We start from the raw sequence: 72,089 nt of genomic DNA, 5'->3' as shown, positions 1-72,089 counted from the left end.
GGTAGAGACTAGTCATTATGACAAAAAATAACTCTGCTTTACTGAATTGTACTTATACAAATGAGGCCTATGGCCAATTTACAAGAATATGTAAACTATGGGTAGAATCGACACAAGTGCTCAATGTTCCCCGAGTTGTTGACATCTTCGCTTGAGAGAGTTTGTAGCCTGTACAACCCAAGTCCAGTGACCTTGGAGACGATGAAAGAACCCTCCCATGGCGAGTTTAGCTTGTGAAGCTCCTCGGTGTCTTGAATACACTTGAGGATCATATCTCTTGTATTGAATGAACATTCTTTGATGTTACGATCATGATAGAGGTGAATTACTTCAAGGTATCTTGCTGCTGGATGAGTGCTGCATAGTGAGCTTCCTCGTGGTTGTCTAAGTCCAGACGCCTTCTTTCTTCTGCCGCACCCTCCTCGTACTGCTCGACTACTGGAGATTTCCACATGACGTTGGCGGGGAGGACAACTTCTGATCCATAGACCAGGAAGTAGGGTGAGTACCCTATAGGCTTGCACGGCTGGGTGCAAAGCCCCTAGAGGACATTGGGTAGTTCCTTAAGCCACTTTCCCCCTTTGGTGTTTTCAATGTTGTGTAGTCTTTTCTTCAGAGCCTCTAGTAACATCCCATTGGCGCACTCAACCTAGCCGTTGGCCCGTAGATGAGCGACAGAGATGTACCGGACGTTGATTCGCTGTTCTCACAGTAGTCCTAGAACTCGTGATTGTTGAAATTTGAGCCCAGGTCTTTGAGCCCGTAGATGAGCGATAGACAATCTTGTTGAGAAAATTGAGTACTTTGTCTTCCTTGGGACAGGTTACCAGCTTCACCTCGATCCACTTGGTGAACTTGTCGATCACCACGAGTACTCGATTGAACCCTCCAGGCATCGTAGGTAGCATGCCAATCATGTCTAGCTCCCAGCGTAGAAAAGGCCAAGAGGGTGGTATGGTGATTAACTTGTAGGCAGGGACATGTTGTTGCTTGGTGAAGAATTGACACCCTTGGCATCGACAAACTAGTTTTTCTACATCAGCAAGAGCCGTAGGCCAATAGAAACCTACTCTGAAAGATTTGCCCATGACTGTTCTTGAGGATGCGTGGTTTCCACAAATGCCCTTATGGATCTCCTCCAGTGTGTTCTTGCCATCTCCTCTGAAAGATTTGCCCATGACTGTTAATATCTCGGCTAATTCATAGGTTATTCATTCCAAAAGCTAATTCATAGGTTAACATGATCAAGTATGCCAATATCTCAGGTCAATACCAATAAGAACAGAAAACTAATATGAACTTTAGAGATGTATAACTGGAGTTTTAATCATCCAACAAGTATGATCCTTCACTTAATAGAAAGCTTATTAAGTCAGCTACAACTTTATTATTATCATCTTTAGGTGATTCAATAGTTATTTAGCCTTAAACACACAAGGCAATAATTCTACCCAAAATATATACTGAATCTAACATGCATCTTCAGACAGAAATAAGTTCAATTCTAGCTTTCACAACAAGGTGGTTCTAGACTTTTTAGAAATCTTAGCAAACCATTCACAACTTTGTTATAAACACCACAAGCTAAAACTAAAGTTAACCAGATCAAATATCACAAAGAAGACACCTCTGTCCAGATTAGGACGGATTCTGTCATTCCACTTCACAAGCTCATAACTGGAAATTTAGACCACCAAAAAGGGGTGATCTTTAACAATTTGGAAATATCATGCCAAACCCTACACTTCTTATATCATCTCCAAGACATGATTCAAATCTTAGCTAAGTCAAACAACACAATCATTCAGACCTATACATAGAGCATGTAACACCTGATAATGAACTTGTAAATCTATAGGTCCTAAACCATCAAGATTATGGTAATGAAAATTTGACACAAGATATATTATGAAGTTATCTATAACTTTTGTATTCACCACATTTACAGAAAATATCATTTGCATCACGAAAATATGGCACCACAAAAGTACACATGCAGCCAAATTTCAGAAGGTAGCATAATGTTGGTTTTCACGTGTTCCTCACAATAGAGATTTCATGCATATCATTCAAGGGCTCAACCATCATCCATATAGATCAAATACATTTTATAAGGTTGGTGTAATTAAGGTAGCATCTCATGGCTTAGGAATATGCCTATTTGTTATTAACTTCCATAGAATGACATGTATATATATTATTTTTAGTGCCATATGAGAACAACTAGTTTGGGGCTGAGATTTTTATGAGTGGTAGATACTATCAAAACATGGCTACTGTACAAATTTCACATGCTCATGGGTATAATTTAATTGCTACGAAAAAGATAAATTGCTAATGCAAGAAAACATGTAAAAGCAAGATAATTATAAAGATCATCATTTTCTACAAACACATAGCCATATAATATGTTATTATGGTAGAACAACCTCATAAAAAAGGGTAGTGGAACCATAATTTCTATTTTTAGACACTCCTAATATTTATAAATCACATAACAAGTATTAAATGAGTTAAATCAATAACTCAGTCATACATGTACCAATAAATATGAAATTTTTACCACCGCACAAGAGCATCATTTATAGCCTACCATAAAGATTTCACAGAAATTGGAGCACCACAACTTTAGCTATCAAAAAGACAAGCAAACACGCTAAAATTGCCATTTTATCAAGATTAAATCAAAACATGATAAAAACAATAGACAACTAGCATGTTCAATATTTTTCATAGCTAGAGAGTGTCATCACAAGACTAACATAACTGGAATCACAATCTTTGGACTTCTATAACTCAAAATATGCATCCAACCAACTTAAAAGGATTTCTAAAAGCACTCTGCAAGTATAAATAAAAATATCAGAAACTCTCTACTAACACATATCATATTATGAATCTACTGCATAGTTCTACTCACAAGGATTCCAAAACATCTTCATTTGCTATTTTAAGATTTTTTCTACAATTTACTATGAATTTCCAAAGTTTCAGCCTTTTAAGATCTAGAAAATAAAGAAAAACCGAGGCAAACTTGTGATCTAGCCCCTGGATCTACAGGTTAATCGCGCAAAAGTCCCTGGATTTCACCCATAACCCTCTACACTTCTCTCATCTTCTCCACACAAGTCCCTCATGCACAAACAGATAGCACGCACGGTTCATAGAGGCACAGCATGGCCATGGACTTAGGGCCGTCGGTGGGGGAAAGAAGGGGCGTGCTTGGGGAGGGAGAGGGGCGACGCATGGGGCCAAGGAGGTGCTCACCAGCAGCGTGGCGACGATGAAGAAGGGGTGGTGCAGGGAGTAACGGCGCAGGAAGGGGGCGGATGGGGGCTCGCCGTGGACGGGGTTGCCCGGCGAGGGAGGGAGCCTGGGAAGGGGCAAAACGGATGCGCGTCGTCAAGGAGGCGCCATGGCTGCGAGAAATCGACCGAAGACTCGCTCACGGCGGTGGATTTCGCCAGTGAAGTTTGGGGAAACTTGGAGCTTTGTACTGGCAATGGAGGTTGGGAGAGAGGGGCAAGTGGTTCTGGAGGGGGCGGTGCTACTTATATAACTGGGGAGAGGCGAGCATAAGAACGGGCGGAGTGACTCACCCCCAGGCGCAGCCATTGGAGGGGAGGGGAGCTCCGGTGGGCACCGGCCAGGTGGTGCCAGAGCTCTGCGCGCCAACGGGCGTTCGTCCTGGTGACAAGGAAAGAAAAGGTGACTTGAAAAGTGTGGGCCCGTCCAAGACATAAAACGTGCCAACTTTGCTCCCTTATTTGACATAGCTACAGGTGTTCAAAAATTCCCTAAAAATACTCATTGGAAAGATAAAATCATCAAGAATCCAATACAATAGGAATAAACTCCAAATCTATTATGGTTTGCACTACATTGACAAAACAAAATAGCTAAAATTGAACTTTAAATTAATTTTTGACCCAAGAAAACATCTCTGAAAGATTTGGTAAAAATATTTTAAATCACTAAATGGTGTATAATATTTAAATAAAATATTTAGAGGCATAGTTGTATGGAAGAAATTAGGGTTCATTCACAAATTTGATTTTTCACAATTAAAAGATGAATTTCTGGGCACTTAACAATGCATGGCTAAAACATTCATTTATGCACAAATGATGCTTATAATGGCCAACTATGCACAAAAGATGTTCATGGGGCTTAAATATGCATGATGATGCTCGTGATGCGTGTCGTGGCGAAGGTGTCGTGTATAACATGTGTTTTCTCAGAAATTTGAATTAGGCAGTTGAATCTCCAAAAGTGAAGGCCACATATGAGAAACTCGATGGGCTTGGACGTTGGATGGTGGGATCTTTGGTAGAGCATCGGCCAAAGCTATTTTGGAGTTGGATTTGAAATTTGACTGATCGTCTACTCGATTTTGGAACATCCTCTGCTCAAAATCAGAAGAAGTGCTGTGAGTGGAAGGTGTTCAACTTGAAAAGGGCTACCACTAGTATATTGGTCAAGATTTAAGTTCTTATATAAAATTTGTTTTTATTTGCTTCACAAGTGATTCTCAACAAGAGGGAGGTTTTAACACTTGCCTCAAAATCTGAGGTATTTTTGGATCTTACTCTTAGCAATTTGGAGTTAGCTCTAATTTATTCCTTAATCCCTTTGTTGAATCTTTTGACTTAGTTTCTTAATCACTTCGATGATTCTCCAATTTAGTTGCTTAATTACTAGGGCTATCACAGCGAGGTCCTCAACGACTCCAAGATCCGATACACGCAGGTTCAGAAATTGCTCTACACAGTTATGATCTCATCAAGAATGTTGTGCCATTACTTCCAGGTGCACAAGATTCGGGTGGTATCTTCATACCCAATCGGCGAAATCCTCAACAACACGGACGTCAACGGCCAATTTGTTAAGTGGTCCGTGGAGCTCGGCAAGTTTGATCTCGATTTCTACCCACGTCATGCAATCAAGTCACAAATCCTAGCTGACTTCGTGGCTGAGTGGACGGAGATCCAGAAGTCGCCCTCCCTGGAGAGGCCTGAACACTAGACTATGTAATTCGACATGCCCTCAACCTTGAAGGAGCCAGCATAGGGGTCCTCTGCATATCCCCTAAAGGCGAGCAGCTCAAGTACATGCTCCAAATCCACTACAAGGCTACCAAAATTAGCGCCGAGTACGAAGCTCTCATCCACGACCTCCGCATCGGCGTCTCCCTTGGAATCAAGTGCATCCTTGCACATGGCAGCTCCAAGGTTGTCATCGAGGAAGTCAATAAGAATTGGGACTGCACCAAGGAGTCCATGGATGCTTACTACATGGAAATCCACAAACTTGAGGCCCAATTTGATGGACTTGAGTTCCACCATGTCCTCAAGGACCAAAACGTCATCGTCGATGTCCTGTCCAAGCTTGGCTGCAAGCGTGTGCAAATTCCGGCCAGCGTCTTTGTACAAGATCTTCGGAAACCATCTATCAAGGTTCTGGATCCAGACCCGGTTAACGATGCTGGTGCTAACGCTCCAGCCGACCCAGCCACTGCTAACGTCATGATGATCAAGGCTGAAGAAGACTGGTGTGCCCCATTCATAGCCTTGATCACCGACCAGATGGCGCTAGAGGACAAGATAGAGCATGAAAATTAGCTCAGCGCAGCACAAACTACGTCATCATTGGCAAAAATCTCTAAAGGAAAGCTACATCCATAGGCATCCTAATGAAGTGCATTCTGCGTAGCGACGACCTTGACCTCTTGCACGAGATTCACTCGGGAACATGCGGCAACCACGCCGCCTCGGACTTTGGTCGGCAAGGCCTTTTGCTCTGGTTTCTACTGGCCTACAGTGGTAGCCGATGCAAAGGAGCTCGTCCGAAGGTGCAAGGGGTCTCAGCTCTTCTTTACGAAGCAACATCTATCGGCTCAGGCCCTACGCACCATCCCACCATCCTAGCCCTTCGCATGCTGGGGGCTGGACATGGTCAGACCCTTCCAGACCACTCTAGGTGGCTACACGCACATCTTCGTAGCAATTGACAAATTCACCAAGTGGATCGAGGTCAAGGCTGTCACTAGCATCGAGTCGGCTAAAGCCGCTCAATTCGTGGAGGAAATTACACACCGCTTTGGAGTGCCGAACAGGATCATCACCAACCTTGGCAAGCAATTCACAGGCTCCAAGTTCTGGGATTTCTGCCAAGACAACCTCATTGATGTGTACTACTCCTGAACAGCGCACCCACGCTGCAACGAACGTGCGAACGGGATGGTCCTCCAATCCCCTAAGTCACACATCTTCGACGACGCATCCAAGTACGCCACCAAGTGGCTACGCAAGCTACCACATGTCATCTGGGGCCTACGAACATAGAAGAGCTGTAACACCCAAAAATTTGAATAATTTAAATTCATTAAAATTTGCTCAAATTAAGGTGTCATTTAAATTCTAGGCATTTAATTTCATTTTCTTTAAGTAAATTAATTCATCATAGGAATTATTTGTGCATTCATGCTTGTGCATTTATTTTGATTGCTTGAGTCTGATTTAAATCTTGAATTTCCAAATTTGAATTCAATTTCCAAATCAATTTCTATTTCTCTTTCTCTCTTTTTCCTTCTTCTTCACCTGGGCTGAAACCTTCCTTCCTTCCCCTTTCTTTTTCTTCCGCGCGGCCCAGCCGCAGCAGCCCGCCGGCCTCCTCCTTTTTCCTGCCGGCCCAGCTCCCCGCCGCTTCACCCCTCCTCCTCTTTCCTTCTGCCGGCCCACGCAGCCGCCCCGGCCTGCTCCGCCCGCCCGCTCGCCCTTCTCCTCGCGGCCCAGCGCCCCGCTCGCCCGGCGCCTAGCGGCCCACGAGCGCACGCGCCGGCCCAGCTATCGCGCCAGCCCGCCTTCGCCCGCGGCCGCCCACAGGTGGGGCCCACCGCCGTCTCCCACCTCCGGCCGAACTCCTCCCGCAACCGCCGCGCGCCGTCTCCGCCGCGGACTCCCTCCGCTCCGCCTCCTTCGGAGGGGTTTAAACCCCCGGGGCTCTATCTCTAGGCCCCTATAAAAGCCGCCGCCTCCTCCCGGTCTCCTCCGCCCAAACGCAAGCGCCGCAGCACCCGAAACCCTAGCCGCCCGAGCTCCTAGCGCCGCCGCCTCTTCCTCGCCGTCGCCCGCCGCCTCCGGTGAGCTCCCGACGACGAGGACCCCCAAAACGGGTTCGCCGTGCCCTTCGCTCTCTTTTGGTGCAACCCGCGCTTCAATTGGTGCCCCGGAGCGCCGTTTCGGCCAACTCCGGCGACCCGCCGCCGCTCGCCGTCGCGCACCGCCGCTCGCCGCCGCCGCCGCTCTGTTTCCCCGCCGCCGTCGCGAGTCGTGGATGACCGTGGCCGTCCGATCTCGATCTGACGGTCGGACGCGAGTCAATCAAGATCGCGTACCGGTCAACCGAGCCGTGCCGCGCCGCTTTTGCACTTGAGCCCCTGTCTTTTCTGCAAATCAACCCGCGGTCCAGATCGCGTTGAAAATAATTCCAGATCTGCCCTCGCATCTTTCGGTTTAGCCCTTGAGCTTTCCAGAAATCAACCCGCCGTCCGGGTTTGGTGTTTTTACGCGTCACACCCTCGGTTTATACGCATAATTACGTATAAGCCCTCAGTTTTCGCGGATAGGCCCTGAAACTTTTGTTTTTCTCACAGAAAAGCCCCTGGATCTTGTTTTAATCATATCTTTTGCATCTTAACTCCGTTTTTCGTGTTCTTTATATCCACGTGTTCGTTTTAAAGCATAGATCATCTTTTCAAGCTTATTTTCTCTGTTTAAATATGTTTGGTGTACTGTTTTCTTACTTTTGCCCATGTTTGCTTGTATGTGCTCGTGTGACGCGTGTAGACGCCGCGCAGTTCGAGGGAGTTGCCGATCAAGCTTTCGAGGAGTACGAACAGCAGGAGCAAGGCCAAGAAGGCAAGTCGTGTCCTTGATCACTACCTTGTTGTCCTACACACCTTTACTTTCTCGTACTTAACATTTATGCTATGCACATGTTAGGATTAAATTGATGGGTCCCAATTAAGGTTCGCCTAGATTGATTCACCTTTGCCTTGACCAACCGGTTTACTTTATGTTGGGTAGCTCATGCTTAGTGCTTACTTGGTACATGGTGGTTTAACTTTACACAATGCTTAATCTTGCTTTACTTATGTTATACCTTTCATTAAGACAAGATCATTATTTGTTAATCGGAACATGGAGAACCACCCAGGAAAACAGTGCTACCACAAGACTAAATGGCTCTGGTCTTGGCTGATTAATTAGAAACCTTAGTCTGGGGTAACCTTACTCGGGATGAGGCAAGAGGGGGGACTGAGTCGTTGCATTTACCTGGGATGGGTGGTGCACGCCAGACACCGAAACCTTAGCGGGTTACCACTGACTAAGGAATCTTTGTAAAGGCCTCGTAGCGTCCCTATGCAATCACACCTCGGAAGTGTGGTATGGTGCCTTGCAAACACCGCGTGGTTGGGTCCAAAGTTCTTATGAACTTTTACGCGACTTGTGGGTAAAGATGTGCCACCTCTGCAGAGTGTTAAACTGATCGATCAGCCGTGCTCACGGTTAAGAGCGGCCTGGACCCTCACATGATAATATTATCGAAAGATGGATTAAACTTGTTATCATTTCATGCATTTGTTGCTTTATTTATGTTCATGTTTAATTTCGGGTGGTATGAACTTATACGTAGTTAATTGCTAATAAAATTTGACCAACTTAATTAAAAGCGAATGCTAGTTATGCCTTAGCCAATCCTTGAGTTAGCCTTACACTACACTGTTCCCCACGACTTGTTGAGTACCAACCATAAGTGTACTCACCCTTGCAAAACCGCTGTTCAGACCAAGCTAGTTGGGAAGAGGAGTACTACCCCGACTTCGAGGAGTTCTAGGCGTACGTTTCTTCAGTCAGCTGCCTGTGCAGTCGTCGTCATCTTTGGAGTTCCGCTGCGTAATAATTAGACTTTGTGGTTTATGTGAGACTTTCGGTCATGTAATAATGGTTAATACTCTCTTTATTCGATTGAACACTGTCTTTGATATTCACTATTGTCGTACATGTGTGTAACTTGATCCTGGCACACATGTATTTAATGCACTCGATTTTGTCCTTAAAATCGGGTGTGACAAGAGCCAGGCTACCGGCTACACCTCTTTCTTTATGGTGTACGGCTCAGAGGCCGTCCTGCCATCCGACATGGCCTTTGGCGCCCCATGCATCTAGTACTACGAGGAAGGTGAAGTAGAAAAAAGTTAGCGAGTCGACATTGACAGCCTTGAAGAGCATCGTGTGGCGGCCCTCATCCAGCATTCACGCCTTGAGCAGTAGATACGGCGCTACCATGATTGAAATGTCAGGAAACACTCCTTCAATGTTGGTGATCTGGTGCTTCACTAGATCCAGTCCACCAAGGACATGCATAAGTTGGCCGCCCCCTGGGAGGGCCCATTCATCATCAAATAAATCATCCAGCTAGGCACCTATCATCTCCAATGGGCGGACAGCTCAGGCGTCCCCAATCCGTGGAACATTGAGCATCTATGATGCTTCTACCCTAGATTTAAAAGTTGTGTACTCTGTTTTCCCTCTTTATTGAATAATTAAAACCCCTGTGGTTCTTTGCGTACCTACTGCCTTACTATTCCTTTTGCCTGAGCTGTTCCTAACGCTCGGGGGCTGTCTGACCTATTCGACAGACCACTTGCTCTCAAGCTTGGGGACTACCCCTAGGCACAGACCTCTAGGTCCCGCATCCTTCTCCTCCTCCTCTCAAAACAATATGACTAACTCATGTGGTTGGCGTTCTAACTCGTGAAACCTAGACAACCTTGCATTCACTCCTCCAACAAGCTCGAGATCCTATCTCAGCAGGATGCTAGTTAGGCATAGCTAGGTGCTTAGCGGCTACAGGCCTCAGCTACACATTGTCCTGTCGTATACACCAAGGGAGGGATGGAGCCTCTTTTTTTGTGCATATGATTCAGTTCATTACATCACCTGTCTCATAAAGTTGGCGTCCGGTGAAAATTCCAGGCTGTGGTGTCCCATGGACCCATGGACCCCACATGTCGGTGTTCTTAGAATTCCTTATGAATGTTGCAACCATTTCTTATGAACAAGATTATTTCTCTTTTTAATCTCCAATTGAAAATTTGAATTAGTCTCTCTCCCTCGTCAAACCTCCAAATGACTTGATTCTTTTTGTAAAGTGCATCTAAAATTAAGGTCAATCCAATCGTTGCTCTCTGTCTAATCTCTTTTCTATGAAAATGCACTCTGTTTTTGAAATTGGCATGGTTCTTTCACTCTAGCTTTGGTCAAACAAACTACTTTAAGACACTACCTACAATACTAGTTTGTTTCAAATTAGTTTCATGTGTTCCACATGATAGTTTATTTAGTGTAGTTCTATATCGAAGGTATGTATTTAGTTAGTTATATATATAGTCACATATGGCTAGCAAAATATGATTATGGGATATCGAAAGGATGAATACTACTTGCATTGCATGCTCTATTATATTATTTGCGTGGATATGAACATGTGTGTTTATAGACTCAAGTTTTTTGACAATGTGTTGTTCTTCTTGAATGTAAGTACCGATACTTGCTAAATATGTGTGTACACGCATCGAGATTACTAAGTAAAAAGTACACATGACATATACATATGCCATCATATATATACATAGCAAATACTCATTTTGTATTTATGTTGCATTCATGTCCACATTATTCCAAGGTAACATTATATATGTGGTGAGCCACATATATGCTAGGAAGTACTACCTAATAAACTAAACTACCATATATAACAATGAATCAACAGTTATGCATTTATTTAATCATGATGAATCCATATTTGATCATTTAGATTCAAAGTGTGAGAAGGAAAATAATAAATTAGCTTCAAAAATCTAATGAAACTTCTGAATTATTCAATTATTTGATAGGAAAAAAGGAAACCATGTTTGGGCGCCCAAGTCCTTATGCAATTAATTAATTCCTGTTAATGCGCAATGCTAGGAATGTGAAAACATACACATAGTCCTTTGCATTGTTCATCACACACAGATACATATCTAAGCACTTGTGCTCATCACATATCAAAAGAAAAATCTGACGACAGTTCATCACACCTACATTCTACTTCAACGCATACCCAACTCCCATAGCAAAAAAGGCTACAACCCAGAGACCCAAGAACATCATAACTTGGGTCAATATCTACACCTTTGCTTCCAATTCATTGCTCTTCAGCTTGCCACCACCTACTTCAGGGCTCCCAACAGCATGAATTTGCTCCATGGACTGGACTTGTTGAATTTCTTCTTCATCAACAAACACCTGGACCACCTTGGCTTCCACCAAATCATGCAAGTAACCCCTCTGCCACCTGTAGTAGCCACACCACTGAATGAACAACAAACCCTTGCTTAAACCCTATGAGAGATCTGAAAGCACAAAAATCAAATCAAAGTTCAATCCACTCACTGGGCATTTGACATCCACCCGACCGACATCCTCATTCTCCTTCTTGGACCGGGCCTCACAAACCCTTGCCCTCTTGCAGATCGGGCAAATCACCATGGGCAAGCCAGTCTCCCCACCAACAAGCTTTGACGACATTCGCCTTCTTCAGGCTGAGGACTCTGCCACATGCGACATCCTTTCGCACTGGCGACAATGACGGGCAGCGAACAAAGAACAGGTAGTGAGGCTCTGGCTCCAAGGGTGGCCTCAAGGATAAGGCAGGGATAGAAGGGTCCTTATGTGTGGGATGTGGCGAGACACGTCAATAACCTAGGCTTAAACGCATCATGAGGAAAAATCTTAATGGATGTCAATTACTTAAATACCCCTGAGCATCTCCCCCTACAACTCCTCCCCCTTCCCTTCCTCTGTCGACTCCAGCAAACGAGGCCAGCGGAATGGTCCGCATCGAGGTAAACACCGACTCTGACTCCAACTCCAACATGGGTAACCCTGGGACGGGCAAGGAGCCGCCAGCGGCGGCACGAAGGGATCCAACCTTGCCGCTACTGCCACCGGCCAAGCAGCCTTGCGGTCACCCACCCAAGCCAAAGGCACCCTCCACGGCCTCGCCGCCAGCCAAGCACCCCCGTGGTCAACTGCTGAAGGCAAAGTCACCCTCCTTGGCCTCGCTGCCAGCCAAGCGCCCTCGCTACTGCCCGCCCAAGCCAAAGGCATCGTCCATGGCCTCGCTGCTGGGGAAGCGACCCCGTGGATGACCACCCAAGCCCATGGCTCCCTAGAGGACCTTGCCACCGCATAATGTAACACCTGCCATTTTAGTCATCAAAGTGACTTTGAAGAATTGAAAGCAAATCGAGAAGAAAAGAAAAAGAAATTGGCAAAAAATCAAATTCGGGGCAAATTTGACCAAAATTTGAATTTTGAAATTGAAATTCAGAAAAATTCGGCAAAAATATGGAATAAAAGTGTAAGAGTGATTAGAACTTGAGGATCAAGAAATTGGAACTTGAGGATCAAGAAAGTGTAAGACTGATCCTAAATATCTCAAAAGAATCAAAGAAAGAAATTGAAAACCGAAATGCACTATTCACCGTCCGACAACAGCAGCTTCACAAAACAGCCTCAGAGTCCATTTTGGAAATTAAATTCTGATGAATTTTTCAAGTAAGTGGATCAGGACAACTATACCATGTTGAAGTATGAACCTTGGACTCCTAGAATTGGGTGTTGTTAATCAGGAATAGCAGAGGGAACCATTTCAAATGGAAGCCTAAAGTTGGCACTTTGTCACGGTAGGCAGTTTTGCTGAAATTGACTAAGTCTGAAAATGACAGTAGATGGCCGACTTTGGAATGAATTTCAGAGGAATGTAGATTAAAAGGTGTACATGTTTATGGGCAAAATGTAATCATTGGATGTCCTAGAACACGAATGGGAAGAAGTTGGACTGGAAAAGGAGGATTTGGATCACCAAATTTGTTCCCAACGTAAGGCAAATGACACAGTGATGTAACTGACGAACTGAATGCCGATTTCAGTAAAGTTCAGACAAACACAAGAAAGAATTCAAAATTCGACTGGGGAGTGACGTTTATCTCGGGTCAGAGCCAAAATAAAATTTGAAGAGTTCAAGTTTATCTACAACTTCGGTTAAGACACTTGGGGATCGTCGGATTGGAAATCGACCGCAATTTGAGTCTGAAGTTTCGGATGCCAGAGATAAGGAAGGGGAACGATGATAGAGCAAGCTCGACGTGTCGCCGCTGCCGTCGTCGGTCGCTCGCCAACGCAACGGCTAAGCCACCTCCTCACCACGCAAGCCTACGAGTAGGCCACGGTGTCGCCCATGCGTGCGGTAAGCCGTTCATATATTTACGGCTCCCGCGCCGCCGTTTTACCGCCGCTCTTTTTCTTGCCGCCATCTTCTTCTACCAAGCCACCGCCGCCGGGTAAAATTCCACCACCCCACCGCAGCTCCCGTCGATTCCCTCCGTCCACACCTCTACCCACATCCCACCAGCAACCCTAGCAGCTTGTTGCCCAGCTTCTTCGCCGACACGCCATAAACCGCTGCCGTTTCTGTCCGCCGTCGCCGCGTCTCCCGCTCACGGTGAGCACCCCCTTGCGCTGGTTCCATTCCTTCTTGGGTAGTCTTAGGCAGGTCCTTAGGATACTAGGATGGTGTAGCCGTAGTCGTTGGGGTAGTTTTCGCCGTTGTTGTGCGTAGCTGCGACCGGCCGTAGGTGCCGCCGCCCGCCGCCGTGGAGGGGATGGATCCGGCCATCTCCCGAGGAGCTGTTGCCACGCGCGGGTGCGTGAAGGTATAGAGGTGCTTTCCTGACCTAGTCCTGCCGCCGGTAGGGCACCGGCCGGCGAATCGCGCCACCCCCTGTCGCGCGCACGCGTTTTGGCGGGAGGAGGAAGAAGCGTCTGGAGCCTTGGGCCCGCGCGTCAGTGGGAAAGGGGAGAAGGAGAAGAAGACCGGCCGGGGGCGCGGGCGTCTGTTGGGCCGGCACTTCGGAGGCCCAAGAAGCCGGGGGCGGACGGCCGTGTGAGAAAAGGGGCCGGAGGCCCGAAAGGAAAGGCAAGCCGCACTGCGGGAAAAGAGAAAAAGAAAAGAGGGCCGTTGGGCCGTCGCGGGTGATAAGAGGAGAAAGGAAGAAAGGAATCAGCCCAGTAAGGCCCGTCCGGGAGAGAGAAGGCCGGCGGGTAAAAAGGAACAGGAGAAGAGGTGGGTCCGTGCCGTGGGCCCAGTGCAAGTGAGAGGGGGTAGAGTCGAGCCGCGTAAGAAAAGTTACCCGGGGTGTTTTTCGGGAAAATTAGATTTCCTTAATAGAATAATTAGTTTATATCCGAATTTCACCATTTAAATCACAGAAATTTCTAGGAGTGTCCAAAATTAGTGAAACCAATTTTGTTAGGCTTGTTTTATTTTCCTTTATGCACTAAAATTTTTACACCCTAGAAAAATAATAAAAATTTGGGTATTTACTTAATGCCTTTCTTTTAAGGTAATTAAATAAATACTTAATCCTTATAAAATGTATAAAATATGGAATAACATTTTCTTAATCACAAATTATTCTTAACTCATAGGAAATTAGGTTTCCAAGTTAGAAAATAATTATAACCTTTTCTAAAAACAAAAGAAAGGCCTTAAGTAGGGTTAAGTAAGAAAATAAAATTGTGGGCTAATCTTTGGGGTTTTTGTGTGTTGCCTTGCAACTTTATCATGAAGGAAAGTTGTATAGTCTTTTATTCAAAAATTTGCATTTCCTAACCCCTGCATGTGTTGTGCTATAGACCCCGAAGCACCAGAAGGAGATTACTTGGAATTTTCAGAAGGATCTTCGGAGTTCGAAGAAGTTTTTGAATTGGTCCCCTGCGAGGCCAACCCGTCGGACAATACTAACTTTTTAAGCAAACAAGGCAAGCCCCGGTGCATTTATACCTATCTATTTTGGAGTTATTATTTCATGTGTCCAATTATTGGTTATTTGCTATATGTATGCACTAAGTCTAGGAGTTGCTTGAAACCTATTCTTGTGTATGATCATGCCTTGTTTTAAGGACATCTTTGCCACTTGTTCAGACCTTTAGTAGATAACCCAAGTCTAGAATTGCTTAGTTGCTTACATACTTGGTTTACCAACCTTAAGGAAAACTTTTGAGTCATACATGTTACTTATGGAAAGATAACTTGGAAGTTGGGAAGCGGACAGAAGCTAGAGATGTAGTTCTGTCTGCTAGATTAATTTGGTTAAGGCCCGATTCGTTGTCTTAACCTTTGATCAAGTGATAAGCATCTGATCACTTACTGGGTATGGGACCAGTAAAGCCCAGTAGGTTAGTAAACTCTCTGATCGGGAATACTTCGTACCCGCGCTTGACGTGCTGGAGATTGGCAGGGGCGTCGCCTGAAACTCACATGGTGATCGGGCCAGACGTGGGGTCCCATGTGGGGGTGCGTCCCTAGGTCCGGGTAGTCTTATTCCCAATCATTGATTTTGCTAATCGCAAGGTCGTTACGTACGACCTGGACAGCCGTATAAAACTGGTGATCAGGGTACTCTCCTGCAGGATGTAAATTGATCCGGATCGCCGCAATTCTCGGTTATGAATGCACTTGATCATTGTTGAGCATCGTAGAGTAAATTCATGAATGATATACCTTTCTGATAAATGAGTGATGTATGGCTTAAATACCTTATTGTTGTATTTACTCTTTTCTCATCATCTAGAATGGTTAGGTAATAACTTAACCCAAATAAAAGATAAAACTAAGGCATCACTTGTAGTAAGCTTTTCGGCAAAAGTTGTATTAGCCAAGTACACCAAAAAGCTAGCATATACTTCCAAAGAAAGCTATTATATTGGTTAGTCGGGTAAGACTTGCTGAGTACCCCGTACTCAGGGTTATCCCTTGTGGCTATCTTTCAGAAGCACCGTTGGAGTCTACTAAGGAGGAAGCCCCGAAGCCCTAGGGTATTGTTATGAGTCTCACAATACCCTTAAGAAGAAGTTTTAAATGCTCATCTCTTCCTGAACCGTTTATGTTTTAAGTCTTAGAACTCCGTCTAACACTGCACTGTTAAGTTTGCTTCAATCTATGTTCTGTAATAACTCGTACCTTTTATATGTATGTAAAAATGTAATATTTGTTGATGCTATCCCATCGCGGATACTATCCTGATGTATGGCTATGAAACACAACGTGGATCTTTCGAGGAGTCCTAGGGACACTCGACGGACGACCGGACTTATACTGTTTTAAGTGCATTTCGGATAATTGCTGCGTCGGCAGCAATTAGGTGCATTTAAACCAGTTTAAGTTGGACGGTTCCGCCACAGCTGGTATCAGAGCCGTAGGTTGGGATAATCAACAGATATTACCATTTAAAACTGAGACTCTACTTTGAAATAAAGAAAATATGAGTCACAGGTGGCAGTAGTGTTAACTAGTTGTTTTTTTTGGAGATGCTAACTATTTGCTGCGTGTCGCTAGTATTCGGTAGTCTGTTATTTAGGGAGAGATTACGATGCCACCAATTTCTTTACGAGTGTGTATATGAGTCTGTGAGTCCGTAGGAATCGTTGCATCATGTTGCATAAGGATATTTTAAAAAAAATTTGGGTTTGGTGAGTGCCGTTAGACCTGACCTCGTTTCTTTTATAGGATGTTTCAAGAAGGTTACACAGATCAAGATGGATGGACCCGCGGCCGGTATCTGGATAAGCTGGGGTTTGTGCAGTTGCTTTGGAAGACGCTGCAAGAATTAGGCTTTCACAACCCTCCGGAATATTATTGGAGGAAGGAAGATACGGGCCACAAATAGTACTGCACTGTTTATGTGCATATTCCAGATGAAGACACCCGTTCCAATTGGCGTCTAGAAGAAGTAATGGAGTCAGGCTTTGAGTTCAATGACACAATTGAAAGGGCGGCTATGACTGCTCTTACTGAGTTATGTGAAAAGCACAAAGTGGAGATAGGGTCGAGCTCTGCTCGGTTCTATCCTATCAAGAATCAAGATGACGGGATCTGGAAGAGAAGAATTAAAGCTCTAAAGAACTCTTCTCGTGTAGAGCACGATATCTTGGTTGCTGCTGCTTCTGATTACATGACGGCCATGTACAACTTACATCAATCTTGCATCAGGGAGTACTACAATCAAAGGCAGAAAATGAAGATGCTAAAATGGAGTTGATGGGCGCCCGACATGATAAGGAATTGTACAAAAAGGCGGCATTGGCAAGAGAGCACGACATGGAGAAAATAATGAGGGAGCAATCCAGAAGAATCGACGATTATGAAGAGAAACTCAGGGTGATGCAAGGGTTCATAGAGGCCAGCAGGAGCATGGCAGATAGAGCAAGGGAGGAAGCCGAATCCAATGTTAATAGGCTTGAAGCAGAAAGATTTCAGCAGCTGGATGAGATTTTATCACTTCGTCTGGCTTTGGAGGAGATGCAGGCCCAGGTACCTGCGCAAAACATCGTCAATGTTCCACCACCCCCACCACCAGAAGAGCCCCAGCCACCGAACCCAGAAGAAGCGGACCAGTTAGTGGATGTGGTAGGAGTGGAGGAAGATCTTGCTCCACCTGCAGCTCCTAAGATTGATCTGTATGCTCATGAGAACTTAGAAGGGTTTGATGTTGACATGGAGGACGATCAGGGTGAAGCTCCCGCGGGAAATCAACAATTTGCCTGGGCCAATGCAAATGCCGATGGGCTAGATCCACAGGGCTACGGGCCAATGCAGCAATAGGGAGAAGAGGAGCTAGAAGACGGGGAAGAAGAGGAGGATCCCGAAGAGATGGAGGGAAATTCCAGAGTTAGTACCTCCGCATCCTACACTTCTTACACTTCGAGCGACCCCAGGCTGAAATCAGGAATTGAGAACTCAGTGAATCAAGCCCCACCCGTCGCTCCTCCAGGGCAAACGTTGATGACAGTAGACCAAGATATTCTGCAAGCAGCAATGGCCCGACTAGGACTGAATGCCGAGGAACTAGGCATCTACCCTTACGATGGTTGAAGTGAAACCTTATCTGAGAGATGTTGTAATATATTTATGTAAGATACGTGAGATGGACAAAGTAGCATGGTGGTTTGTAAAAAAGTAACTTCAAGTCATGTACTATAAATAAATATGTGTATAAGTGTGGTTTATGTATGGTCATGCTATGATGTGTGAAATATTAGTGTGCAGGGAACTGTTGATAAAATGCACCCTAAATATTAATGTCCTGTTTACTCTTGGCAGCATGACTGATCCAAGAGGTCCACGAGTTTCAGGGTCAGGGGGCCAAGAGGAGAATTTACCGAGAGCTCCAACACTGGCAGATGCTATAGCTAGCCTTATGAACTCAGGGGCAGAACAAGCTCGATTACTTCAAATGATCGTACAGAACACCGGTAACGGTGGAAATCGGCGGGATCCAGAGCGGGGTGTATCCTACACCCAGTTCCTGGATACTCGTCCTCCAATATTTTTGAAGGCTGAGCATCCCCTTGAAGCTAATGAATGGCTTCAAACAATGGAACAGAAGTTTCGAGTAATCCCCCAGTGCACCACCACTCAAAAGGCCGAGTTTGCAGGACTCTAGCTCCAAGGTCCCGCTGGGACCTGGTGGACCAGCTATCTGGCCAGGCAGCCAGTTGGAAGGGAGGTTACATGGGAGAACTTTAAGGAAGCCTTCAGGACACAGTTTGTGCCGGAATGTATCATGCAGATGAAACTGGAGCAATTCTTGGGGCTACAGCAAGGGAACCACAGTATTCTTGAGTATACCAGTGAGTTTGACCACTTAGCCCAATATGCGCCAGAACATGTCAATACCGAGTCCAGGAAAAGAGATTGTTATCTTCGAGGGCTCAATGCAAGAATGCAGGAGAAGTTGTCCACCTGCACTTTTGCCGACTATAGCTCTGCGGTAAGTACAGCCATTACCGCGGAAGAAAAGATGAGAATCCTAGACGAAACCTTAAAGAAAGAAGAAGCTTTGAAAAGGAAGAATGTTCCTTTTGGAAACTTTGGGAATGCTCCACAAAGAATGAAGGTGGTATATCGAGGTCCTCCTCGGCCCATGTATCGACCTTCATTTTAGCAAAGACCCTTCCAGCCCTGGAATGTTAGAGCTCCCAGTACTGCTCCTCGTCCTAGAAATGCGCCACCTCTCGAGTTTCGTAACCCTACTCCTCCAGGAAATCCACAGGTTTGTTTCAACTGTGGAAAACTGGGACACTTTGCCCGGGACTGTCGTTTTCCCAAGGTTGGGGGAAACGCAAACTTAAGGGCTCAAACCTCGGGTCAAGGCACTGGGCAAAAGTTTGTCCGTCGTAAGTTTGTGAACACCAAGACAGGACAAGCTCATTATATGAACGTGGAGGAAATTCCAGAAGGAGAGCCTATTCTGGCAGGTATGTACCTTGTTAACAATTATCCTGCCATGGTTTTATTTGATTCGGGTGCATCACACACTTTTATAAGTAGAAGGTTTGTCACGCAACATCAATTAGAAGTACACACCTTAAATGTCAAATATGCTATTCAAGCTACTGGAGCTACACAGAATACAAATCAAGTAGCTCGCAATGTGGTTTTAAACCTAGAAGGAAATAAGGTGGGTGCTTATCCTCTAATTCTGGAAGATCAAGGAATAGATATTATTTTGGGGGTAAATTAAATGAAGGAACATAAAGTTCAAATCGATATGGATAATCGGGTCGTTAGTATGAAAGATGACCAAGGCCACCCTTTCGAGCTCCAATTACCCGCTCATCCTTGTTTGGACCAGATGGTCAAAAAGACTAGAGCAGTGACTCTAGAATCTATTCCTGTGGTTAATGAGTTTATAGATGTATTCCCAGAAGATCTGCCTGGGCTACCGCCTGATAGAGCGGTAGAATTTACTATTGAGTTAGAACCAGGCACCGCTCCTATCTCGAGAAGACCGTATCGAATGCCACCTAAGGAGCTAGCAGAATTGAAAATACAACTCCAAGAATTGTTGGATAAAGGTTTTGTCCGACCTAGTACTTCACCATGGGGCTGCCCTGCTCTATTCATTAAAAAGAAGGATGGCACATTAAGGTTATGTGTGGATTACTGCCCTTTGAATGCGGTAACCATTAAAAACAAGTATCCATTGCCACGGATTGACTTGTTGTTTGACCAACTAGCTGGAGCCAAGGTCTTTTCAAAAATCGACCTTCGGTCAGGATATCATCAGATTAAGATAAAACCCGAAGACATACCTAAAACAGCCTTCTCAACCCGATATGGACTATATGAATACTTGGTTATGTCTTTCGGACTGCCAAATGCCGCAGCGCATTTTATGTACCTCATGAATTCAGTGTTCATGCCAGAGTTAGACAAATTTGTGGTCGTCTTTATAGACGATATCCTTGTCTTTTCTAAAAATGAAGAGGAACATGCGCAACACTTGCGCATTGTTCTAAATAGACTCCGGGAACACCAGTTGTATGCCAAGTTCAGTAAATGTGAATTCTGGTTAAAGAAAGTTCCATTCCTTGGGCACATATTGTCCGAAAAAGGAATTGAAGTAGATCTCGGAAAGGTCAAGGACATACTGGATTGGAAATCACCAACCTCTGTTCATGAAGTAAGAAGTTTCTTGGGAATGGCCGGCTATTACCGTAGGTTCATCCCTAATTTCTCAAATATTTCTAAACCAATCACAGAATTATTAAAGAAGGAAGTGAAATTTGAATGGAAACGTGAGTGTGAAGAATCATTTCAAGTTTTAAAGAAATTGCTAACTACAGCCCCAGTGCTAGCTCAACCTGACATAGAGAAACCCTTTGATGTATACTGTGATGCCTCGGGAACAGGCATAGGGTGTGTTCTTATGCAAGAAGGCAGAGTTATTGCTTATGCTTCTCATCAACTGAAGCGTCATGAAGAGCATTACCCTACCCATGATTTAGAGCTTGCTGCCGTAGTGCATGCATTAAAGATATGGTGACACTATCTTTTGGGTAGTGAATGTCGTATCTTTACTGACCACAAAAGCTTGAAGTACATCTTTACTCAGATGGACTTGAACATGAGGCAAAGACGGTGGCTGGAACTGATTAAAGACTATAAGTTAGAAATCCATTATCATCCTGGTAAGGCTAATGTGGTGGCCGACGTCTTGAGCAGAAGGGCTCAATGCCACTGCACAACCGTCCAGTCTAACCTTAAGACCTTATGTGAGGAAATGGAAGATTTGAGTTTGGAAATAGTAAAACAAGGCACCCTTCAGAATATTATGATACAAGATACCCTAAAGGAAAGGATTATAATAGCCCAAAGAGAAGATCCATGGATTAAGATATTCTATCAGCAAAAAGCCGAAGGAAAGGTCCCCAAACTCAATCAAGAAGAAGATGGAGGACTGTACTTTAAGAAGAGGATAGTAGTTCCTGAGGATGAAAGCCTAAGAAAGTTGATCTTAGGAGAAGCACATCTGTCTAAGTTTGCTATTCATCCCGGAAGCAATAAAATGTACCAAGATTTAAAGCAAAGATTTTGGTGAGCCAAGATGAAACCTGAAATTACAAGGTATGTAGCTGAATGTGATACTTGCCGAAGAGTTAAGCCTATATTACAAAAGTCGGCAGGTTTACTACAACCTTCAGAAATCCCTGTCTGGAAGTGGGAGGATATTTCCATGGACTTTATAGTTGGATTGCCTACCACTTCAAAAGGATATGATTCCATATGGGTTATTGTCGACCATCTTACTAAGTCAGCTCACTTTATTCCAGTCAAGACTACTTATCCGGTGTCGACATATGCTAAACTCTATATAGCCCGGATTGTATCCTTGCACGGAGTACCAAAGACCATTACCTCTGATCGAGGTTCCCAGTTTGTTTCCAGATTTTGGGAACAATTGCAAAAGGACATGGGCACTACTCTCATTAGAAGTTCTGCCTATCATCCTCAAACTGGAGGACAGACAGAAAGGGTCAATCAAATCTTGGAAGACATGTTAAGAGCATGTGTCCTTACCTTCTCTAAGCTATGGGACGAATGTTTGCCCCTAGCCGAGTTCTCCTATAATAATAGCTATCAAGCTAGCATTAAAATGGCACCTTTCAAAGCCCTATATGGTCGAAGATGCCGAACCCCTTTAAATTGGTCAGAAGTAGGAGAAAGGACACATTTGGGATCAGATCTGGTTATGGAAACCGAGGAAAAGGTCCAGAAAATCCGCAAACATTTGGAAGTAGCCCAGTGTCGACAAAAGAGTTATTCGGACAAAAGGAGACGGTCCTTGGAATTTCATACCGGAGATTTTGTATATTTGAAGGTATCTCCGATGAAAGGAGTACAACGATTTGGAGTAAAGGGTAAATTAGCCCCAAGATATATTGGTCCTTATGAAATTCTGGAACGGAAGGGTCCAGTGGCATATAAGTTGTCATTGCCAGACCAACTTACTTCTATACATGACGAATTTCATGTATCCCAGCTTAAGAAGTGCTTAAGAGTTCCAGAAGAGATTCTAGAAGATCCGGAAATTGAGCTTGAACCAGATCTAACCTATGAGGAAAGGTCCATTAAAATTCTGGATCAAAAGACAAGAGATACCCGAACTCGGAGTATCACGTTTTACAAGGTACAATGGAAAAATCATACCCCGGATGAAGCTACTTGGGAACAGGCTGAGGACCTAGAGTCTAAATATCCAAAATTATTTGAAACCGTCAGGAATAGATGAACAAAAGCCACCGCCCCACTATCCTTGTACAGAAAAAGGAAGAATAGTTGACCTGACGCAGTTTCCTTTCCATTCTCAAAACCGAAGATTTAACCCCGGGAATCTCGGGACGAGATTCTGTTAAGGGGGAGAGGCTGTAACACCTGCCATTTTAGTCATCAAAGTGACTTTCAAGAATTGAAAGCAAATCGAGAAGAAAAGGAAAAGAAATTGGCAAAAAATAAAATTCGGGGCAAATTTGACCGAAATTTGAATTTTGAAATTGAAATTCAGAAAAATTCTGCAAAAATATGGAATAAAAGTGTAAGAGTGATTAGAACTTGAGGATCAAGAAATTGGAACTTGAGGATCAAGAAAGTGTAAGACTGATCCTAAATATCTCAAAAGAATCAAAGAAAGAAATTGAAAACCGAAACGCACTATTCACCGTCCGACAACAGCAGCTTCACAAAACAGCCTCAGAGTCCATTTTGGAAATTAAATTCTGATGAATTTTTCAAGTAAGTGGATCAGGACAACTATACCATGTTGAAGTATGAACCTTGGACTCCTAGAATTGGGTGTTGTTAATCAGGAATAGCAGAGGGAACCATTTCAAATGGAAGCCTAAAGTTGGCACTTTGTCACGGTAGGCAGTTTTGCTGAAATTGACTAAGTCTGAAAATGACAGTAGATGGCCGACTTTGGAATGAATTTCAGAGGAATGTAGATTAAAAGGTGTACATGTTTATGGGCAAAATGGAATCATTGGATGTCCTAGAACACGAATGGGAAGAAGTTGGACTGGAAAAGGAGGATTTGGATCACCAAATTTGTTCCCAAAGTAAGGCAAATGACACAGTGATGTAACTGACGAACTGAATGCCGATTTCAGTAAAGTTCAGACAAACAGAAGAAAGAATTCAAAATTCGACTGGGGAGTGATGTTTATCTCGGGTCAGAGCCAAAATAAAATTTGAAGAGTTCAAGTTTATCTACAACTTCGGTTAAGACACTTGGGGACCGTCGGATTGGAAATCGACCGCAATTTGAGTCTGAAGTTTCGGATGCCAGAGATAAGGAAGGGGAACGATGACAGAGCAAGCTCGACTTGTCGCCGCCGCCGTCGTCAGTCGCTCGCCAGCGCAACGGCTAAGCCACCTCCTCACCATGCAAGCCTACGAGTAGGCCACGGTGTCGCCCATGCGTGCGGTAAGCCGTTCATATATTTACCGCTCCCGCGCCGCCGTTTTACCGCCGCTCTTTTTACCGCCGCCATCTTCTTCTGCCAAGCCACCGCCGTCGGGTAAAATTCCACCGCCCCACCGTAGCTCCCGTCGATTCCCTCCGTCCACACCTCTGCCCACATCCCACCAGCAACCCTAGCAGCTTGTTGCCCAGCTTCTTCGCCGACACGCCATAAACCGCCGCCGTTTCTGTCCGCCGTCGCCGCGTCTCCCGCTCACGGTGAGCACCCCCTTGCGCTGGTTCCCTTCCTTCTTGGGTAGTCTTAGGCAGGTCCTTAGGATACTAGGATGGTGTAGCCGTAGTCGTTGGGGTAGTTTTCGCCGTTGTCGTGCATAGCTGCGAAAGGCCGTAGGTGCCGCCGCCCGCCGCCGTGGAGGGGATGGCTCCGGCCATCTCCCGAGGAGCTGTTGCCATGCGCGGGTGCGTGAAGGTATAGAGGTGCTGTCCTGACCTAGTCCCGCCGCCGGTAGGGCGCTGGCCGGCGAGTCGCGCCGCCCCCTGTCGCGCGCACGCGTTTTGGCGGGAGGAGGAAGAAGCGTCTGGAGCCTTGGGCCCGCACGTCAGTGGGAAAGGGGAGAAGGAGAAGAAGACCGGCCGGGGGCGCGGGCGTCTGTTGGGCCGGCACTTCGGAGGCCCAAGAAGCCGGGGGCGGACGGCCATGTGAGAAAACAGGCCGGAGGCCCGAAAGGAAAGGCAGGCCGCGCTGCGGGAAAAGAGAAAAAGAAAAGAGGGTCGTTGGGCCGTCGTGGGTCATAAGAGGAGAAAGGAAGAAAGGAATCAGCCCAGTAAGGCCCGTCCGGGAGAAAGAAGGCCGGCGGGTAAAAATGAACAGGAGAAGAGGTGGGTCCGCGCCGTGGGCCCAGTGCAAGTGAGAGGGGGTAGAGTCGAGCCGCGTAAGAAAAGTTACCCGGGGGTGTTTTTCGGGAAAATTAGATTTCCTTTATAGAATAATTAGTTTAAATCCGAATTTCACCATTTAAATCATAGAAATTTCTAGGAGTGTCCAAAATTAGTGAAACCAATTTTGTTAGGCTTGTTTTATTTTCCTTTATGCATTCAAATTTTTACACCCTAGAAAAATAATAAAAATTTGAGTATTTATTTAATGCCTTTCTTTTAAAGTAATTAAATAAATACTTAATCCTTATAAAATGTATAAAATATGGAATAACATTTTCTTAATCACAAATTATTCTTAACTCATAGGAAATTAGGTTTCCAAGTTAGAAAATAATTATAACCTTTTCTAAAAATAAAAGAAAGGCCTTAAGTAGGGTTAAGTAAGAAAAAAAAATTGTGGGCTAATCTTTGGGGTTTTTGTGTGTTGGCTTGCAACTTTATCATGATAAATTGTATAGTCCTTGTTGGCTTGCAACTTTATCATGAAGGAAAGTTGTATAATCTTTTATTCAAAAATTTGCATTCCTAACCCCTGCATGTGTTGTGCTATAGACCCCGAAGCACCAGAAGGAGATTACTTGGAATTTTCAGAAGGATCTTCGGAGTTCGAAGAAGTTTTTGAATTGGTCCCCTGCGAGGCCAACCCGTCGGACAATACTAACTTTTTAAGTGAACAAGGCAAGCCCCGGTGCATTTATACCTATCTATTTTGGAGTTATTATTTCATGTGTCCAATTATTGGTTATTTGCTATATGTATGCACTAAGTCTAGGAGTTGCTTGAAACCTATTCTTGTGTATGATCATGCCTTGTTTTAAGGACATCTTTGCCACTTGTTCAAACCTTTAGTAGATAACCCAAGTCTAGAATTGCTTAGTTGCTTACATACTTGGTTTACCAACCTTAAGGAAAACTTTTGAGTCATACATGTTACTTATGGAAAGATAACTTGGAAGTTGGGAAGTGGACAGAAGCTAGAGATGTAGTTCTGTCTGCTAGATTAATTTGGTTAAGGCTCGATTCGTTGTCTTAACCTTTGATCAAGTGATAAGCATCTGATCACTTACTGGGTATGGGACCAGTAAAGCCCAGTAGGTTAGTAAACTCTCTGATCGGGAATACTTCGTACCCGCGCTTGACGTGCTGGAGATTGGCAGGGGCGTAGCCTGAAACTCACATGGTGATCGGGCCAGACGTGGGGTCCCATGTGGGGGTGCGTCCCTAGGTCCGGGTAGTCTTATTCCCAATCATTGATTTTGCTAATCGAAAGGTCGTTACGTACGACCTGGACAGCCGTATAAAACTGGTGATCAGGGTACTCTCCTGCAGGATGTAAATTGATCCGGATCGTCGCAATTCTCGGTTATGAATGCACTTGATCACTGTTGAGCATCGTAGAGTAAATTCATGAATGATATACCTTTCTGATAAATGAGTGATGTATGGCTTAAATACCTTATTGTTGTATTTACTCTTTTCTCATCATCTAGAATGGTTAGGTAATAACCTAACCCAAATAAAAGATAAAACTAAGGCATCACTTGTAGTAAGCTTTTCAGCAAAAGTTGTATTAGCCAAGTACACCAAAAAGCTAGCATATACTTCCAAAGAAAGCTATTATATTGGTTAGTCGGGTAAGACTTGCTGAGTACCCCGTACTCAGGGTTATCCCTTGTGGCTATCTTTCAGAAGCACCGCAAGAGTCTACTGAGGAGGAAGCCCCGAAGCCCTAGGGTATTGTTATGAGTCTCACAATACCCTTAAGAAGAAGTTTTAAATGCTCATCTCTTCCTGAACCGTTTATGTTTTAAGTCTTAGAACTCCGTCTAACACTGCACTGTTAAGTTTGCTTCAATCTATGTTCTGTAATAATTCGTACCTTTTATATGTATGTAAAAATGTAATATTTGTTGATGCTATCCCATCGCGGATACTATCCTGATGTATGGCTATGAAACACAACGTGGATCTTTCGAGGAGTCCTAGGGACACTCGACGGACGATCGGACTTATACTGTTTTAAGTGCGTTTCGGATAATTGCTGCGTCGGCAGCAATTAGGCGCATTTAAACTAGTTTAAGTTGGACGGTTCCGCCACACATAAGCGGCCCCGCGACCGACCACCAAAGAAGGCACCATCCGAGGCCAAGATCTGTGCCGTCCCCGGGGGCAGGAAGAGCATTCTAAAGGCCAAGGTTCCAAAGGCCAGCGGCCGGCCACCGAAGACGCTGAAGACTAAGTCCGGTGATGACTACTCCTTGGACCAGCGACAACTTCTCCTTCGACTCTAGCAACGACAACTCCTTCGACTCCTTCGACGAAATCGAGTTCCTGAGGAAGCCCATGAATGACATCGGTGATGAACTATACTTGAAGTGCAAGATGCTTGCAAAAGCACAAGCCAAGATTGATTCACTTGAAGATGAACTTGGTAAGGCAAAAAAAAAAGGATCGGGGCACTTGAAAATGCAAAGGAGTGATGTGGATAGCTAGTCAGTAACAATAACTGCTGGTGTTCTTTTGATGAGGTGGCCTGTGATCAGTAGAGTTTGGTGGATGTTAGTTTCATGAATTGCTAGATGCTAGCGTGATGTATGAATTTGGGAAGTTCCTAGCTATGGTGAACAATCTTAACGTATTTTCCTTTGTCTGAATTTGTGATGTTCCTATCTATGGTGAACCATCTGGATTTTGTCCGCATTTATCCGAGGCACTTGGAAAAAATAAAAGGTTGTTTGTTAATTTGTTAGTGTTCTTACTCCTTGAATACATTGGTGGAAAATTCAAAAAATATGGCAAGAAAAAGTGGCTCCATAGGAATCAAACCTGAGACCACATGGTTGCGATGGGCTTTCCTTACCACAAGACTAATTACATGTTTGTGGAGATGCTGGCTTTCTAAGCATATAGTAGTGTATGGAAATGAAAATGTGCCACCAAGGCGGTGAGGATGCAGACATCACCTACTACTCCACGTGGTACCGCGTCATGGTTGAGAGGCATAAGAACTCGTAAATAGTCCATCTTTCTCTTTTTAATCCAGAATTAAAACTTGTAACTAGTATTTCTACCTCATAAGAACTCCGAATTTGATGATTCTTTTTCCTAATTTTATCTAAAATCGCACTCTTTCATTTTGTGGTGTATGTTTGAAAGTTAGGTACCATTTCTTGGATCTTATACATATCGCTTAGTTTCTTACACCTAAGTAGAAAAATTAACAAATGATTTTGCATAACAATTGCAAATATAACTTCATATTTCCTAATACTAAGGTAAATATGATGTTGTGTCCAAATTTGAGATGTATATGTGTTCAAAAGTAATCTGAGCTTTGCAAACTTGAAAGTTTTCTTCAAGTTATAGGAAATTATGTGGGAGATGTATTCATTTGTGAACAATGTATAGCCCCAATTTATTAAAACCATTGGAATTTTTTATGACAAGCTTATGGACCTAAAATATGTTACTGTGTTAGTTTGTAGAATTTCCTGACAAAATTTAGATATTATTATAATTATTTTGTAGTAGTTTAGACTTAGATAGTGGAATTATCCATATCAAACAATTGAATTTTGTATCTATCTCTAGAACTTGGGCTGTAATGGTATATATGAACCTATTTTTTGAATTTTATTGGAGGCACACGTAGTTCAATTTGAAATTAGTTTTGAAATTACTTGTGACGATAAATACGATGAATGTTTGTGTTAGATGGGCCGAAAAAATTACCGTGGGCTATTTTCTACTAAAGCACGATTCCTCCTAGCCGTTCATCTCCAGGTCGACGATTCAGATCGACTCGGCCTTCGGCGGTGGCCGTCGACATTCCTTTTCACGTGCACATTCCTCGAGGAGCCACTTGCCATCCCCGAGAGGCGCCGGTTGTCTTAACTTCCTAGGGAAGCCAGCGCAAAATATTAAATCACGTCCCATCATCGTCCTCGTCGCTAGTTCCACTACCATCTCATCCCCGAAGCGCACGCCTTACCCCATAGCCCACCAATGCCATGAAGAGATCCGTCTCCCCCTCAATCCCCTGCCCTCTTCAGCTTCCCATCGCGCGGCCTCTCCCCCATCGGCTCCTCCTCATCGTCACGCTCCTGTGGAGCTTCCTCGTTGCGCTCCCATGGCGCTTCCTCGTCTTGCTCCAGCCACGCCACCGACCGCAACTATTCAGTGGTGCTACAGTGCTACCTCGACGTGCCGCAATCGTTGTCTAGCTATGGCACCAATGCTTCCACGTCTGGATCCCGCTCCGACGCCAGCGACCTTAGGTGGCCATCGTGCTCGTCGTCGGGGTCGCGCTCCAATGCCGATGACCTCAACCGGCTACCTTCGCCCGTGCATGGTCACCGCGAAGCTGCAAGGGGCTCCCTGGCACATTCCCAGCCTCCAAAGGTGGCAAGGGCGGCTTCCTCCAACCCTGCGCAGTCGTCGCTGCCCCAGAAGTTGACCTTTAAGGTCTCGTTCCGGCTGAAGCATTTGACTTCGACTACAAGTCACAGACTGAGATGGACTCATCTAACGATTGTCGCCATGGCTACCGCGTGCCCTTCCCCTGTGGCGACGCTCTGCGCGTCTACCGCCACGCTGACAACACCTACGGGTGCCCCGTCTTCCCTGTCAGGATTCACTGGTGAAGGATCCTCAATGAGGTCAAGGACCACATCCTGGGGATGGCAAGGTCTGCAGTCCTGAGGGACGATAATAAGAAGAAGTAGAGCCACCGCATCGTGGCCTAGAACGAGGGGTGGATATGAGAGCGAGGCGCGTCATGCCCAAGCGTGCCTCGCCACCACGCCATGTCATCGTCATCGTCATCAATTGTCATCGTGGCAAACTACCACTCAACGTGTGCTAAGTTCACACGGGAGCTAATTTCAGTTGAAGTAGTAGTGTGTCAATGTGTCATTGCAGTGGGATAGCACTGTTGGGATACGAGGTAGGCTACGCTAGCGTAAATCAAAATTTCTACCGCGTATAACCAGGAAGAACTGCCGTATAAGGATCACGGGATTACCACTCGACGCACTACTGGTGCGGAAGATGTAGATATGCGTCGATGCAGTGAAGACGATCACGTAGTCGTACGTAGTCGATCACGTCACGTCCAGCAGCTCCCACGTGCAGCAAGATCGCTTCCGGTGCCGCGACTCGTCGTCGGCTCGTCGCGGCTCGTCGGCGGCTCGTCGATGGCTCGTCCAAGTGCTGCAGGCGCAACACCTCCAAGGTATCCACACGTGCAGGGAGGAAGCGTCGCAAGCCGGACTGCTAGATCCGCGAGTTGCAACAGGCGAGGGCGTGGGAGGTGCGGCAGGTGTGTTTTGCCAAAAGGTGTAAACCCTAGGGCGCCCCCACCCCTCTATTTATAGAGGTTCCTGATGGGCCTCTGGATCCGAGGCCCATTAGTACTCCTAAACCTAATCCAACTCGGATCAGATCCGAATTGGGCTTCCAGCCCCTTAAGTGTGTGACCCTATGGGTTCGGATACGTATAGACATGGCCCGAGTACTCCTACTCGGCCCAATAGTCGGTAGCGGCCTCTAGCAAGACGTGCCAACTCCTATACGCACACGAAGATCATATCAGACGAACCATCACAACATAATATACATGCTATTCCCTTTGCCTCACGATATTTGGTCTAGCTTCAAGCAGACCGCTCTTTCTCGATCCTGTGATTCGGAATCCCTTTATAGGTTAACTCTTAACCGTACGTAGCATGGCCATGCATTTTCGGATCCGATCACTCGAGGGGCCCAGAGATATCACTCTCAATCAGAGAGGGGCAAATCCCATCTTGATTGACCATGTCTCATAGCATGCTTCTTGACAAACCCGAAAGCTACCTTTATAACTACCCTGTTACGGCGTAGCGTTTGATAGCCCCTAAGTAGGTCGATCCACATCTAGAATACATGCGACAATCTCAGGTCTAAGGACAAAGCGTATATGTTGTTTAAAGAGAGAACTACTTCTCATGTTGGGTCAGTCCTAACACATGTCTCCACATGTGTTCACATTATTAGTTCAACATCTCCATGTCCATGACTCGTGAAACATAGTCATCAACTAATACATGTGCTAGTCTAATATTCATGTGTGTCCTCACATGAACTCCGACTAGGGACAACTTTAGAATAACCATACAAGTAAAGAGTTTCACATACAATTCACATAATTGCAAATCAATCCAAGTAGCCTTCAATGGATATTCAATGAACACAACATACAAATCATGGATACAAATGGAATATCATCATCTCTATGATTGCCTCTAGGGCATACCTCCAACAAGCACTACATGCTACCTATTTGAGATGTGGAAGTCGTGTTTAATTGTGTGTTTTCGTAATCTAGTTGTCGTAATTTGGAGCCAATTCATTCTTTGTTTAATTGTTTGTTTTCGGTGTTTAATTTGTTCTATCTATTGTTTCCGCGTCTGCACTACGGCGTGCGTCGTTTGATTACTCCGGTGATAGCGTCGTCGTTGGAGACCCAACAACACCGCGATGGCGTGTGCCGCCTGCGGGCTGCCACTGCGGCGGCTGGAGTGGTCCGAATCGCTAGAGTACCCCACAAATTAGATAGCTAGGGATTTGTGGAGATGAAGGGAAGGAATTGAAGGCGGTCGAGGGTTTTCTTGCGAGGATGGCGAGGATTTTATCGTGTCCGGCCTCTAGGAATTATACTTCAATTATCTTTAGAATCAATTCCAAGTTACTAATTTTGCATAACTGCAACAATAATCTCATTATTCCTAGAAAAAACTAGAACAAAGAATACCAAAAACCTTTGCAACATCAACAGAAAACCCGTGCTAGATCAGACCTCATCAACCAAAATCAAGAGAAAAGCAAAAGGTACACTAATCCGACGAATTAGTTTCGATACATATGACCAATTCGACCGAAGAACACATTGCATTCAGCAGGAATCCTACATTTCTCACTACAAAACAATTCTACCCATCGCCCAACGCCGTAGAGGCCGCCTAGCCCATGTCACTCGCCAAACCACCTCTATGTCTTACCCACGATGGTGTAGACACCCCAAGTTCCTCAGCATCGGCAGCGTCGCTGTTGGTCCACCGCCGCCGCCCCCAATTCTTCCATGCCCTCGACCTATCTTATGTACTGCATTGCAAAAATCATCACCGGCACCGCTATTGGACCTGTAGAGGAAGATGGCGGCCACATAGGCCGCCACATTGTGCCCACCCGCGACGACACGGGCGAGCTCATCGAGGCATGGCCGGGGGCTGCGGTTTTCCTCGAATACGACTTCCATTCTGGTGAGTAAGTAGGCCACCAGGGTGCTAGCTTGGGTCAGGCGAGCAAGGAGGCGCCGTAGCTATCACCGTCGTTCCATTGCATCTCCACGGCAAACCGATCTAGTGCCACGCGCCGGCCGACGACGTGGTCGCTGTAGACGCGGCGCATGGCCAAGCAAGTCGCCCGTAGGTTGTGGAGGTCCACCATGGACCGCTCCGAGGTTGCAGCGAGGCAGCCTGTGAGCTCAATGGCAACCTCGATAGGGAGCTCCGCCAGCGATGACGGGTGCTGCCTCGCCGCCATGATTATTGCCGGCGTCGACATCGCACGACGTGGAGCACGAGAAGGTGCCACCCGAGGGCTCGTGCGGCGGTGTGGATGGAGCTGTGGCGCATCGACAACGGTGAGCCGGAGCGCTGGAGAGGCGGAGCGACGTGACATATGGTGATCGAAGGGGGGCGATGGAGGGGGCCGAGCGGGGACTACTGTAGTTGTTCTTGAAAACCTCTCTTTTGGGAAATGGGGAGGACGGTGAGAAGAGGAGTTCTTGAAATCCCCTCTATGAATTGGAGTGGGAATTGGCGACGACGGCGAGGAGGAGTTCTTGAAAACCCCTCTTGGAACTGCACTGACCGTCGGCCTCTCCACTCACAGTTAAGGTGGCACCGTGTCTCGCTGAGCATGCACGGGAACAGGAACCATCGCGCCTGTGTGAGTACTTTTCTAAAAAACAATGCGAGTTTGTAGATAGTCAAAAACACTTGAGTAGCGCAGTGGTTGATAGCATCTGCCCCACCGCCTTTGGCCCGTGTTCAAACCCGTGCGCAGCAAAATTTTTGCTCCCATTTTAGAGCTCGTTTGGAGACTTGTTATTCAATGTGGGCATGCTTCTCTTGCTGGGCCGGATCAAGTGGATCCTGGTAGCTTACTCAAACCTGGACCGGCTCGCAGCAATTTCATCTCGGTCCTGACTTTGAAATAGGCCGAGACCTTATTATTTGCAGTGTCTATCATCACACGTGGCCCAATGTGGACACGCTGGACCGGGCAAGCAAGGCCCATATCTACATGTGGCTACTACGACTACCTTCTGCACCCACTGCGCATACACGTGGACTTCCAGGACCCACCCAACGGGACCAACATTTACACATGGTAGCCACGTCAGCCTACTGGCCCACACTCGTACACGTGGACGCCCGGGTCCCACCTCTCCAGTGGACCCCGCGTTGACATATTTGACCCACACCCCAGACATGTGGACAATTGGGTCCCAGTCACCACACGCGGCTGCTAGGTAAACATGTTGCACCAGTCAACCAAGATCTATAGTTACACATGTTAGCCACGTCGGCCTGCTGGGCCCGCACTCGTACACGTGGATGACTGTGTTGACATATTTGACCCACAGCCCTAACATGTGGACCGGCAGGTCCTCGTCATTACACGTGGCAGCCACGTAGACATGCTGGAACCTCTGGCATCACAAGTGGACCTATGGGTCCCAACGCTACATGTGGCCCATCGGTTCTATGATGAGTCGCTGGCGTCACCGATACAAGATGTTGGTGGTACACCGTTTTGTGACGATATGAGATGTTATTCTATGACGCGTGTTTCTTTCTTCATAATTCCATAGCGGCGGAGGGCTCCCGCCGATGATCTATGACGAACTTGAGATTTTCGTCATAGATGTGGCATATTCAATGAAGAAGTTTTAGAACATCACGCGCAAAACATCCTGGAAGCTACTATTTCTAGTAGTGAATTAGTCCAAAAACACCACTTAAATAGCACTATAAAGGTGGCAATAACGAGTGTCAACAACAGACCAGGGGTAAGCCGGTGTGTGTCCTTGGACTCACTAGAATAGAAGTTAGTTCCCTTGGATTTGATACCCTTGGAATAAGTGAAAGGTACAATGGTATCCGTGCACTTGCGGATTTATTCGCACTTCGCTAAAATACCCAACACCACCTAGCATGGATTGCCTTGCCAAGTCTTGGCAAACAAGGCTAGTGGGCAAGGTTGTGCAAGACAACCAAGCAGACCCAGAGTTTCATCCATGGTTTTATTTTTATTTTGTTAATGTGGCACTCTTGGAAACAACAAAATGAAATCATGCCATGAGATTGGCAAAGTGACAATACATCATCGACACAATGTTTAGAAATATAAGGCAATATAACCAAAGTGACACTTGCATAATACATCATTGGTACAATGTTCAGAAACATAAGGCAATCCTATGATACTTTCACTCTAAGTACCATTAGCTACAAAAATATAAGAGCACCATCCCACCTCTGAACCATCTACTTAATTATCCTTGCCATCAAGCATTAATCCCGCGACAGCAACAAATACAGCAAGCAGCACGTGCGCGAGTTTGACATTGTGCCTATAATTCCCAATGAACTTCAGCTCGGCAGTAGCCTTCTGAAGTTGTTGCCACACCATCTTAAGCTCATTCCTCATCCTTCTAAGCTCACTATTAGCTCCTACCAATTCTTCCTCCCACTTCTTTGCATCCCCTTCAGCTTGCACCTTCTTCTTGATGAGCTTCACCAGAACACCAAAGTCCATATCATCCCATTCTAGATCAACCCATATCATGTAACCGCATTGCTTCTTTTCATTCGGCAAATTAAACGCCCCTTTACAAATCGTCGTTGACAACAATAACATGAAACCACAGAACCAAAATCTCTATGAAGCAGGTAGCCATTACCTTTGGGCAGCAAACAAACCGATGGCTAGGATTGAGAAAGGTCCAAGAATACTTTACCACAGCTCTCAACTTGTGATCGCACTTGTTTTCAGGATGACAATGGGTAGTGTCGTAGGAAGATGTCTCCGAGCAGTAGCTACCAACGGAAGAAGATGATGGAATACTCGGATACTTCAAATAAGTCATTGTAACTTGAAATCAATGTTTAGTTTTGCACTTCATAAACTATAGCCTATCAATTTCTATCACCAATCGGAAATGCAAACCTAAGGTTAGGACAAAATCGGAGTTTACTGCCTTCAACTCAAATTCCCAATTCTAGAAATCCCCTTCCCTTTGACGAAAGGGAAAGTAGTGGCACAAAATATGCATTTGACTTGACCTAGCTCCTACTCCTCCCTTTGCTGCTAGGATGCGCCATTCCCGTTGCCCATTGCAGATCTGCGCACTGATGCCTCTAGGCTCAGGTCTTTGCCACAGCCAACATGAGCATGTCAATGAGTCCCTTGCAGTGTACGATGTTGCAAATATACCCGTTGCTCTGGCCTGCAACTAGGAAGTGGATCACGCTTATTAGAACTTTAATATAAATGAGCTGCCTTTTTCAAGAACCATAACTACATCATGTCTCAGTGGTAGTGCCAACTCTTTAGAATCAAGAGGTCATAGGTTCGACCCCTGCTATGGACACTCTTACCTTTTTATTTTACTTCCGTTTTTTATCTCAAACTGACTTGTGGGACTCTGCCAGATTTTATGATGAAGTGGAACATCTTATTTCTCAATTCAGGCTTGCATGGGCCCCTTGCTTTATGACATTTTTGCACACCTTATTTTTCAACAAATGCTTACATGTGGGATCCTGGTTGGTTTATGATATTTTTGCGGACCTTATGTCATCACAAAACTACCATGCAACAACGAGTGACGTTTTTGTTTTGTCTTGAGTGTCAACTTTTATGACGTTCCGTAACTTCGTCACTAACTTTGCTCGGATGTAAAATTTTATGACGTTTTCAGCCAAAAATGTTATAAATTTATGATGATAAAAAATGTGTCATAAAATTATCATCATAGACCGGAAGATTTCTTGTAGTGTGTGCCCTCCTATTTATAGCCTTGGGGAGGGGACTTTATCGGAGAAAAACGTTTATGCCCTTCAGTACGGAAACTCTGGGTCTTGGTCTGGGAAGGGAACGTTTGCAAGAGCTTTGAGGTCAATTCCCCCTTCGGGGTAAGGTGACTCTCCGTACCTAGGGCTAACGTGGCCATGGGGCATCGTCCCCTCCATACCTAGGGCAAACATGGCCTCGAGGGTGGTCCACTGAATGGCCCCGCGGTACGGAGAAGGGTCCTCCCCTTCCCTCAGTGACCTGGGCTCTGGGATGCCCCTGCCTTAGAGGTCTTCCGGAGTGTCCTGAAGACCCCCCTTCCCTGGAGGTCTTCTGTAGTGTCCTGGAGGTCCTCCGGATTGCCCTGGGCTCTCTCGGGAACGGGTGATGTGACCGGAACAAGCAATGTGTGAACAACCCCTGCGAAGCTCGGGAGACTCTCCCGATTTCGAAGAAGGTCTCATGCCGTTCGGAGGAACCCCAGGAGCACCAGTCCCTCCAAATCGCAATCCTTGGCCGGTTCCCACTAGTGCTCGTCCAACATTTGTGTGATTAGATAGTTTGATTTTCCATTTTCTCAATTCTCGTTGCTTTTGTGTGATTAGATAGTTTGATTTTCCATTTTTTCAATTCTCGTTGCTTGTTTTGAGGATGGAAAGGAGCTAAGGGCAAAAAGGACTTTTAACGTAAGTCTCATGCTAATATGGAGCATCACATCAGCACAAGATGACTTTGATTTAAAAACGAAAGTTAATGGACTAGATTGGTCGATCGTAAAGTTGAGGGATGAATTTGACCCTCGAAGCAAAGTTTAGTGACCAAAATACCTATTTTGCCATAACTAAACATCTATAACCTAGCAGTAGCCTAATAACCGGCTCAACATTTGAGATGAATTATCTCAACATTTTAAATGAACTATCTCAACATTTTTTTCTAGAAAGAGTTGGTGAATCTCAAAAAAATATTAAGAAAAAAATATTGGTGAGTGCAAAAAAATTGGTGCATGTTAAAAATTGTTGAGCAATAATATTGATCAACGTAAAAAAGTTCAAAAAAAAATGTTGGTATATATAACCAATATTGGTCAAATGTCGATGATAATAAGCTAGATTTTTATTGAAAAAATGATGAATAGCTATAAATGATGATGTATGTTAAAATATTAAAAAAAATAGTACATGAACTTAATATACACGAGTAGGCCTAGGCGACCTCACGCCTCGGACACGCATAGGGGTAAAAGCGGAAACAAAAAGGACTTTGCTCCAGGGCCGCTGCTGCCTGACTGCTACAGAAACGTCACGCCGTAGCCGTACGGAGACCTGCCCTTGCCCTGTTCCTCCCCAGTCCCAAATCCCTCCAAGAAAAGGCGGCTCCAACAACCAGAGCGCTCATCAGCAAAAATCTTCACAAGATCCGCCCCCGATTTGGGGAGCACCAGGCGAACGTGAGGCCGGCGCGGCGAGTGCGAGCAAGATTCGCCATGGGGCGGAGCAGAAAGGATTCCGGCGATCTGGCGGAGGCTCTCGAGGAGGACGAAGAGGAGGCGGAGGAACAGACTGAGGGCGAGGAAGAAGAGGGGGAGGAAGAGGAGCAGACGGAGGAGGGGGAAGGTGAGGAGGATGAGGCCGAGGCCGAGGCGGAGACGCCGGCGCAGGACGCCGTGGACCCGCCGAAGCTGGCCGAGGGCTACTTCGAGATCGAGGCCATCCGTCGCCGCCGCCTGCGCAAGGGCCAGCTCCAGTACCTCGTCAAGTGGTTGGTCACGCCGCTTCCTCTCTCAATCTATTCTCTTTTTTTTGGACTTCCCATATACTCGCAGCGCTGCTTCCTACTGGATTGTTGCTTGGATTGGGTCGCGTTTCTTAGATAATCAGTAGTGCGGAATCTCGCCCCGTTCGTAGCTTCTTGGCATGTTTTGGTGTTTATTGCGCTACATTTGCTTATTCTTGGATTTGTTATGGAGAAGCGGGTTACGTTGAATTACTCTAGAAGTTTTCGTTGTTTCATTGTTCACGGAATTCTTTGTGTTTGTCTGTTCAATATCAGCACAGCTTGGTGCCATCGATCTACCCTTGTCCATGCTCTCGGAACGTTTCTAGCGCCGTGTTGATGTTAAGTTATGAACTCCACACTCAAGAATGGCTTTTTGGCAATTGGGCAACTGGCAATGTTGTACTGAAGTTCTTTTATTTGCGCTGTTGATTTAAGACCAGCTCTTTCATTTTCTTATTAAATAGAGCGCATGTTGCTGCATCTTGCATTTTGGTGGCCAAATTTGGTAGGCATTGAGTCATGTCTTCCTCTAACTTCATTTTTGCTTCATTCAATAGATTCATTGTGTAATGCCTGATTGCTCTTTCTTTCCTTGATTGTGGGCTACGCATGAAAGCTGAATTGTATATGCATGTTTACTGCAAGTGTTACTGCTGATACTATATCCCTAACAATCCGATGTGATTTATAAGGCGTGGGTGGCCGGAGAGTGCTAACACATGGGAACCCCTTGAAAACCTGAAGGCCTGCTCCGACATTGTTGATGCTTTTGATAAGCGGTATGAATTTGAAGCACCTCTCTCTTCAGCATTAGTTCCACATTTGCAGAAGATTGCATTGCCCATTGTGCTGGTGGTTGAATGCAGGTCACGGTCGCCAAGGTCCTCTCGGAAGCGAAAGCGTAAGGCTGCTACTACTTCAACATCCGATCCTAACCCTTCTCGTGGCAAACGGGGTCGCCCACCTCGGTCGGAGGCCCGATCCATGACAGGCCATCATGCCCCAGAACCCAAAAAAATGCCCTGCAGGACAAGTAGTAGGAGAGCCAGTAATAATGGTAACAAGAGCTTGTTTGGTGGACTTGAGGCATCAGTCAATGTGCTTGGGCAAAGAGTAGTCCAGGAGGGTAGTTCGGGTGTAGTTTCAGTTGGGTTTCCATCACAAGGGGCTCCTCTGTCTGTTAGCTTGACTGACCAACAAGACGAGCATCAGCTTGCGAATGGTTCATCAAAGGTGGAAAGTTCGGTACGACCACCCCCATCTCAGGGTGGCCAGATAACTGGTGCAAAGAAGCGCAAGTCCGGATGTGTTAGGAGGTTCAAGCAGGATGAAGTAGCACCACAAGAACAAGGAGATATTCGTGATCGCACAACTGACAAGCCTGGCAACGAGTATGTTGATTCCACAGAAGGAGAAACTGGTGATAAAAACAAGGGGGATGACTCTGCTAGCCATATTCATAATCCTAAGATCATCAAGATCATCAAGCCAGTGCGCTATTTTGCCACTGTTGTGGATGGCGTGCAGCAAGTGGCAATATCGTTCAAGGCACTCAGGTGATTAATATCATACCTTCTTCCTTAGTCCACTGGTCTTAGCTGCTGAATCTGTTTAATTTCACTTACTGATGGTGGTTGTATTTTACCATTGCACCCTGTCCAATTAGAGCAATACCCTAAGTCCACAAGAAACCAGTTTAAGCAACATTAAAAACACACCAGTTCTCAGACTAGATGTACTTAGTGGTAGAGTGGCGGATCCAGAACAAAATCTTAGGTGTGGTGGACTTATCGCCTTGTTGTGCTTGAAATATAGTATCTTCGATGCATAGCAGTCTTTTTTGTTCTAATGAGGAATGCAACATTATGATTAATAAAAGGAGGAAAAAACAAAGTTACAAGGATTACGCCAACCACTGAAGAAGAAAAATTTATCTCCTGATCAAGTTTACTGCATTGGTGGATAAGTGATCACTAATTCATAGAGTACTTCATAACACAAATGATAAATCCCACAAAAGCAATTATTGGTGACTGCACTCTGCAGAGACCCTGGACCGCTTTGGCACCACCCTCTGCACAATGGCGCAAGCCACCATCTAGCAATCCAGACTCTAGCATAGCGCAGCCGCTGGAGAGCGCCATGACGCCGCTCAGGTATAGTTATGGGCTTACACCGTTATACAGCTGCTTCCATCTCTTGTTGTCGCGCACTCACGGTATGTGTACACATTGGGGACAGAGGAAATACAGGGCCCACGATGTGTCGCAAGGTTAATGGCCCACAAGACCATGTACCCACACATCCTCGTTTATGTACCCTGACATTTCATCTCCATCTCCAATACTACTGCACGCTCACTCTAGACGGCGGCTGGCTGGGAAGAAAGTGTCAAGAGTGGGTGTTCCGCTGGTGGGCAGGTGTGGCTACTGCCATACCTCGTCATATAGGTAGATCCGCCCCCTGGTGGCAGTTGCCTAAAAAAATCTGCTGCAGCCTTTGAATCAATTGGGGAATTGAACAGTCACATGAAAAAAAAATTCTCATCCAAGTTTTCTATATTATCTTATCACCTTAATTTCTTATCCTAAGGCCTTAACCTGACAGTGCAACATGTGAACTAATTTGAACTCAAATAGTGTATCTCTGTACCGGAGTACCTATGAAGATCTATGTCCATGCATTTATCATATCAATTAGGAAATTAGTAGTAGAATTTTTTAGCAAATTTAGAGTGGAAGGTGAAGCTAGGTCAGATATCGAGAGAAAGGTCTTAATATGTTAGGGCCTTCTTGATATTGTTGTTACGTACTCCCTCCGTTCGCTTTTGATAGGCATATTTCCAAATCTGAAAAATTCTCTTTTGATAGTCTTATTTCAGTCCAACTATGCATCCACTTAATGGTTGTCTTGGGTCCGATGTGTGACTCTTAATTCTTCCAACCGAGATTGGCTACATGGGCATCAAGAAATCTAGGCCTTAATGAATCGCTTGTTTACGAGGACTAGTTAATGGCATGATTAAATGGTTGATAAGTAGCATGATAGGTAGGATTGTTTTCCTTGGTCATTGTGCCAAGAGGAAATAGTACTATCAAAAGAGAATGGAGGGAGTATTACTTCTTGTACATTTGTTTTTTGAATCGGTCAATTGTTCTATGCCTAAATTGTCTTAATTTGTTTTCCCAGAAAAACATTCAGTTAATTTATGTTAGCCTCTAGCACCTCCCTGGATCACACACCCACTCGCACAATGTTTAGCACGATCTCCAAGAAAGTTCTCATTGATAAGGAACGCACACAATTTTGTGGCACTGCACACCAGCGACCTTTTTTGCACTAAAATTCACCACACTTTAACACGACATTACGCTGATTTTACACATCACAACCACACATGCACTATGCTGTGACTCAGCTGCACAAAGCGGCCAAGAACACTCATACAGCTAGCTCATTAACACAGGCACACGAACTCCACATAGCACGCAGCCACATGCTACATGCACGAGTTCTACATAGCATGCACTCCGTGCTTTACGAACTGATCAATTTGCTTCACTCGCAAACTGATCAACACTACACCACCACCACCCTCCACTCACCTACATTGCTCCCCCTTCTATCTTTCTCACACTCACACTCACACCACCACACCTTTTATAGCACAAGACAGCCCTAATGCCTTACTCTTGAAGACTCAAGTCTTGACTTACACACTAAGGCAAAGACTTGACTTGCACCCTAAGGCAAAGACTTGACTTGCACTAAGAGAAGACTTGACTCAAACTAACATCCAACAAGGATTACACTAACAACCTCCCCCTAATCCTTGTTGGCTTTATTCTGCACCTCTGAGCATGCACCTTCACACCAGGGCTCGCACCGACCTCACTCCCACAGCCGCACCACCACCATGACGCCATCTGCTCCCCAACGCCATCCGCGGCTTGCAGCACGAGCCCACCACGCATGCTCCACTTGAGCTTGCTAGCCCCTACCATAACAATCGCGCCCTTGCACACTTCCTATGTACAAGCCATCAGTGGCGGACCCACGTTGAGTTCAGCTAGGCACAGGCCCTCACTCACTCAGACCTTGGTGCGCACTGGAGGTCTTTATTTTCTGACCATGTATAGTTGCATACTTTGGGTGATTAAGCATAGTATGCCCTCACTCACATTTCTCTCTAGGTCCGCCCCTGAAGCCATGTCGTGGTACTCCCACACTCTGATCGATCCGACCACCACATCCGATCGATATGTGTCCCATCAGATGGTCTAGGCCACCCGCCTAGAGTTCTTGACACCACAGATTGGATCACCGACCACCGCCATGCTCCACCTTGCACAGCACCAAGCACTTTCCTGGTGCCCATCGAGCATGAACCTCGAGTCTTCACCTCCCTCCATGCCTCCTCAAGATCCAAAACCAACCATACGGCTCTGATACTAATTGTTAGCCTCTAGCACCTCCCCAGGTCACACACCCACTCACACAATGTTTAGCATGATCTACAAGAAAGCTCTCACTGATAAGGAACGCACACACAATTTTGTGGCACTACACACCAGCACCCTTTTTTGCACTAAAATTCACCACACTATAACATGACATTACACTGATTTTACACATCACAAACACACATGCACTAAGCTGTGACTCAGCCGCACAACCTGGCCAAGAACACACACAGCTAGCTCACTAACACAGGCACACGAACTCCACATAGCACGCAGCCACACACTACATGCATGAGCTCCACATAGCACGCACTCCGTGCTTCATGAACCGAACAATTTGCTTCACTCGCAAACTGATCAACACTACACCACCACCATTTTCCACTCTCTTTCTCAGACTCTCACTCACACTCACACTCACACTGCCACTCAAGTCTTGACTTAGACACTAAGGCAAAGACTTGACTCAAACTAACATCCAACAAGGATTACACTAACAATTTATTTTATTTCTCTTAATATTTGATATCTTGAGTTTTCTAAAAAATTCTAAAGATAATTGGAACAAGTCAGCCAGGGGCTTTAAATGTGCATTTTTAGATCTTGTTGTACCTCAATTTTGGGGATTGCATACTTGTATGTGTGATTAATTGTTTTTAAAAAATATTGGTATCATCAAATAGTAAAGATGATAACAGGGTCTGGACTATGGAAGGACCATGTCTGTAGCAACCGTGTATAGTAGTAACGAATGTTGACGTTACTGTTGATTATTTGTGGTCCTGTGGATCGGAACTGGACTCCAAGGTATGAGAATTACCTGGCTTGACTCAGGTCTCAAGTAAATGGTTTGCACTATCCTAGATAAGTACCTTTTATCTGATGAATATTGGAAAGTTAGTTTTGGAAATTTGAGAGCTTAAATTATGCATTTGAATGTTCCAGTTTACCCTTATGGGATTATTATCCCAATTTTTAGAATGAACTCACTATTTGTTTATTACACATGAAACCCTACTGTGTATTCAAGCATGGAACCAAAATTTTAATAGAAGTGACAAATGGTGACATGTTCCAAATTATGCAGTATGGTTATGCTGTGGCTTACTATCAAGTATTGGTATCGAGTTCATCCATGTCCCTTGGCATAAATTGCGTGATCATTCAATTCTTTGACTATTGTTCATAGTTGCAGTCAGCTTTGAAAATGTCTTTCAAATAAATTCATTATATACAACTGGGCGAAGATAAATTATCTGGCAGTTATCATGGGGCAACAATTATCCTATCTAGTTGTTATGGCATGTTGAAGTTTTTATCCTGCAGTGTTGATGTTGAGTGTGCCATGTGGTTTCTGGTTCTATATATTTTTTACTAGAACAACATGTATTCTGTTTTTGTTGTGTGTGCCATGTGGTTTTTGTTTCTGTTTGCTCCAGTGCCATTATGTTGTCATTGACATGTGTGTCTCTTATACACTTTGCTGAATATTTCTACCCACCATCATGATAAACAGGTCTGATGGAAAAGAAGTACTCGTAGATGACAAGCTGTTGAAAGCTAAGGAGCCCTTAGTGGTATGTCCGTATTGTCCTGTCATTTCATTTGATGAAGGAAAAATGAATTATCACTAACAATTATGCTCATTTGCAGCTTATAGAATACTATGAGCAGCACCTTCGTTATAACCCCACCTCGACACATTGAAGCTATTGTGTTTCAGCCGGTTGTGCGTGCCCCTATGTTTGGAATGGATGGAGATGTATTTAATGTAGCATTTTTTGTGCTAGATATATCTGTAGCTCAATTGGGTAGTAGATTGTTAGTCTGGCACTCTTGTCATAGTCCTTGCGCTGAGTGCGAGTAAACTGTGATGTTATGGTATGTCAATTTAACCCGGACGTTTTTGTGTGTATTATATGCTAAGAAGTTAGTTAATTGGATCCTCTGCGGCGGCTATGGGACGATTGGGTGGCAACCATTTTCCGGCAAGTCTGACTCAAATCTGCTATGTGCTTTGCCATTGGCCTGGTAATCTGTGCCATGTCATGGTTAGGTGTTCTATGTAAGTTGATTTGACGTGTGCATGATCGGGTAGCATTCAAGGCTGGCAATATCATGACGTTTGCGAGTGCGCTTGCTTATAAATGTTCCAGCATGGAGGGTGGAATGTTTTTAGATTGGAAGTGACAACTTCTGTTATAGCTTGTGATACTTCGCTTGCTGCACAGGTTTGCATCAAGACTTGTACACGGAATCATTACCTCGCACTGTGTGGTGCATGAAGTTAACTGAACCGTGGAAGATGATGCCTTTTCCGTGAATCGTGGGCTGTAGTTAACATCTAAGGTTTTATCAGTTAGGAGGTGTTGAGTTCGTGAAAATGTACCGTAATCAGTTTACAGGCCTTAAGTGATACCGTTACATACGATTGTTTTAACCTCCTATAATTTGATTACCTGTAATCAGATATCTATAATTTGATTACCTGTAATCAGGTATCAGTCTAGTTATAGTCCTATTACGCCCCTCCCTCCTTGGTATCGCATCGAGATACCGCTCCCTGACACCGCCCCTCTCTTTTCCCCTAACGTTGTCCCTCTCTTTTCCCCTGATGCCGCTCCTCCGCCCATGCACTGCCCTTGCTAGTCCTTTGCATGAGCAGCTTTGCCGGCGACCATACGCCACCACGGTGAGCCTATGCTCCTTCCCCCTCTCACTCCCTCTCTTCCTCGTCCACATAACCAGAGCAGTTTCTCTCCTAACTCTAACCCTAGCCTCGGTTCTTTTTCAGAGGCTGTAGAAAGATCTGTTTTACTCAGAGGAAGATCGACGTGCATCACCAATACTCCTGCCTTGGTGAGTCCTGCCTATCTTCCTCCTCATATGAGATATCTTCCCCTTTCTGCGATGTCTTTGAATTCCCCTTTGATCTAGTTTTGTGTCGATCGATTTCTTGAATCAAGGTATTGTTGATGACGTGGTCGATAACTCAAGATGGATCTATGGATTGTATGTTCTTTATAGTTAATTCTATTTTTTTTTTGCTTCTGTTCATAAATATAGTGTGTAGTTAATCACTTCTTGTCCTTGCCTTGAATCAGATTCCAATTTTACATCACTGCTCCAATTATGCATGTTAATTTGCGGCTCGTATACTTGTGTGTCAAGATACTTCATAATAGAGGAACAGATCTTTGCTGGTAAATTAGATGTTAGGTTGTTTTTTTCTTTTTTCTGACATGGTTAAACTAAACATGCTCGATATGTTAAACTAAACATGCTCGATATGGTTAGCTGAGAGCCACCGGTGGTACCATGATAAGCTTTGTTTTTATATTGTGAGTGAAATCGGGATAACAATAGCTTCCCGTTGGTTGTGTAAGGATAGCTCATGCATCTTTATTTCACTAAAATTAAAGCAAGTTAGTTACATTCTCTGTTAGGACTCGATACTTCAATCAAAAAGATAACATTACAGGCACATGTTTCTTGTAGTATTACTCGTAACAGTTTTTTCCTAACGCTGGCTAGATAGGCATGAGACATGATTAGTGATGTCAGCAAAACAGTTTGCCATGGTGAGATTCTATTTAACTTATTGGTCGATGGTGTTACTTGGTTCAGTGCAAAGATAATCGCTATTTTTTCAAAAAAAAAACAACCCTTAGACCTAGACAAATATTTAGTGCATGCTTTGCATTCAAGAGCTGATCCTATGACAATGTCATTCACAATTCTTTAGCTGATGCTTCTCAGAGAAGCAGTTAAGAACTATGGTATCTGTTCCCAGTGACCAGTTGCTTAGTGGTATGTGACACTTTGCTATCTTGTTTCACATGTTTATTTATTACCATATTCACTTGTTCTTTCAGAAGAATTCAGCTAAGGTTATAATTATATCATGCCAATATGTTCTAGTATATGTAGCTGTATGTTTGCAATTTAAGGATGCTGATCTTGGGTAGAAATATTCAATCAACTAATGATAATAGAAGTACATCTTGTTGAACATTATTGATGAATCGATATACCATTATTTTCAGAAAAATATAACACCTCATACCTTAACTTGTCACCATTTTTGTAGAGGAGAGAAGAAGATAGAAGGTGGAACTAGATCGGCAATCAAGCGACAATGAATCTAAAGAGCAAAAGGGTCCTGATCATGCTTGCTGTCTTCCGTTTGAAGTGTCTCATTTTACCTATGTCTCCTTGGCTAGCTTTCAGTCTATGTTGAATACTTTTTTGCATCATGATGCTGCAAATTTTGTATTAGTTAAACCTCCTTGTATTATATGGTACAACGTACAGAGATATGCTAGTTGCTATGTCTGGTCTCATGAATAGTTGTTAAATTTGAAAAGTGTTCTGATACCTGAGTAGCAAACCAAATAGTTGTAACGGTATTAGATACCGTTACGTTGTCCAACCAAACCAAACCAAATAGTTGTAACGGTATCTAATACCATTGCATTATCCAACCAAATAAATCCTGTAAACAGCGATCCCACCTCTAATGCTCCTGTGATTCATTTACAGTCCCGTTGTGCGGCAACCAAACACCTCCTTAATTTTAATGCATAGTTTTGCGAGTTTGAATTAATACTTTGAAAATAAAGTAGGCAACAACTTGAATTGGTTGTATGGAAACAGGCAAATTGCTGGGGGAAGATCAAAGATTCATATCTTCAATCTTGATCCGTGAGTCCAAACGCACCAAACAATTCATTCAGCAACAAATACTTCTGGCGGGGCAAGGTAGTAAAACTGCACAACAGAGTTGGACTTCCAAAAACTCAAAAAGGGGAGACAAGAATCTATAGGCAGTAGCTACCACACGAAGTAAGCTGAAAAGCCGAGAGATTCTTAGAAACTTCGACAGGGCAAAGCGATTCCATTCTCCTGTTGCTTGTCTCAAAGACAAGTGCTTTCGTGCCTTCGATCTCTTACTCTTTCTAACCTCCTCTCTCTATATGTGTTACTTGCAGGCAATTTGCAGTGAACTTCATAGCTTAGCACTTAAGCTTGTGAGTTCGGAGGAGTGCATTACACATACGAAGAGCTCTTGGTTGTTCAGAAATCGATCTTGCGCCATGGATGGCGACATGAAACATCTGAGGTAGCTTTGCAAGAAACCTTTACTGCCATCTATTCGCTGCTCAAATGTATACCCTTATGTGTGTTTGATTTCTTCGCTTTCTATTCTTCTTCCACTTATTCTTTATAAGAGACTTATTATCCACGATCTTCTGTTGGAATCCACACAAATATTTAGAATTTAGAACATGATGTTGCCAAGTTGGATTCCTCTCTCCAGGGTTAGGTTTTCTGGGTTGGGGCATGAAGATCGTGGTGGCGGCGAGACTATACAAGTGCCATATCAGCAAAGCACAAGTTTTGGTCGAGGTACGGTATAAAATAACTGTTACCTGCTATTTTCATCTTATTATGTTGAAACTGTTGAAATCATCGAGGACTAACGAGTAACGTTATTGTCTAGGGCTAATGAGTAATGCGGAGGAATACGATGCAGCGTATGCAGCCATGGTGGCAGCAGTGGCGTATGCTATTGCTGCTCGAGAGGAGAGGCTAGCGTCTCAAGAGAAGCCTGTTGCGGAGAGGTTTGGAACCGAAGGAAAGCCTATGGTGGAGAAGGTAGCGTCTGGAAAGAAGCATGCTTCAATCGGTGAGCCTCGGATCAGACCGCAGTCCAAGTCACCACCCCAGAAAGCTGAAAGCCTTAAAAGGCCTATTGAAGGCAACACATCTTCAAAATGGTTCAGCGGCAAAGAGCCCATAGACGACGGTTATGATGAAGAACCAGGAGGTATAACATATAAATATAATTCCAAACATTTTTTTGTGCTGACTTTATATGGCTAGAAACAAGTTGATCGACAAATAACGACTCCATTTGGGCGAAATTTCAGCTAATGTGTCGGTAAGGAGGCCATTAAGACCGGCACATAAGAAGCCAGGTGTCATTTCATCAGATGACAAGGTGGCGGAGAGGTTGTCAAATGATTCTGCCCCAAGCATAAAGAAGGAACCTAGTTTCGCCCGAAAAGGACCAGAAAGGAAAGGAAGCTGGAAATTTGAGCAAGATCAAGGGAATCAGAAGCTGCCGCCAGCGCCAGCACCCCCGGCCAAGCCAATGAGCTCATATTCCGGTAGAGACAGTACAGTTGCCACTCCTGTAATGACTTTTCCCAGTGAAGCGGAAGCGATGGCAGATGCTTGGGAGAAGGAGAAGTTGGCCAAAATCAAGAAGCAGTAAGTAGTGACCAATTTGATGCTTAAATTACATCATTTGTTATAGTACTGCTTAATTTCAAGAAAACATTCAACTGGTCTGCCACCAATTCCTGCTAGGTACAACGAGACGATGGAGACCATTGCCGAATGGGAGGCCGAGAAGAAGGCCAAGGCCAGGCGGCAAAAGGAACTGAAAGATGAGGTTAATGGTTGCTTAGAAGTCACTAAATCAGCGCATAACATTCTGTTCCGTTCAATGAGGTTACTGAAACGTAATTTGTACATCTATAAATTCACCAAAGATATCTTATGTTGCAGAGCGACTCGGAGAGGAAGCGCGCGAAGGCGCTGGAGGAGTACAACGAGGAGATGTCGAGGATCAACAAGGTAGCTGCAGCTTCGAGGTTGACGGCAGAGGAGAAGAGGAGGAGCGCGGACAGAAAGGTCAGGGACAAGGCACAGACGATACGGTCCACGGGGAAGCTTCCCCGGACATGCGTGTGTTTCTGAAACCATGCGTGTGTGAAAAAGCGTCGGCATGGAGATCTACATTTCTAACGAGTTGTTTGGATACGAATACGAAGTGCTAAATTTTAGTAGGATCACATCGAATGTTCGGATGCTAATTAGAAAAATTAAATATAAACTAATTACAAAACTAATTGCACAAATGGAGTCTAATTCGCGAGACGAATCTATTAAGCCTAATTAATCTATCATTAGCAAATGTTATTGTAGCACCACTTTGTTAAAATATGAACTAATTAGGCTTAATAGATTCGTCTCGTGAATTAGACTCCATTTGTGCAATTAGTTTTGTAATTAAACTATGTTTAATATTTCTAATTAGTATCCAAACATCCGATACGACATGTGCTAAACTTTAGCGGCTGTATCCAAACAGTTCCTAAGCCAAATGAAACGGTTCAATGCATATTCCAACAAGAAATTTGGACTTGCTGACAACGAACTTTTTCATCCGTTCTTCAGCTACCAAACCTAAAACCTGTGTATAAGAGCACCTGTTTATTTATGTAAATGTAGGTTTCGGAGTTTGTTCATGACGCATAACCTTAGATTTCAATATACAGGAAAGTTTCAGAAATTAATTTTTATTTGTACAAAAAAGATTCTAAAACGCCCCTTGGAAATGCAAGTTAATTTTTTAATTTTAATATTAAATAATGACATGCATGGTAAGCTGATTTTTTTTCTGACTAAATAATGACATTCAAGAGCTCCCACGCTGGAGGAACATTGAAACTAATTTTAATATAAAGAGTATAGTAGAACTAATCTCCTTTTCATGGTGAAAAATTGCTTACTACTCCCTCCGTCCTGAAATATAAGACATTTTGGTTTGTTCTAAGTTAAACTAGTCAAGTTTGACAAAATTTATAGAAAGGAGCATTCGCCGCCCCAGCCTCATGCTTGTTCTCTGTTGCTCAATAATCATGAAATCCTTCATGCACGAGATGAGGTTGTCCAATCCCAAGGTGTCACTCCAACCTCCTTAATTATACGAGTGTTGGTTCCTTGTTTGCTCTTGACCATGGAGCATTGCTCCTTCCTTGGACGAAACTCGAACTTCTCCTTGCCATTAATGTGGAGTCGGATTACTCTGGCTCCCACATCAATGCATGCATCCGCGGTACTAAGGAACAGGTGCCCAAGGATGAGCGATGATTCCTTATCGATATCCATATCAAGCACCCCACTAAGTTAATAGGGACGAAGCAATCCCGGATTCTGACCGGAATGTCTTCAGCAATCCCCGCCGGTACCGGATCGATGAATCGGTCAGCTGCAACTGCATATGAGTTGGAGACAGATTCGTATAATTTAGCCGATCAAAAACTACCTTGGGCCATGACACTAATGCTGGCTCAAGGTCGCAGAGGGCATGATCGAAGCGCTGTGTCCCGACACAAGTGATCATGGGACACCCCGGATCCTTCTTCTTTTTAGGAAGCCGGTTGAGTATATATAGCCGCGCTACACTCTTTCGTAAGCTTCACCACCTCCGAAGTGGGCATCAGCCGCTTGTTGTTGACCATGTCCTTGAGATAGCATGCGTCCGTGGGAACCTGCATTGCCTCCAGCAGTGAAACATTGATGTGGACCTTTTGGATCATTTCCACAAAATGAGCGAATTGCTCATCCACGGATGGCTTCCTGTTGCACTGGGGAATGGCAAGATGTTGGTGTCGAAGAACTCATGCGGAGCCGTTCTCCCCTTAGGTGCCTTCCTTCCTTCGGGCACCTTTCTTGCCTCAACTTCCTTCGTGCCTTCTTTGTTCTTTTCTGCATGGTTAGGAAATGGTGGATCATGGGTGGTCTTAACCCCTCTCGTGGTCACCGAACTAGCATTTTCATGAGAAGACTTGGGTTGCCTCAAGATCTTTCCGATCTCAGCAGAGGGAACAACAGTGGCCAATTGAGCTAATTGGGTTTCTAGCATTTTATTCAAGCTCAGCTAGTTTTTGAAAGCAGAGGAAAGACCATCAAGTTTTGTGTTGAAGCTATCCAAGGTTTTCTCATTGGCAGCTAACTTCTTGCTAAGACTTGCTTTGATCTTAGCTTGCCCAAAAACGAGATCTCTAAAGGAGGATTGGTTGGGATTGAAAGAATTACTGTCGTTACCTCTTTTGTAAGGGTGTTGTTGATTCCACCCTTGGCCTCGTTGTGGACGAAATCCATTGTTGTTGCCGTTCATGTACAGCATGTCCTCCTGAGATTTGGGACAGTTATTCCTCTAGTGTCCAGTATTACCGTAGACCTCACACGTCATATGAGAGTCCAAGGCTTGGATGTCACTGGATATGATAGCTTTCTCCTTGGTGTAGTTATCCAATCTCTTCATGAGGAGGTCCATCTTAGCGGTAAGCATGTTCGCTTCCTTGATAGTATGCCTACCTCGCTGATGGGGCTGGAGTCGTTCATTGCTCCACCCTTGGTTAGAGAGAATAAGGCTCCTCCAGCAGCAGCATCAACATGGCTTTGGGATGTCGGAGTCAACCCGTTGTAGAAGTTCTGAAGAATGAGCCAATTATCCCTCCCGTGGTGAGGACAGGCCAGGATGTACTCCTGAAGCCTTTCCCCCACCTCGGGAATTGGCTAATAGGCTGCTTGCTGGAAACTCGAAATCCTTCCATAAAGACCATTGGTTTTGCCCAATGGAAAGAACTTTGCGAGGAAAGCCGCAGAGCATTTCTCGCATGTATTCACCTTTGTAGAGCTTGCATCGAACCATTGCTTCGCCCTCCCAAGAATAGGGAATGGGAACAGTCGGACACGAATAGCATCTTTACTCACACCTCTGATGGTGAAGGTGCTGCAGAGCTCAAGGAACTATTGTAGATGGGTGCTTGCGTCCTCATTGGTTTAACCACAGAATGGGATAGCCTGCACCATGGTAATAAGACATGTCTTGATCTCGAAGCTTGTGTTCCTATGTCCACCTCAGGTCCTTTTAGCACTTGAGAGGCTGAGGAAGCGGAGTACTCACGAAGAGTCTTCTGAGCCATCATGTTGGACGTAGATGGTGCAAAGGAAGCTAGCTCGACTGCCGAGAGAGAAATCTGAGGAGGAACGATGTGAGATTGTACCCTTCTCACAAGTGCCTCCGGATTCTTAGTGCAGTTTGTCGGCAAGTCAGAACCAATCATACACTACCTGTCTTCACATCAAAGATAGAGAAGACAATCAAGGTTATCCTACTTGAGTAATGATCTATCAACTATGAATATAAACATATACAAAGCAAAAACTTTTTAACTAGTTCCTTCCTCGGCAATTGCACAAGAAATGCTTCTTGGTATATTTAACGATCACGAATAAATCCGCAAGGGCATGGATATACCGTTGTAGCATTTCACCGAAGAGTATTCCCAAGAGTATTGTATTTTTCAAAGGAAGGCGTGTAGGTTAAAAGATTTTACTATGCATATGAGTATATCATAAGATGACTAGATGCACTACACAGGACAGGGGTATGATAATGATAGATAGGGTAGTGTGACACTCACAGAAGAATCATCTCAAGGTAACTAAGCTAGGGAGAAGGACTAAGAGTTAGCTCTAGGTTCATATGAATTTCCCATATACTGCATAGATCGTACAAAAATAATATACATACACATTGTATTGGACTTAGTTCTATGAACCCAGGCACTACAGGGAGACAACATCCCTAATTTACAAACTCCTACAACATACCTGAACATGGGGGATTATGAAGGACGGACAAGGCTGTCACCACCTGCAGCCTACCCCTAGCAACCCGTGGGGCAAACTCATATCCAATGAAGCTAAGCAATCCAAGCACCACTCTTGCATTGTTAACGACACTCCAGCCATCCCGAGCTATTGTGACCAGGGCTAGAGCCACCATAGACAAGGCCATTGAACTGATGCCATGGCATAGATCGACTAGCATATACATGGTATATACGCACAACAAGTATGTACTATAGCATGGTCTAAAGGCACACATGAGAGCATATAAGCCTATTCTATGATAGCAAGGGTATACGACTAGCATACGAGCATATAAGCCTAACATATCAACATAGCAAGGGTATAAGATTAACTCATGCATATAAGAACGAAGCATAACACTATATGAAGAAGATAAATACTTTGAATAGCATTTAGTCAATCTAGGAATAAAAGATACAAGAGCCATAACCTGAACTCCAAGAAGACCTGGAAATCTTAAGTAGAGCTACTCTAGCCTAACTCCACTAACTTGGAAATTATGAGGGAGAGAGTGATTCAACTTGTGGTGTGTATTAGAATGGAGGGAGTGCTACTCTATTTATAGGAGATTGGAGGTGGTTTTGACAGGGAATCTTCGATGAATATCCCATAACCGATGTAGGGTCACTGTCAACCATTGCCACATCAGCTGGGGACGAGAGGATCCAATGGCGGTTCGGCCGAACCCCTAGTTCCGGCAACCCCCTGTGGGCCCACCTCACAACCGCCTTCGCCTAGGTAACTGCCTGGTAGGTCCCAATGGTGGTTGTGTGCGCTTCCCGATGAATTGAGGTGGTTGTGGTCGTTTGTGGGCCCTTCAATCCATGGGTTGCACATGTGGCAGCCTCCTATTAGTTGGAGTTGTGTTTCTTGCTCCTTAGAGTGTGTTTTCTCCTCTCTTTTGTGCTTGTTCACCTGCACCCAAATATTCTCCAAGGACATGTGGAACTAAATTATTCTTAACTAAATATGCATGTAACAAATGCCAATCCTCCTTCATTGTTGAGAATATTGATGGTCATATTTGGTACTTAATGACCGTCAACAGCCTTCGAGCTTTAGGGACCCATCGAAGTAAATGACCCAATGCTCTGGGCGCTCCACTGGTGTTGGTAGTTGATTCACCTACCACTCTGTGATGAAATCGTGTGGCGAAACCACCCCAAATTAACCTAGCTAAAGTGTATTTAACTTCACCTAACACGCGAACTTACACTTTAATCAAGCTAACTCAGCCAGTCCGTCGGGTTATACCCGATAAACCACTTAATTCCTGATTGAACAAAGCATACTCACACGAAGGTGAGGGTCCCAGAGATTACAATAGTCCATCTAAATTAAACATGGTTCACGAATTTGTTACATCAGAATTCAAAATTCAAACAAGTTTGCAGAGTGTTGAAATAGCGGAAAAGTAAAATCAAGCGGAAGCTAAACATCGATACATGATATCACAGCGAAGCTGACTATGATATCAGAAACCATGATCCTCGCCATCCAAGGATGGTTTCCACTCGATCGACCAACCCGGAGGGAGCTGAGTAGGCCAAGTGAAGCTAGCAGACACTTCATTAAAATCAACACAACCTGAAAAGTAAGCCACAAGCAAGGCTGAGTAACTAATACTTAGCAAGACTGACCCGACAGGTGATTACTACTTCACCAACTTCTAAACATGCAGGCTTTTTGGCTATGGGTTTGTTTCTGCCAAAAGCGAGTAATAGCTGATCCTTATTTTCAAGTTTTAGCATCAGGTTCTATATTCATTTACCATTCTAAGTAAGCACCTAATCTAGTCAAGCAAGGTGATCAAACAATTAAGTTCAAGCATCAAGATTATCATCATTCTGTTCCACTTCTTACTTAGTGCAGCATAGCGATCAAGTAGTCCCATGCATGGCGAACCTAACCTCACGACATCCGTGGACCACACCGGGCTCACTTCATTTGTCAACCGTCCCCATCAATCCCCAGGAACCTATCAGGGCCAAACTTCCCTTGGGCTACAAGTCCCCACAGTCCCGGATGATGCCGTACTGTGACCGCACTTGCACCCACATGATGCACGAGGAGAACTACGTTCCAGGGACAGGAGGAGTATAAGACACATCCTAGTTCAATCAGGTACTAGGCTTCCTCATCCCATACTAGGTATGAGATTGGTACTTTCAAACACTTGATCACGAACACCGACACGGTTTGACCTTAGCATTTTTCATTTAGACAGACGGGGAAAACCACCAAGTACTGAACAATAAGTCCAGCCCCGTCCATCATCCTTATGGTTGTAACATAAGTAAACATACAACTCCTATAGCTCGCAACTGACAGGCAATCACTCAACTTTTACCGTGCCCTATTAAGCATAGCATCTACTCGGCTTATCATACTAGTGTTTAGATCAAGGGTACTAAGTTTAATGCATCTAAGTTTCCAAACAATGCCTAGTAATTTAAATGCACAATCATAAGCATCAACATTATTGCATAAGTTAAGAAACTGGGGACATGCTCCGGGGCTTGGCTTCGATCTCAGAGGTAGTTAGTGAGTCTTCTGGAGCTTTGTCTTGCGCGGGTTCAACCTTCACGTGATTAAGGTCCATCGGGGGTTCATCTTCTTGCGCGGGGTGAAGCTTGTAAGTCCCGTCGGCGAGATTCACTTCCACACGTGATGCATATGCAGATAATTCAATGCTTCATATTTAACGAGTCTAAATGGCATTTCATATATTATGGTAAAGTAAACATCATTTTGGGACCGACTACATTTAGACTGACACTTACAGTACTTTCATCACAGTTGCAGTGTTTTCCGATTTAAACACTTAGCTCGATCTTGATGGTGATTATGTTCATACATATGTGACAAGCTTATTAGACTCTAGATTGGAAGGTTATCCTATTTCTGAATGCTTTTCTGTACCTCTTCCAAAATTACCATTTTACCCTTATTACTATTTAATTTGTTTCTATTTCCTTTCCTATTCACTTAACTTTCAAATTTCATTTCAGTTGCATATGTTGAGCTATGGGGTTGAAACTTTTATAGTGAGTTCTTCATAGCATTACTAGGCTGCTGTAAAAATTTGGGGTTTATTGGATTACTACAGAAATCATTATAATTATTTCATCATCCTAAGGTAGCAAGCACTTAACTATTTTTATCTTGATTTACACAGAAAGTTTGTTGCTGACATTTTAACAGTGAGTTAAATAGGTGCAACAGAATCTTTGGTAAATTGTTCAGGATTTTTGGTGAAGGCCATTTATTTTTCATATTTTGCTATTATTTAATCTTGCATAAAAGAATAGCATGTTTCATTAGGTTTCATCCAGCGAACAATATTTTTCCTTGCAAGTAGGTTTCACAAGTAATCTGACCCAAGTGGTTTCATATTTTTTTCTGACCTATTCCATTACTTATGCAAAAAGAAAGATTCTTAGCTAGATTACAAAGATAAAACTCAGCCAGTGATATAGACATCTATTCCATGGTCCAAATCATTTTTCTAGGCACAAGCTTACTGAAGCAAAGCAGACAAAAGTGGTTTTGCTATCTTAGAATTTTTCTTCGATTTACTATGCATTTAATGGCTTAAGCAAGAAATAAATCCTAGAGAAATATTTCTAACAAAGACATGTGCAACAACATTTTTCTGTGAAACTTTCACGACTCATTGATTCTAACAAAAATGGTTTGGCATTTTTCTGAGTTTTCTACAATTATTTGTGCATTTCCATAGTTTAGCTCATTTAATCCATATTTTAAATAGAAATGACTCGAGCAGTTTTACTCGAGAACCCCTGGAACTTTCAAAGTCTTACGGATACACCCCTAAATCTTACGCTAAAGTCCTTGCGCAAAACTAAAACTTCACAGGTCATCCCCTACGGTGGCCGGCGGCGAACTGCGCGCGATTCTAGCAATCTATCGAGCAATCGAAGGGAACAAAGGGTTGGGCGTGCGCGTGTGCTCCCCATGAGCGGATTCAAGGCAGACGGAGGCGGTGGCTCGTTGGCGAGGAACGTCTTGGGGACGAAACTGCGGCGGCGGTAGTGTTGGGAACTTGCTGTTCCGGCGAGCTTCATGGCAGGATGTCCTCAGCGATAGCTCGGGAGGCAGCAGCGAGGTGCGGGAGGCTCGCGGGTGGCTTGGGAAGGCAGCGGCGCTTGGAGAGGGGGTATCCACAGCGGGCTTATGTGGTGGCGTGCATGCGGAGCTCGGGCACGCATGGGATGGAAGATTTGGTGAGGCATTGGTGCCTTTTATAGGGCTGGGGAGTTGCGAGGGAGCGAGGTGGAGCTAGTGCGCGTGCAAGACGTGGCCGGAAGGGAGTGGGGGAGGAAAGCCAGGCAGCGCCATTGGTCGGTGGCCATGGTTGGCTAGGCGGAGGCATGCGAAGTGAGGGAGATCTCCCGGCAATTGGGCAGGTGAGATAGGAAGCGTGCAGGAGCTGCTTGGCGCGAGCATTGGGCAAGCTTCTGGTTTCGTTGGGTCACGTCTTGCCGGGGATAGGGCGGAGGGGCGTGCCGATGCACGGCGGTGTGGCGGAACCACCTCGGATTAACCTAACTAAAGCACGGTTAAGCAGCTTGACACGCGACATGCATGCCTTAATCAAGTTAACTCGATGTGCCGTCGGATTTCATCCGATTTAACCACCTAACAGGACCGAGTTAGCATGACCCACACGAAGGTGAGTGGTTCTAGAGAATACAACAGGTCCACTATTAGATTAACAAGTTGTTACACACTTGGTTGTAAATCAGAGTTTAACAAGTTAAGAAGAAAACAAATAGGAGGTAAAAACAAGTGAAAGCTACTCATCAGGGTCGGACATCCCTGGTGAGGCTAGCTAGGACATCAATGATCCCATTCCCCGCCGCCCGAGGAGGGATCCCACTCGACCGTCCAACCCGGAGGGAGCTAGGGCAGCCAAGAGCCAACAGGAGCAAACTCAGGAGCTTCGACTTCACTTGAAAGAGAGCCACAAACAAGGCTGAGCTGCTAAGCTCAACAAGACTTAATCGACCAGTGGAGAACTACTCCACCAACGTCTAGACATGCAAGGCTCTTTGGCTGAGGGTTTTGTTTGCCAAAATCGACTAAGTTGGGTCCTTACTTTCAAGTTTTAGCTCAAATTCTAAGTTCATTAACCAGTCTACATTTGCAACTTACTCTAAGCAAACATAGATCCATCTTTATGTATATAAGCTCATCATCAAGACCATATCATCATCAGACTCTTTCATTACTCACTGTAGCATAATCACGGAGTTTCAAAGTGTGTGAGGCAGACGAATCGATTCGAGTTTCTTAACCATGCATGGCAAACCTAATGTCACGACATCCGCGTACCACAAGGGTCGCATCCTGTGTCGGTCATCCCTATCAATTCCCAGGCACGTGTAAGGTCCAAACTTCCCTTGGCATGCAATGCTCCACAGTCCCGGCCTCTACCGTACTGTGACCGCACTTGCACCCACATGATGCACCATGGGAACCTCGTTCCAGGGACAGTAGGGGTATAAGCCACGCCCTAGTTCAATCAGGTACTAGGCTTCCCCATCCCATACTAGGTATCAGATTAGTACTTCCAAACACTTGATCACGAACACTGACACTGTCGGGCCTTAACAGATTCCATAGACAGACGGGGTGACCAACCGACCACCAAAAGAGTTAACCAAAACCCTGCCCCATCCATCGTCCTTATAGTTGTAACAGAACGAAAACAACTAATTCCTATAACTCGCGAGTGACAGGAAATCACTCGTCTTTTACTGATACCTACTTAAGCAGTGCAACTACTCGACCCAAAAGACTAGTGTTCAGATCAAGGGGAACTATGTCGTGCATCTAAGGTTGCAAACAACTCCTATACGTAAATGCACAAACATGAGAAGGAAGGCATGTGTAAGTTTAGAAAGCTGGGTTCATGCTCCGGGCCTTGCCTTCAAGCGGAGGGGAGGAGAACTGGTCTTCAGCTGGGGCGGCTTCGGCTTCTGGAATTGGCAGCTTAGCTACAGCGCTGTCTTCTGGCGCCGGGTGCAGCTCGTAGACAACGTCAGCGAGATTTAACTCTACACGAATGCAATGCAAGAGTTATTGTTTAGACGGTTATTTTAACAACACTTGCCGTTAAGCTCGGACACTTGTAGCAAGGCTACAGAAAAGGTGGGGTAGTTCGCTTTAGTTGGTGGAGAGCAAGATAAACGAGTCGGATGGGAAGAAACTTATGATCTGACCCTTGAACTAGAGGAATAGCTGTGCTGGGGGCCCTCAGACTTAACGTAGAGAATCCCGATCTTTTACACAGATACCCTCGGGGCAAGGAAAAGGATACAGCTGAGTCCTCGGGTGAGGCGGAAAAAGGGTCGGCGGACAGACAGGGTTGGGTGAGACAGAAAAGGGGTCGGGCGAACTGGAAAGGGATCGGCAGCTTACCTTCGGTTTATAGGTGAAACTTTGGGGTCGGGAAGGAGCAAACTTGGGAGGAAGGTCTTAAGCACTAAGGCCTGGGTGGCGGCGATGTTGACGGTGCTCCGGCGGCGGCGGAGCTTCTTGTAGGCAACAAGGAAGCTCTAGCACAACGCGGAGGATCAGACGGCTGGGTGGATTGGGGAGAAGCGGGTTTGAGCGAAGAAGGGAACTTCTCAAGAGTTTCAGTGGGATTGCTCAAGTGTGCTCAGAGTAGGGGCGGTGACACAGCAAAGGCGAAGGAACTCCGATGGAACTCTGGCATTCCCTTTTATAGCGGCACGGAAGAGAGAGATTTCGGGCAGCACAAAGACCGGAAGAAAAGGATGGAGTGCGCTGCCATGGCGGCGATTGAGCGGCGATGGGTGGCAGAACAGAACCTTGGAGATAGAGTCTTTGGCCATTGGGCACTGGAGATAAGGTGGTGCAGGCGCGATTTTGCCGGGGTTGAGATTTGGTGGAGGCGGGCGTCGTCGAGCAGCAGATCTGATTGGTGTGACAGGGAGGACGACACTACAAGCAAGGTTTCAACAGGTGAAAAGACAGGCGAGCTGTGGCTGCGCGGGTGAGCGCGGAACAGCGGTCTGCCGGGGCACAGTTCTGGCAAGGCGGAAAAGGAGCTGTCAAGGCCGGAGTCGGGGTTGGCGATGGAGGAATCGTCGCATAGCGAGTTCGTGGTTGGCGCAACTGTGGAGAGGCGGCGGAAAAGCTAGAAGGCATCGGGCCTTGTAGCCAGGGATCCGGCGAGATGATGGGCGCGAGCCGTGAGGCGGTTTGACGCAGCAAGCAGCAAAGCTCCGCCACAGCGGTGACGGAGCACCAAGGCGCGTGCGGCGAGGGCGCGAGTGAGATGAGGCACTGCAGAAAGGTTGCAGACGGACTTTCGCTGCGATTGGGGAGGAGGGCGCGGGAATCCATCCTATCGCGGCCGGCGAGTAGGCGAAGCGGCGGGCGTCGGAGAGCTCAAGCCACGCAGTGGAGAAGCTCTAAAGCGACGCATGCTGCTTGAGTGCGTTTGCCTCAGGAGATCCGGGGAAAAGATTTGCGGGTCCACCAATCAGTCTCGGTTGTCCCACAGCTCCAAGATTGAAAGGAACACCGCCGTTTGAGATTTAGAAGGAACCGGTGTTTTTGGTTGGGTTTCTAGGGGTCGGGACCGTAAACTGGGGTTGAGCACTTAAGCTCAGGGAAGCTGAGTCAGCGGGATTAGGGACTCGGATTAGGATTAACTCGGCTGATTTAACCAAGGTCGTTACAGCCTATCCCCCTTAAAAAGAATCTCATCCCGAGATTCGGGTGTAAGGGTAACCAGTGGGGGTATGCAGTCCTTACCTCCTTGGCGGGAAAGGAAACCTTGGAAATGTTTGTTCAGATACTCTTCTGTTTCCCAGGTTGCTTCTTCTTCTGTGTGGTTGTTCCATAGTATCTTGTACATTTTGACTGTTTGCCGTCAGGTATGTCTTTCCTTTTGGTCGAGGACCTTGGCTGGATACTCAGTATAAGTTAGGTTGGACTCAACTTGAAGTTGCTCTTGCTCCAAGACCTCAGTTGGGACTTGGACACACTTCTTTAGTTGGGATACATGGAAAACATCATGTATGGCCGAAAGCTGTTCTGGGAGTTGGATCCGGTAAGCAACGGGTCCACAAATTTCCACAATCTCATAAGGGCCAATGTAACGGGGAGCCAATTTTCCTTTTACTCCAAACCGTTGCACTCCTTTGGTCGGGGGGACTCAAAGATACACCTGATCACCAATGTCAAACTGCAGGGGTTTTCTTCTCCTGTCGGAGTAACTCTTCTGTCGAGATTGGGCGGCCTTGAGATTTGCTTGAATTATCTTCACTTGTTCTTCGGCTTCTACTACTAAGTCAGGGCCGTAGGTTTGTATTTCACTGACTTGTGACCAATTCAGCGGTGTCCGACATTTCCGACCATATAGGGCTTCAAATGGTGCCATCTTCAAGCTAGTCTGGTAGCTATTGTTATAGGAGAACTCTGCCAATGGTAAGCACTTATCCCAATTCTTGTCATAATGGATGACACAAGCTCTCAACATATCTTCAAGGATCTGATTTACTCTTTCGGTCTGACCATCGGTTTGGGGATGATAGGTCGAGCTACGAATGAGCTTGGTGCCAAGTGATGCTTGTAGCTGCTCCCAAAAACGCGCTACAAACTGGACACCTCGATCAGATATGCTCGTCCTAGGCATACCGTGTAGGGAAACAATGCGGTCAAGATACAACTCCGCATATTTCTTGGCTGGGTAGGTGGTGTGAACCGGAATAAAGTGGGCAGTCTTGGTAAGACGATCCACAATCACCCAAATAGAATCATGTCGCTGTGATGTGAGGGACAGTCTGACAATGAAGTCCATGCTGATGTCTTCCCATTTCCAAGAGGGAATAGGTAGGGGTTGCAGGGTACCTGCTACCTTTAAATGGCTAGCCTTGACACATTGACAGGTGTCACATTCTGAAACATACCATGCAATCTCTAGCTTCATCCCACTCCACCAGAAGATTTGACGGAGATCATGATACATCTTGTTACTGCCAGGATGAATCGAGAACTTGGAGATATGAGCCTCATCCAGGATTTGCTTTCTCAGATTGGGGTCGGATGGTACAACAAGTCGATTTCCATAATATACTCTCCCATTCTCCTCCTATCGGAATTGCTTATACCCTTCATCCTTCAATGAAATCTTCCTTTTGATCCACCTTACTTCCTCATCCTCTAACTGTGCTGACCAAATTTGGTCTTCCAGGACAGACTCAAGAGATATATGGCCGAGGGTTCCATGGGAAACAATTTCCAAACTGAGCTTTCCCATCTGCTGGCACAGAGTTGTTGTGAAGTTGGTTGCCATCAAGCAATTGCAATGAGCCTTGCGGCTAAGAGCATCGGCCACCACGTTGGCCTTGCCGGGGTGATAATGTACTTCCAAGTCATAATCTTTAATAAGCTCCAACCATCTTCTTTGGCGCATGTTGAGGTTGGCCTGAGTGAAGATGTACTTGAGGGTCTTGTGATCGGTATAGATGTTATAGTGGGTGCCCATCAAATAGTGCCTCCATATCTTTAGGGCATGAATCACTGCTGCCAACTCAAGATCATGGGTCGGATAGTTCAGCTCATGAGGTCGTAACGCCCGTGAGGCATAGGCAATGACTCGGTTGTCTTGCATAAGAACACACCCAAGTCCAGTGCCAGAGGCGTCGCAGTATACGTCAAATGGCTTAGAAGGGTCGGGTTGAGCCAAAACCGGGGCTGAGGTCAACAAGTGTTTCAAGGTGTTGAAGGCTTCTTCACACTTGTTGCTCCACACAAACTTGACTTCCGTCTTTAGTAGCTCAGTTATCGGCTTAGCTATCTTGGAGAATTCCGGAATGAAGCGCCGATAGTAGCCTGCCAGTCTAAGAAAACTTCGGATCTGGTGAACTGAAGTGGGAGGCTTCCAATCCATGACTTCCTGTACCTTGCTGGGGTCAACGGCCATGCCATTCCGAGAGATAGTGTGTCCCAAGAACTTGACACTATCTAACCAAAATTCACACTTGGAGAGCTTAGCATAAAGCTGATGATCCCTCAACCGTTGAAGAACCACATGAAGATGATTGGCATGTTCTTCTTCATTCTTCGAGTACACTAGGATATCATCAATGAACACCACCACAAACTTGTCCAACTCGGGCATGAACACCGAATTCATGAGATACATGAAGTAAGCGGGTGCATTGGTGAGTCCAAAGGACATAACCAGGTACTAGTAGAGTCCATATCTTGTGGAGAAGGCAGTTTTGGGAATGTCACAAGGTCTGATCTTGATTTGGTGATAACCGGAATGAAGATCAATCTTGGAGAATACTCTTGCTCCAGCTAACTGATCAAACAAATTATCAATGCGGGGAGGGGGATACTTGTTCTTGATAGTCACCGCATTGAGGGGTTGGTAGTCCACACACATGCGTAGACTCTCATCCTTCTTCTTCACAAACAGAGCTGGGCAACCCCAAGGTGAAGTGCTGGGTCGGATAAAGCCTTTCTCCAACAACTCATGTAGTTGGGTCTTCAACTCAGCCAACTCGGCGGGTGGCATCTGATAAGGTCTTTTGGAGATAGGGGCGGTGCCGGGGATCAACTCTATGGAAAACTCCACATCTCTATCGGGCGGCATGCCCGGCAAAACATCGGGAAACACATCGGGGTACTCACAGACTATAGGGATGTCCTTCAGTCGGGTCTCAATTGCGGGATACGCACAAGAATTCACATCTTCTCGGCGAGGCAATTGGACAACAGAGGGGTCTTGGTGGGGTGAGTTGACGTGGATAGCTCGGGCTGGGATATCTAACACAACCTAGTGCCTAGTCATCCAATCCATTCCTAGGATAACACCAATCCCCTCCAGATCGAGAATAACAAGATTCTCCTTAAAAAGGGTTCGGCCTAGCTGGATAGGCACATTGACACTTATCCTATCAGATGTGATTACCCCACCCGGGGTGGATATCCTAAAAGATCCTCTTGTTTGGCATTTCTTTAACCCATATTTGTCACTAGTCTTTCTTCCAATAAAACTATGTGAGGCTCCTGAGTCAAACAAAACCAAAGCTGAAAGACTGTGAATAAGAAAGGTACCCGTCATTATCGGTGCACCTTCAAGAAGCTCTGCTGCGTTGGTGAAGTTCAGCCGACCTTGTCGAACTTGCATCTTGGGCCTCTTCCCTTTATTGAGCATCGCATTGCTCTGCTCTGGGCGCTGATTCTGATTCCTGGGGCAGTCCTTGGCGAAATGCCCCACATTGCCTCAGGTGAAGCAGTGGTTACCATTTGCAGGGCGCAGTGGTGGCGGTAGGGTCGGCCGCGGTGCCTGAGGTTGGAATCCCGGGAAACGAAGTGCTGCCGTTGGTGGGGGTCGGGCAACCCATCTTCCCGACGGCTGGGTTCGGCTAGGCGCCTGTAGTGGAACCATTCTGAAACATTGTGTAGGTGGGCTGGGCGTTGGCAGTGGAGCCTTCCTCTTCCTCTCGGCTGCCAGAGCCTTCATGCAGTCCTCTTGTGAGATGGCCAAGTTGACCAACTCGTTGTACGTATTCACCCTTATCGGGTTTAATCTTTCTCTGAGCTCCAGGCTTAGCCCTCTGCGGAACCTATCCCGCTTCTTCTCATCTGTGTTCGCATGGTATCCAGCGTATCGGCACAGATCATTGAAGGCCTGTGCATAGTGCAGGACATCTCGATTTCCCTAGGTAAGGGATAGGAACTCGTTGAGCTTACGCTCCAGGAGACCTTCAGGGATATGATGGCCCCTGAACGCCATCTTAAACTCCTCCCAGTTGACGACGTGCTCGGCCGGCTGCATAGCATGGTAGTGGTCCCACCAAAGCCGGGCGGAACCACGCAGCTGTTGAGCCATGAATCGGGCTTTGTTCTAGTCGGGGCACGGGGTGGTGAGGAGCTCGAACTTGGACTCGATCGTACGAACCCATGCATCTGCATCGAGCGGGTCTTTCATCTTGTGGAAGGTCGGGGGCTGCGTGCTCAAGAAGTCCTCATAACGAGCAACTTGAGGTTGTTGATGAGCTCTCCCTCCATGGGGCTGCTGTTGTTGTCCCTGTACAATGTGCCATAGCAGCTTAGTTTGAGCCGCTAGGAGGGGGGGGGGGGCGGAGGCAGAGGAAGATCCTACCTATGCTCGCTACCGCTGGGCACTGAGCCAGATCGGGTGCGATGCGCCATCTGCAAGAGTCAACATTCCATTAATTCCACAACCTCAGAAATATTCCAATTATGTGGGAACGTATATGTTAAATCCGCACTTGCGACTCTTGCCGATAATGCAACACAACAACATATCTTTATTAAGGAGGTGCATGCCATCTTAGTTAGTAGCTAGCTCATTTCTGCACTGTTGTTTTACCCCTGCTACCGAACGGAAAGGTATTCTGATCCATGCTCGGTGGGGTCCACAAGGTCCGGGTTCTCATCGGTTTGTCTGCACACACCCTCGGGCGAGCCTGAACCTTATCCCGGAGGTCCCACTATGTCCGATCTTAGGCCCAGGGCTTGGGCTAAGCGAAATAGTGCAACAAGGGGTCGGGCGAGGCGAAGAACTGCCTCGAGGAGTCGAGCGCATCCGACCTTGCGACTCGGGGTCAGCCAAGCTTTTGGTCAAACCCACAGAAAAACTTGTGTGTGGTCACCACACAAAACTCACACAACCTGGCATCCAAGGCGTGTTGCAAAGAGGGTCACAAAGTCAAGTCAAGATCTGATTTCACCAAGATCATTTCATTGTTGTTCTCAAAACATAGGAGGAATACTCAACTCAAGGCTAACCTATTACATCACTATCCAAAACTTAGGTTGCCGAGGAGTACAACAAAGGATTAGATCCCTACAGCTCTCAACCTTTGAGGGAACACTGTGAGTCAGAGAAGAGGCGTCGCCATCCTCAATGTCCATGCTGGACGCTCCCATGACCTCCTCAGGATCTTCTTCTTTGTCCAGCTGCATCTCAAGGGCATGTATAGCATAAAGCTCGGCGTGGTGCTCGTCCAAATGAGCATTAGCAACTGCGAGCTCCATCTCAACCTCTATCTTCTCTTCGGCAAGCTCGATCATGCCATCCACCAGGTCTGTCACTTCTCCCTCAAGCTCGGAGATTCTAGCTTGCATGTCATGGACCTGTATGCCTCTCTAGATGAGTTGATATGACTGTCCCACCAAGTCTCTCTTGGCGGCATTGAAAAGCCCGTGGGTGTCTATGGCTATCCGAGCCAAGACAGCCATCGCTCGGCCTTGAAGCTCAATCAGCCGATACAAGGCTAACATGCATCTGGTGGTGGTAGAGATGGTGAGCAGCGAATGGGAGGTTGCCAACACCTCCATGTTGTTGACGCGATCAAGCCACGCCGGGTCTAGCCGATCCTTGGCGGGAAACAAGCCGATTGGGTCCAAAGTGACCTCAAGCAGGTGTAGCCGACAGAACTGGGTGAGGATTTGCAAAGCAGCCGACTTCCAGGTATCCTCCAGCGCGTGTCCGCAAGTCAAGACTTCGAGCTAGGGCCACTCAGGCTGCACAGGGGGTGGAGGTACCACCACCTGTACGTTGCACCTCTGCACTCCATGCTCCTGGTACATCCGTCCCACGTACAAAGGTGGGGACTGGTACCCAAACCACCTTAAGGTATCCCACAGAATAGCAGGAAAACCCTCAAAGTGTAGGCACGTAGAGTGGGAAATGCCGTCAGCGTCGTACAGCACGTGCCCAGGGGCAGCCATCTGGAACCAAGAACCAAAACAACATGAGATAGAAACTCTAAGAAGAAGAACAGGTCGGGCAGATAAAGCACTCGGATTTCGACCAGAGCGCAAGCTGGAAAGGAAGCTAGAAATCCTTAAACCAAAGAAGAGCTTTGACCAAGGCAAGGTTGTTCTAGGGAGGTGGTTTCGCAGATTTTAGTTTATGACGCATGCACGACCTACTTCGTCCTCTTAACCAAAACAACTGCCAAAACTTTGGTCTTACGCAGTCAGCGCCGGTGGCAAGGCAACCAGTACGTCTCTCCCTACAGTAGCTAGTCGGGTTCTAGTAGCGTCTCCTAAGTGAACGCGGTTAGTGTACCTACAGAAAAACACCACCACCTGGACCTTTCGTGCCAGCACCCACGAAAGCGTCCCCAAGCATTACTGTTCGCTATAGAAACGGCACCCATGCGTTTAAGGCTGCATGGACAGCACAACAACCGTGGAAATAGGTCCCCTTTGAATGGAACCGTATAACCCTTCGCATACTCGAGATGCGGAATCAGCGCACGTATAATAGACGTGGGCGAACAACCGTGATGATAGGTTCGTTGGAATCGAACCATACCACCCTTCGTATGAATTAACATACGGAACCTGCGCACGTATGATAAACGTGGGCGAAACAACAGCGATGATAGGGTCCCTTGAATAGAACTCCCTATCAACCCTCGCATACTCGTGATGCGGAACTCGGCACATGTATGATACACGTGGCGAAGTGCTGGGGGTTAGCAAGATAACCAATAAGTATTAGCCACCTAAAAAATAACCCCAAAATCCCCTAGGGCCTCTCGTACTAAGGTCATCCTTAACGATCGTACGAGATTTTTTTTATCAACATTTTTCTTGCAAAATTTTATTTAAAAAGAAAGTGTTTAAGACCTGTTGTGTTCTCTGTCCTGCTAAACCTGCTCTGGTACCAGCTGTGGTGGAACCACCTCGGATTAACTTAACTAAAGCATGGTTAAGCCGCTTGACACGCGACACGCATGCCTTAATCAAGTTAACTCGTTGTGCCGTCGGATTTCATCCGATTTAACCACTTAACAGGACTGAGTTAGCATGACCCAAACGAAGGTGAGTGGTTCCAGAGAATACAACAGGTCCACCTTTAGATTAACAAGTTGTTACACACTTGGTTGTAAATCAGAGTTTAACAAGTTCTGAAGAAAACAAACAGGAGGTAAAAACAAGCGGAAGCTACTCGTCGGGGTTGGACATCCCTAGTGAGGCCGGCCAGGACATCAATGATCCCATTCCCCGTCGCCCAAGGAGGGATCCCACTCGACCGTCCAACCCGGAGGGAGCTGGGGCGGCCAAGAGCCAACAGGAGCAAACTCAAGAGCTTCGACTTCACCTGAAAGAGAGCCACAAACAAGGCTGAGCTACTAAGCTCAACAAGACTTAACCGACCGGTGGAGAACTACTCCACCAACGTCTAGACATGCAAGGCTCTTTGGCTGAGGGGTTTGTTTGCCAAAAGCGACTAAGTTGGGTCCTTACTTTCAAGTTTTAGCTCAAATTCTAAGTTCATTAACCAGTCTACATTTGCAACTTACTCTAAGCAAATATAGATCCATCTTTATGTATATAAGCTCATCATCAAGACCATGTCATCATCAGACTCTTTCATTACTCAGGGTAGCATAGCGATCAAGTAGTCTCAAACTGTGTGAGGCAGACGAATCGATTCGAGTTTCTTAACCATGCATGGCGAACCTAATGTCACGACATCCGCGTACCACAAGGGTCGCTTCTGGTGTCGGCCATCCCCATCAATTCCCAGGCATGTGTCAGGTCCAAACTTCCCTTGGCATTCAATGCTCCACAGTCCCGGCCTCTACCGTACTATGACTGCACTTGCACCCAAATGATGCACCATGGGAACCTCGTTCCAGGGACAGTAGGGGTGTAAGCCACGCCCTAGTTCAATCAGGTACTAGGCTTCCCCATCCCATACTAGGTATGGGATTAGTACTTTCAAACACTTGATCACAAACACCGACAATGTCAGACCTTAACAGATACCATAGACAGACGGGACGATCAACCGACCACCAAAAGAGTTAACCAAAACCCTGTGCCGTCCATCATCCTTATAGTTGTAACAGAAGGAAAACAACTAATTCCTATAACTTGCGAGTGACAGGAAATCACTCGTCTTTTACTGATACCTACTTAAGCAGTGCAACTACTCGACCCAAAAGACTAGTGTTCAGATCAAGGGAACTATGTCGTGCATCTAAGGTTGCAAACAACTCCTATACGTAAATGCACAAACATGAGAAGGAAGGCATGTGTAAGTTTAGAAAGCTGGGTTCATGCTCCGGGCCTTGCCTTCAAGTGGAGGGGAGGAGAACTGGTCTTCAGCTGGGGTGGCTTCGGCTTCTGGAACTGGCAGCTCAGCTACAGCGCCGTCTTCTGGCGCCGGGTGCAGCTTGTAGACGCCATCAGCGAGATTTAGCTCTACACGAATGCAATGCAGGAGTTAGTGTTTAGATGGTTATTTCAACAACACTTGCCGTTAAGCTCGAACACTTGTAGCAAGGCTACAGAAAAGGTAGGGAAGTTCGCTTTAGTTGGTGGAGAGCAAGATAAACGGGTCGGATGGGAAGAAACTTATGATCTGACCCTTGAACTAGAGGAATAGCTGTCCTGGGGGCCCTCAGACTTAACGTAGAGAATCCTGGTCTTTTACACAGATACCCTCAGGGCAAGGAAAAGGATACAGCCGAGTCCTCGGGCGAGGCGGAAAAAGGGTCGGCGGACAGACAGGGTCGGGTGAGACGGAAAAAGGGTCGGGCGAATTGGAAAGGGGTCGACAGCTTACCTTCGGTTTATAGGTGAAACTTTGGGGTTGATAAGGAGCAGACTTGGGCGGAAGGTCTTAAGCACTAAGGCTTGGGCGGCGGTGATGTTGATGGTGCTTCGGCGGTGGTGGAGCTTCTTGTAGGAAACAAGGAAGCTCTAGCACAGCGTGGAGGATCAGATGGCTGGGTGGATTGGGGAGAAGCGGGTTTGAGCGGAGAAGGGAACTTCTCAAGAGTTTCAGTGGGATTGCTCAAGTGTGCTCAGAGTAGGGGCGGTGACACAGCAAAGGCGAAGGAACTCCGGTGGAACTCTGGCATTCCCTTTTATAGCGGCGCGGAAGAGAGAAATTTCGGGCAGCACGAAGACCGAAAGAAAAGGATGGAGTGCGCTGCCATGGCGGCGATTGAGCGGCGATGGGCGGCGGAACAGAACCTTGGAGATAGAGTCTTCAGCCATTGGGCACTGGAGACAAGGTGGCGCAGGCGCGGTTTTGCCGGGGTTGAGATTTGGTGTAGGCGGGCGTCGTCAAGCAGCGGATCTGATTGGTGTGACAGGGAGGACGGTGCTACAAGTGAGGTTTCAACAGGTGAAAAGACAGGCGAGCTGCAGCTGCGCAGGCGAGCGCGGAACAGCGGTCTGCCGGGGCATAGCTCTAGCAAGGTGGAAAAGGAGCTGTCCCGGTCGGAGTCGGGGTTGACGATGGAGGAATCATCGCATATCGAGTTTGTGGGTGGCGCGACTGTGGAGAGGCGGCGGAAAAGCCGGAAGGCATCGGGCCTTGCAGCCGGGGCGGTTTGACGCAGCAGGTAGCAAAGCTCTGCCACAGCGGCGACAGAGCACCAAGGCACGGTCGGTGAGGGTGTGAGTGAGATGAGGCACTGCAGAAAGGTTGCAGAGGGGCTTCCACTGTGATTGGGGAGGAGGGCGCTGGAATCCATCCTGTCGCGGCCGGCGACTGGGCGAATAGGTGGGCGTTGGAGAGCTCAAGCCACGTGGCGGAGAAGCTCTGAAGCGGCGCATGTTGCTCGAGTGCGTCTGCCTCGGGAGATCTGGGGAAAAGATTTGCGAGTCCACTGGTCAGTCTTGGTTGTCCCACAGCTCCAAGATTGAAAGGAACACCGCCGTTTGAGATTTAGAAGGAACCAGTGTTTCTGGTTGGGTTTCCAGGGGTCGGGACTGGAAACTGGGGTTGAGCACTTAAGCTCAGGGAAGCTGAGTCAGTGGGATTAGGGACTCGGATTAGGATTAACTTGGCTGATTTAACTAAGGTTGTTACAGGCGGCGTCGTGGCGTGCAGAGGCGACGAGGGGCGGAGCAGGCACTGGCCAGCGGAGATAGGGTGTCAGGAGTGGGAATGGCCTTGGTGTGCGACTGGGCAGCTGGTTGGGGCCGTCTTGTCTTGTCTCGCTAGTGGTTGGGCACGGTGGTTCACCGTGATGTGAGACCACACGGCAGACGGTGATGTGCCAGGCACGATCCGCGCGATCTTGGCGTTTGTGCAGTGCAAAGGGGCGACGTTTGGGTGGATTTTATTCAAAAAAAATTCAAATAATGTTGCAAATCTCCAAATAGCAAACTTGTAGTTCAAACTACCCTCTACAAAATCTAGAAAGGCACTAGGTACAAATTTGGGCCAAAACGAAAGTTATTTAAGCTCGAAGTTCTTGGAAATGCCGGCTCGTAGACTTAGCTGATTATCGGCTTAAGGCTGATTTTCAGCATTTTAGCTGACTTTGGATCCATTTTTGAAAAGGTTCTGTTGAGTTTTGGGCCTAGGTCAAATGGGTGAAGTTTTAGTAGACTTTTAGTACTCAAGATTTTGTAAAGGGTCTAGCACAAGTTTTAGTTTCACATCTGTGAGAAATTTGCACGCAAGGTTGATGTCTTTCACTGGTTTAGACTTAAAGTTTTGAGTTTGAGAATTATGCGGAATTTAGCCTAAGATTTGAGCAGGTTCCAGATTGATTTAGTTCAAGCTCTAATTAACCAACATTTTCTCCAAAGTGTAGTCTACAACTTTTATATAAGCTCCAATTGAAGAATAAGTCTAGAATTTAAAATAATAGAAGCTAAACTACTCTAAGCAACTGTATTTAAATCTACTTTTTGAACCTTTTCCTCTCCAATTTAGCCAAAGTGCTAATAAGAAAAGTCGTTTGACATGTAAAGTTCTACAACTCTTAGATACACAAAAATTCAAGTTGCTATATAAAATTTCAAATTATGAATTACCCCTAATTTGAACTTCTAAAGGGCAATTTGGACCTTTCATGTGCTAATTGAGTTCCTAATCTTCCTATTAAAGCTTAATCAAGGCTAATTTAGCTAGATTTGTCACAGCCGTTATAGGAATCTCATCCCGAGATTCGAGTGAGGAAAACTGGTGTTGTTGTGCTTGCAGTCCACATTTACTAGCAAAATTTTGTTCTAATAAAACTATGGGAAGCGCTAGAATCAAATAATATGAAGGCAGGGTGATGATGAATAGAAAATGTACCCGTCATCACTGGAGCACCTTCTGGAAGCTCTGCGAGATTGGTGAAGTTCAATCTGGCCTGACGAACTTGCACTTTCAGCCTCTGTGGCGGAACCACCCAAATTAACCCTGCTAAAGTGTTCTCAACATCATCTCATATGCGAACCACACTTTAATCAAGCCAATTCAGCACTCTGTCGGGTTATACCCGATAAACCACTTGTTTCGGATTGAACGAAAAGCATCT

General features: G+C 45.7%; 2 protein-coding genes and 1 long non-coding RNA gene across 3 annotated transcripts; all 3 read left to right on the top strand.

Annotated features, from left to right (window-relative positions):
• The first annotated feature begins 37,305 nt into the window (after positions 1–37,305).
• On the top strand, positions 37,306–44,229 carry LOC101766356 (probable chromo domain-containing protein LHP1). Its single transcript, XM_004983245.4, has 5 exons — positions 37,306–37,756; positions 38,467–38,553; positions 38,641–39,330; positions 43,754–43,814; positions 43,891–44,229. Exons 1-5 carry the CDS (start codon positions 37,482–37,484, stop codon positions 43,942–43,944), a joined length of 1,167 nt encoding a protein of 388 aa, XP_004983302.1. The 5' UTR covers positions 37,306–37,481; the 3' UTR covers positions 43,945–44,229.
• Positions 39,337–42,738, top strand: LOC111255819. Its single transcript, XR_002675849.1, has 2 exons — positions 39,337–39,930; positions 40,016–42,738. It is a non-coding gene; the product is annotated as an uncharacterized LOC111255819 (long non-coding RNA).
• A 2,980-nt stretch (positions 44,230–47,209) lies between the features above and the next one.
• LOC101765945 (MAP7 domain-containing protein 1) lies at positions 47,210–49,072 on the top strand. The gene is made up of 6 exons (XM_004983243.3): positions 47,210–47,359; positions 47,558–47,646; positions 47,741–48,067; positions 48,171–48,513; positions 48,613–48,697; positions 48,814–49,072. Exons 1-6 carry the CDS (start codon positions 47,214–47,216, stop codon positions 49,003–49,005), a joined length of 1,182 nt encoding a protein of 393 aa, XP_004983300.2. The 5' UTR covers positions 47,210–47,213; the 3' UTR covers positions 49,006–49,072.
• The last annotated feature ends 23,017 nt before the right edge of the window (positions 49,073–72,089 follow it).

This window comes from Setaria italica, chromosome IX, assembly GCF_000263155.2.
Source record: "Setaria italica strain Yugu1 chromosome IX, Setaria_italica_v2.0, whole genome shotgun sequence".
In the NCBI taxonomy this organism is placed as follows: Eukaryota; Viridiplantae; Streptophyta; class Magnoliopsida; order Poales; family Poaceae; genus Setaria; species Setaria italica.
Note: the sequence above shows the minus strand (reverse complement) of the source record. Positions and strands in the feature narration are given on the sequence as shown.

Excerpts from the sequence above, each read along its gene's own strand:
- LOC101766356 (XM_004983245.4), top strand. The coding sequence starts at position 37,482 with ATGGGGCGGAGCAGAAAGGATTCCGGCGATCTGGCGGAGGCTCTCGAG. Across the intron at positions 38,554-38,640 it reads GTTGATGCTTTTGATAAGCG|GTCACGGTCGCCAAGGTCCT; the intron begins GTATGAATTTGA and ends GGTTGAATGCAG. Across the intron at positions 43,815-43,890 it reads AAGCTAAGGAGCCCTTAGTG|CTTATAGAATACTATGAGCA; the intron begins GTATGTCCGTAT and ends GCTCATTTGCAG.
- LOC101765945 (XM_004983243.3), top strand. The coding sequence starts at position 47,214 with ATGTGTTACTTGCAGGCAATTTGCAGTGAACTTCATAGCTTAGCACTT. Across the intron at positions 47,360-47,557 it reads GGCGACATGAAACATCTGAG|GGTTAGGTTTTCTGGGTTGG; the intron begins GTAGCTTTGCAA and ends TCCTCTCTCCAG. Across the intron at positions 48,514-48,612 it reads TTGGCCAAAATCAAGAAGCA|GTACAACGAGACGATGGAGA; the intron begins GTAAGTAGTGAC and ends AATTCCTGCTAG.